The sequence below is a fragment of the Corvus moneduloides genome, unplaced genomic scaffold (genome assembly GCF_009650955.1).
Source record: "Corvus moneduloides isolate bCorMon1 unplaced genomic scaffold, bCorMon1.pri scaffold_126_arrow_ctg1, whole genome shotgun sequence".
NCBI classification, from domain to species: domain Eukaryota; kingdom Metazoa; phylum Chordata; class Aves; order Passeriformes; family Corvidae; genus Corvus; species Corvus moneduloides.
In genome coordinates this window covers 1-70,854 of record NW_022436884.1, presented here as the reverse complement: position 1 = coordinate 70,854, position 70,854 = coordinate 1, and the positions used below count along the sequence as shown (strand labels likewise).

Here is a 70,854-nt window from a genome sequence, read left to right as displayed (position 1 = left end):
AGGGGACCCCCGAGCCCCATAGGGCCCCTCCCACCATCCCCTATAGACCCACAGGGACCCGGAGTGCCCCATAGGGACCCTCCCCCATCCCCTATAGATCTATAGGGAACCCCGAGCCCCATAGGGCCCCTCCCCCATCCTCTATAGACCCATAGGGACCCCCCCCATCCCCATAGGGCCCCTCCCCCATCCCCTATAGATCCATAGGGACCCCCGAGCCCCATTGGGGCCCCTCCCCCATCCCCTATAGATCTATAGGGAACCCCGAGCCCCATCGGGACCCTCCCACCATCCCCTATAGATCCATAGGGACCCCCCATCCCCTATAGGGACCACCCGAGCCCCACGGGGCCCCTCCCCTCCCATTTTTCCCCTATAGGATCCAGAGGGACCCCCGAGCCCCATAGGGCCCCTCCCACATCCCTATAGACCCACAGGGGACCCCCGAGCCCCATATGGCCCCTCCCCCATCCCCCTATAGACCCACAGGGGACCCCGAGCCCCATAGGGCCCCTCCCCCATCCCCTATAGACCCACAGGGAACCCCGAGCCCCATAGGGCCCCTCCCCATCCCCTATAGACCCACAGGGACCCCGGAGTCCCATAGGGACCCTCCGCCATCCCCTATAGACCCATAGGGACCCCCCCAGCCCCATAGGGCCCCTCCCCCATCCCTATAGATCCATAGGGACCCCCATCCCCTATAGGGAACCCCCGAGCCCCACGGGGCCCCTCCCCCATCCCCTATAGATCCATAGGGACCCCCCATCCCCTATAGGGAGCCCCGAGCCCCACGGGGCCCCTCCCCCATCCCCTATAGAATCCATAGGGACCCCCGAGCCCCATAGGGCCCCTCCCCCATCCCCTATAGACCCATAGGGACCCCCGAGCCCCATAGGGCCCCTCCCCCATCCCCTATAGATCTATAGGGAACCCCGAGCCCCATAGGGCCCCTCCCCCATCCCCTATAGACCCACAGGGGACCCCCGAGCCCCATAGGGACCCTCCCCCATCCCCTATAGATCCATAGGGACCCCCCCATCCCCTATAGGGACCCCCCGAGCCCCACGGGGCCCCTCCCCCATCCCCTATAGATCTATAGGGAACCCCGAGCCCCATAGGGCCCCTCCCCCATCCCCTATAGACCCACAGGGACCCCCGAGCCCCATAGGGCCCCTCCCCCATCCCCTATAGACCCACAGGGGACCCCCGAGCCCCATAGGGCCCCTCCCCCCCCACCAAGTGGTACCCGGGGGGGGGGGGGATGGGAGAGGATGGAGCGGGGGGGGGGGGCCTCTGGGGGTGGGGGAGGGGCGGGGATGGGGCCGTGTCCGCGGGGCCGGAGGGATGGAGGTCACTGGGGGGGGGATGGGGGGGGGGTGGGGAGGGGTCCTTGGGGGGAGGGGGGGGGTCAAGGTGGGGTGGGGGAGGGGCGGCAACCGACCCCCTCGCGCCGCGGCTCCGTTCGGCTCCGGCGTCTGGAAAATACCGGGGAGGGGGGGGGGGGGGGGGAGGGGGAGGGTTAAATTGGGGGAGGGGGGGGGGAGGGAGGGAGGGGGAGGGGCCAAAGGAGCCGCCGCCCCTCCCCCCCTGCGGCAGCGCAGCCCCTCCCCCCGCGCCGTGGAGGGGGGGGGAGGGGGGAGGATGCGCTGTCCAACCCCTCTCCCCTCCCCCCCCCCCCTCTTCCCGCGGGGATTTTGGGGGAATTTGGAGGGAATTTGGGGGCTGCCATCCATCCCCAGAGCTAAATTTGGGGGAGGGGGGAGGGAGAGGGGGGAGGGGTCGTAGCGTTCCCACCCCCTCCCCCCCTCACCCCCCCCCTCGGCTTCCCGAGTGCTAAAAATAGCCGGGATGGGGGAGGGGGAGGGGCGAGACAGGCGTGGGAATGGGCGCGGGTGAGTCACGTGACAGGTGTGGCGCTCTCAGGTGTGACAGGGACCCCCCCAGGGGTGACAGGGACCCCCCCCAGGTGTGACAGGGACCCCCCCCAGGGGTGACAGGGACCCCCCAGGTGTGTCAGGGACCCCCCCAGGTACCTCAGGGACCCCCCAGGTGTCTCAGGGACCCCCCCAGGGGTGTCAGGGACCCCCCAGGTGTCTCAGGGACCCCCCCAGGTATCTCAGGGACCCCCCCAGGTGTGTCAGGGACCCCCCCAGGTATCTCAGGGACCCCCCAGGTGTGTCAGGGACCCCCCAGGTGTCTCAGGGGCCCCCCAGGTGTGTCAGGGACCCCCCCAGGTGTGACAGGGACCCCCCCAGGTACCTCAGGGACCCCCCCAGGTGTGTCAGGGACCCCCCCAGGTACTCAGGGACCCCCCAGGTGTGACAGGGACCCCCCCAGGTACCTCAGGGACCCCCCCAGGTGTGTCAGGGACCCCCCCAGGTACCTCAGGGACCCCCCCAGGTGTCTCAGGGACCCCCCCAGGTGTCACTGGGACCCCCCCCAGGGGTGACAGGGACCCCCCAGGTGTGTCAGGGACCCCCCCAGGTATCTCAGGGACCCCCCCAGGTGGTGTCAGGGACCCCCAGGTGTGTCAGGGACCCCCCAGGTGTGACAGGGACCCCCCAGGTGTGACAGGGACCCCCCCAGGGTACCTAGGGACCCCCCCAGTATCTCAGGGACCCCCCCCAGGTATCTCAGGGACCCCCCAGGTTGTGTCCAGGGACCCCCCCAGGTACCTCAGGGAACCCCACCCAGGTGTCTCAGGGACCCCCCAGTGGTGACAAGGACACCCCCCAGGGGTGACAGGGACCCCCCGACAAGGTGTGGTCGGGGACCCCCCAGGTACCTCAGGGACCCCCCCAGGTCGTGTACAAGGGACCCCCCCAGGTGTGTCCCATGAGACACCCCCATGGTGTCCTCAGGGACCCCCCCAGGTGTGACAAGGGGAACCCCCCAGGTGTCTCAGGACCCCCCCCCAAGGTGTCTCAGGGACCCCCCCCAGGGGTGACAGGGACCCCCCCGGGGTGTGTCATGGGGTACCCCCCCCAGGTGGTCCTCAGGGACCCCCCCAGGTAACCTCAGGGACCCCCCCGGGTGTGTCAGGGCAGGGACCCCCCCCCCCCCCGCCGCTGACGTGTCCCCAGGTGTGTCCCCAGGTGTGTCCCCAGGTGTGTCCCCAGGTGTGTCCCCTCCCCCTCCATAGCCGCCGGCCAAGGGTCACCTGCCCCTCCCCCATCGGCTATCACGGGTGGGGCCCGCGGTGACGTCACGGGGACATCCCCAGGGAAACACTGGGAGGTGCTGGGAGGGCATTGGGATGTACTGGGAGGCCCTGGGAGGCACTGGGAGGGCATCGAGACGTACTGGGAGGCCCTGGGAGGCACTGGGAGGGCATTGGGATATACTGGGAGGCACTGGGAGATACTGGGCAGACGCTGGTGGGATACTGGGGGGCACTGGGATGTGGTGAGGGACACTTGGGAACACTGATGGGACACTGGGAGACACTGGGGGGATGTAGTGGGAGGTACTGGGACATACTGGGAGGGAGACTGGGATGTGCTGGGAGATACTGGTGGCCAACAGGAGATACTGGGAGATGCTGGGGGCGGTTCTGAGGGGACACTGGGATGTGCTGGGAGATACTGGGAGGCACTGGGACATACTGGGAGGACACTGGGACGTGCTGGGAGATACTGGGAGGCACTGGGACATAGTGGGACACACCTGGGACAGCTCAGAGGGGGCTTCCAGGTCCAGGTCGTGGGACCCAGGTGAGGTCCAGACTGTGCCCAGTCCGCCCAGTTTGGGTCACCAACCAACTGGTGAGGTGGCACTGACCCCTCCCACCCCGTGTGCCCCCTCCTGTCCCCATCCCCGTGTCCCCACCCATCCAATGGGACACCCCCGTGGCCCCCAGCCCCACCTCCTCTGGATGGCCACCAGGACACCCCCATGGCCCCCATCTCCGTGTCCTTGATGGCCACCAGGACACCTCCATGGCCCCCATCTCCGTGTCCTTGATGGCCACCAGGACACCTCCATGGCCCCCATCTCCGTGTCCTTGATGGCCACCAGGACACCTCCGTGTCCCCCAACCCCGTGTCCTGATGGCCACCATCCCCATAGCCCCCATTTCCGTGTCCTTGATGGCCACCAGGACACCTCCATGGCCTCCATCTCCGTGTCCTTGATGGCCACCAGGACAACCCCCATAGCCCCCATCTCCGTGTCCTTGATGGCCACCAGGACACCTCCGTGTCCCCCATCCCCGTGTCCTTGATGGCCACCAGGACACCTCCATGGCCTCCATCTCCGTGTCCTTGATGGCCACCAGGACACCCCCATAGCCCCCATCCCTGTGTTCCCACCAACCCTTGTGACACCCCCATGTCCCCCATCCCCACCCATCCCCGTGTCCCCTCCTGTCCCCCATCCCCACGTCCCCACCCATCCCTGTGACACCTTCGTGTCCGCCATCCCCACCTCTCTGATGGCCACCAGGACACCTCCATGGCCCCCATCTCGGTGTCCCCACCAAGCCTTGTGACACCCTCATGTCCCCCATCCCTGTTTCCTTGATGGTCACCAGGATACCCCCATGGCCCCCATCTCGGTGTCCCCACCGACCCTTGTAACACCCCCGTGTCCCCCATCCCTGCGTCCCCACCCATCTCTGTGACACTTCCTTGTCCCCCATCCCCACCCATCCCCGTGTCCCCTCCTGTCCCCCATCCCCATGTCCCCACTGACCCTTGTGACACTTCCCTGTCCCCCATCTCGGTGTCCCCACCAAGCCCTGTGACACCCTCGTGTCCCCCATCCCCGTGTCTTTGATGGCCACCAGGACACCCTCGTGTCCCCCATCTCAGTGTCCCCACCAAGCCTTGTGTCACTTCCTTGTCCCCCAGCCCCGTGTCCCCTCCTGTCCCTGTGCCACCCCCATGTCCCCCAGCCCTGTGTCCCCTCCTCTTCCCCATCCCCACGTCCCCACCCATCCCTGTGACACCTTCGTGTCCCCCATCCCCACCTCTCTGATGGCCACCAGGACACCTCCGTGGCCCCCATCCCCGTGTCCCCACCAAGCCCTGTGACACCCTCGTGTCCCCCATCCCTGTGTCCTTGATGGCCACCAGGACACCCTCGTGTCCCCCATCTCAGTGTCCTCACCAAGCCTTGTGTCACTTCCTTGTCCCCCAGCCCCGTGTCCCCACCGACCCTTGTGACACCCCCGTGTCCCCCATCCCCCTGTCCTTGATGGCCACCAGGACACCCCCATGGCCCCCATCTCGGTGTCCCCACCCAGCCATGTGACACTTCCTTGTCCCCCAGCCCCGTGTCCCCTCATGTCCCCCATCCTCACCTCTCTGATGGCCACCAGGACACCCCTATGGCCCCCATCTTGGTGTCCCCACCGACCCTTGTGACACTCCCATGTCCCCCATCCCCACCCATCCCCATGTCCCCTCCTGTCCCCCCTATCCCCGTTTCCTTGATGGCCACCAGGACACCCCCATATCACCCACCCCCATGTCCCCACCCATCCCTGTGCCACCCCCGTGTCCCCCGCGTCCCCCCCTCCCCGTCCCCTCGCGGTGACATCGGTGGATGAAGGGAGCTCCAACCGCCGGGCGCGGCCACCGCATTCTCCGGCGCGTGTGTCACCCTCGTGTGTCACCGCCTGTCACCCCCCCGCCCACCCGCACCAACGGTGGGGACAAAGGTCCGGGGCCACCCACTGTCCCCCCCCACTCCTCATATTGTCCCCGGCACCGGTGGCACGAGCCCAGTCGGTGACAGGAGCCGGCCATGGCAGGGGGGACACCCGGGAGGGTCCTCGTTGTCCTCGGCTGCGCCCTCACAGGTGAGGCTGGGGAGGGGACAGGAGGGGACGTGGGGTGGGAGCAGGAGGAGGAGGAGGAGGATGGTGGGGAGAGGTTGGAGGGGGCTGTGGGCTGAGGGGCTTGGAGGAAGAGGGTGAAGAGGAAGAGGGTGAAGGAGGGGAGGATGAAGAAGGGGAGGATGAAGAAGAGGAGGATGAAGAAGAGGAGGAGGAATTGGGGTGGGAGAGGTTTGAGGGGTCCACGATCTGAAGGTCTTGGAGGAAGAAGAGGAGGAGGAGGAGGATGAAGAGAGGAGGAGGAATCGGGGTGGGAGAGGTTTGAAGGCTCCAGGATCTGAAGGTTTTGGAGGAAGAAGAGGAGGAGGAGAAAGAGGAGAATGAAGAAGAGAAAGAGGAGGAAGAGGAGGAGGAATTGGGGTGGGAGATGTTTGAGGGGTCCACAATCTGAAGATCTTGGAGGAAGAAGAGGAGGAGGAGGAAGAGGAGGATGAAGAAGAGGAGGATGAAGAAGAGGAGGAGGATTGGGGTGGGAGAGGTTTGAGGGGTTCACAATCTGAAGGTTGAGGAGGAAGAAGAGGAGGAGGAAGAATTGGGGTGGGAGAGGTGGGAGGGCTCCGCGGTCTGGAGGTCTTGGAGGAGGAAGAGGAGGATGAAGAGGAAGAGGAAGATGGAAACGATGGAAGGGGAGAGGTTGGAGGGGGATGAAGAAGAGGAGGAAGGTGATGAAGAGGAGGAGGAGTTGGGGTTGGAGATTTTGGAAGGATCCGTGATCTGAAGGTTTTTGGAGGAGGAGGAAGATGGAGATGATGGGGAGAGGTTGGAGGGGGATGAAGAAGAGGAGGATGATGATGATGAAGAGGAGGAGGAATTGGAGTTGGGGTTGGAGAGGCTGGAGGGCTCCGTGGTCTGAAGGGCTTGGAGGAAGAGGAGGACAATGAGGAGGAAGAGGAAGAGGAGAAAGGTGGAGACGACGGGGAGAGGTGGGAGGGAGACGAAGAGGGGGAGGAGGAGGAGGAGGAGGAGGAAGGAAGGTGGAGATGATCGAGAGAGGTCGGAGGGGGATGAAGAGAGGGAGGAGGAGGAGGAGGATGAAGGAAGGTGGAGAAGCCAAGGAGGAAAGTGAAGAAGAGGAGGAGGGGGAGGATGAAGGACGCCAACAGAAGATGAAGGTCTTGGAAGAGGAGGAAGATGAGGAGGAGGAAGGTGGAGAAGATGAGGAGGGGCTGGAGAAGATCGGGGGGAGGGGTCCTTGCACTGAGGGATGGGGGGAAGGAGGAGGAGGAGGAGGAAGGAGAAGTTCGGAGTCTCCTCCCTGGGAAGGGCCTTGGGGGTCTCTGCTCACCCCGGACCCTCCCCTGCAGCCGCCATCGTGGGGAGAAGCAGCATCCAAGGGAACTCCACGGAGTCCAAGAGCACGGACGGGACCACCCTGACCACCCCAGTGTCCACCAGCACCCATGGGACCACCCTGACCACCTCAGAGACCACCCCAGTGTCCACCAGCACCCACGGGACCACCCCATGGACCACCCCAGTGTCCACCAGCACCCACGGGACCACCACAACCACCCCATGGACCACCCCAGTGTCCACCAGCACCCACGGGACCACCCTGACCACCCCAGTGTCCACCAGCACCCACGGGACCACCCTGACCACCCCAGTGTCCACCAGCACCCACGGGACCAACCCATGGACCACCCCAGTGTCCACCAGCACCCAAGGGATGTCCACGACCACCCTGGACACTGCCATGACCACCCCAGTGACCCCCACGACAACATCCACTGCCCTGGGGACCTCCACGACCACCCTGGTGACCCCCACAGCAACATCCACCACCACCAAAGTGACCTCCACAACCACCCAAGTGCCATCATCCACCATGATGACCTCCACCACCCCCCTGGGCACCTCCACGACCACCCCAGTGACCCCCACAGCAACGTCCACCACCCTGGGGAGCTCCGTGACCACTCCAGGGACCACCGTGACCATCCATGGGACCACCACAGCACCGTCCACCACTGCTCTGGGGACCTCTACGAGCACCCAGGTGGCCTCCACAACACCCACCACCACCCTGGAGACCTCCATGACCACCCCGGTGGCCCCCACAGCAACGTCCACCACCACCAAAGTGACCTCCACAACCACTCAAGTGCCATCGACCACCGTGACGACCTCCACCACCGCCCTGGGCACCTCCACGACCACCCCAGTGACCCCCACAGCAACGTCCACCACCCTGGGGAGCTCCATGACCACTCCAGGGACCCACCGTGACCACTCCAGGGACCACCACAGCACCGTCCGTCACTTCTCTGGGGACCTCTGTGAGCACCCAGGTGGCCTCCACAACACCCACCACCACCCTGAGCACCTCCACGACCACCCCGGTGGCCCCCACAGCAACATCCACCACCAAAGTGACCTCCACAACCACCCAAGTGCCATCGACCACCATGATGACCTCCACCACCCCCCTGGGCACCTCCACGACCACCCCGGTGACCCCCACAGCAACGTCCACCACCAAAGTGACCTCCACAACCACTCAAGTGCCATCGACCACCGTGACGACCTCCACCACCGCCCTGGGGACCTCCAACCACCCCGGTGACCCCACAGCAACCTCCACCACCAAAGTGACCTCCACAACCACTCAAGTGCCATCGACCACCGTGACGACCTCCACCACCACCCTGGAGACCTCCACAACCACCCCGGTGATCTCCACAGCACCGTCCACCACCCTGGGGAGCTCCGTGACCACTCCAGGGCCCACCGTGACCACCCATGGGACCACCACAGCACCGTCCACCACTGCTCTGGGGACCTCTGTGAGCACCCAGGTGGCCTCCACACAAACCACCACCACCCTGGGCACCTCCACGACCACCCCGGTGGCCCCACAGCAACGTCCACCACCTGGAGACCTCCACGACCACCCCGGTGACCCCCACGACAACGTCCACCGCCCTGGGGACCTCCACAACCACCCTGGTGACCCCCACAGCAACGTCCACCACCAAAGTGACCTCCACAACCACCCAAGTGCCATCGACCACCGTGACGACCTCCACCACCCCCCTGGGCACCTCCACAACCACCCCAGTGACCCCCACAGCAACGTCCACCACCCTGGAGACCTCCATGACCACTCCAGGGACCACCGTGACCACTCCAGGGACCACCACAGCACCGTCCGTCACTACTCTGGGGACCTCTACGAGCACCCAGGTGGCCTCCACAACACCCACCACCACCCTGGGGACCTCCACGACCACCCCGGTGACCCCCACAGCAACATCCACCACCAAAGTGACCTCCACAACCACCCAAGTGCCATCGACCACCATGATGACCTCCACCACCCCCCTGGGGACCTCCACAACCACCCCGGTGATCTCCACAGCAGCGTCCACCACCCTGGGGAGCTCCGTGACCACTCCAGGGACCACCGTGACCACCCATGGGACCACCACAGCACCGTCCACCACTGCTCTGGGGACCTCTACGAGCACCCAGGTGGCCTCCACAACACCCACCACCACCCTGGGGACCTCAACAACCACCCTGGTGACCCCCACAGCAACGTCCACCACCACGAAAGTGACCTCCACAACCACTCAAGTGCCATCAACCACCATGATGACCTCCACCACCCCCCTGGGCACCTCCACGACCACCCCGGTGACCCCCACAGCAACGTCCACCACCAAAGTGACCTCCACAACCACTCAAGTGCCATCGACCACCATGACGACCTCCACCACCGCCCTGGGGACCTCCACGACCACCCCGGTGATCTCCACAGCACCGTCCACCACTCTGGGGAGCTCCGTGACCACTCCAGGGACCACCGTGACCACCCATGGGACCCCCACAGCACCGTCCACCACTGCTCTGGGGACCTCTACGAGCACCCAGGTGGCCTCCACAACACCCACCACCACCCTGGGCACCTCCACGACCACCCCGGTGGCCCCCACAGCAACGTCCACCACCCTGGAGACCTCCACAACCACCCCGGTGACCCCCACGACAACATCCACCGCCCTGGGGACCTCCACAACCACCCCGGTGACCCCCACGACGACGTCCACCGCCCTGGGGACCTCCACAACCACCCATGGGACCCCCACAGCAACATCCACCACCAAAGTGACCTCCACAACCACCCAAGTGCCATCGACCACCGTGACGACCTCCACCACCACCCTGGAGACCTCCACAACCACCCCGGTGATCTCCACAGCACCGTCCACCACCCTGGGGAGCTCCGTGACCACTCCAGGGCCCACCGTGACCACCCATGGGACCCCCACAGCACCGTCCACCACTGCTCTGGGGACCTCTACGAGCACCCAGGTGGCCTCCACAACACCCACCATCACCCTGGGCACCTCCACGACCACCCCAGTGACCCCCACAGCAACGTCCACCACCCTGGAGACCTCCATGACCACCCCAGTGACCCCCACAGCAACATCCACCACCACCAAAGTGACCTCCACAACCACTCAAGTGCCATCAACCACCATGATGACCTCCACCACCCCCCTGGGCACCTCCACGACCACCCCGGTGACCCCCACAGCAACGTCCACCACCAAAGTGACCTCCACAACCACTCAAGTGCCATCGACCACCGTGACGACCTCCACCACCACCCTGGGCACCTCCACGACCACCCCAGTGACCCCCACAGCAACGTCCACCACTCTGGGGAGCTCCGTGACCACTCCAGGGACCACCGTGACCTCCCATGGGACCCCCACAGCACCGTCCACCACTGCTCTGGGGACCTCTACGAGCACCCAGGTGGCCTCCACAACACCCACCACCACCCTGGGCACCTCCACGACCACCCCGGTGGCCCCCACAGCAAACGTCCACCACCCTGGAGACCTCCACGACCACCCCGGTGACCCCCACGACAACATCCACCACCAAAAGTGACCTCCACAACCACCCAGTGCCATCGACCACCGTGACGACCTCCACCACCACCCTGGAGACCTCCACAAACCACCCCGGTGACCCCACAGCACCGTCCACCACCCTGGGGAGCTCCGTGACCACCCCGGTGACCCCCACAGCACGTCCACCACCCTGGAGACCTCCATGACCACCCCTGTGACCCCCACAGCAACATCCACCACCCTGGAGACCTCCATGACCACTCCAGGGACCACCGTGACCATCCATGGGACCACCACAGCACCGTCCGTCACTACTCTGGGGACCTCTACGAGCACCCAGGTGGCCTCCACAACACCCACCACCACCCTGGGGACCTCCACAACCACCCTGGTGACCCCCACAGCAACGTCCACCACCATGAAAGTGACCTCCACAACCACTCAAGTGCCATCGACCACCGTGACGACCTCCACCACCACCCTGGAGACCTCCATGACCACCCCTGTGACCCCCACAACGTCCCCTACCACCAAAGTGACCTCCACGACCACTCAAGTGACATCGACCACCCAGGAGACCCCCACGGCAACGTCCACCACCGCGCTGGGGACCTCTACAACCACTCTGGGGACCACCACGACCACCCTGGTGCACCCCACTGAGAGCTCAACCACCCTGGGGACCTCCACAACCACCCAGGTGACCACCCCAGTGTCCACCACCTCCCCGGAGACCACCACGATGACCCAGGGGACCTCCACGAGCACCCAGGTGACCTCCATGACATCCATGACCACCCAAGGGACCACCACCACCGCCCTGGGCACCTCCACAACCACCCCAGTGACCCCCACAGCACCGGCCACCACCACCCTGGGGACCTCCATGACCACCCTGGGGACACCCATGATCACCCAGGAGACCCCAACGTCACCCACCACCACCACCCAAGTGCCATCCACCACCCAGGACACCCCCACGGCAACGTCCACTGCCACTCTGGGGACCTCTACGACCACCCAAGGGACCCCCACAGCAACGTCCACCACCCTGGGCACCTCCACGACCACCCTGGAGACCCCCACAACGTCCACCACCACCAAAGTGACCTCCACGACCACCCAAGGTCCATCGAGCACCACGATGACCCCCACCACCACCCTGGGCACCTCCATGACCACCCCGGTGACCTCTACAACCACTCAAGGGACCCCCACAGCACCCACCACCTTGGGGACCTCCACGACCACCCTGGGGACCCCCACAACGTCCACCACCACCAAAGTGATCTCCACGACCACCCAAGGTCCATTGAGCACCACAACGACGCCCACCACCAACCTGGGCACCTCCACCAGCACCCTGGGGACCCCCACAACGTCCACCACCACCGAAGTGACCTCCACGACCACCCAAGTGCCATCAACCACCACGACGACCCCCACCACCACCCTGGGCACCTCCAAGACCACCCCGGTGACCTCCATGTCACCGTCCACCACCCTGGGCACCTCCACGACCACCCACGTGACCTCCATGTCACCGTCCACCACCCTGGGCACCTCCATGACCGCCCCGGTGACCTCTACAACCACTCAAGGGACCCCCACAGCACCCACCACCACTCCAGGCACCACCACGACCACCCTGGGGACCCCCACAATGTCCACCACCACCAAAGTGACCTCCACGACCACCCAAGTGCCTTCGACCACCATGACTACGTCCACCACCACCCTGGGGACCTCCACGACCACCCTGGGCACCTCCACGGCCCCCCCGGTGACCTCCATGTCACCGTCCACTACCCTGGGGACCTCCACAACCACCCTGGGCACCTCCACGGCCACCCCGGTGACCTCCATGTCACCGTCCACCACCCTGGGCACCTCCACGACCACCCAAGGGACCCCCACAATGTCCACCACCACCAAAGTGACCTCCACGACCACCCAAGGTCCATCGAGCACCACGATGACCCCCACCACCACCCTGGGCACCTCCACGACCACCCCAGTGACCTCCATGTCACCATCCACCACCCTGAGGACCTCCATGACCACCCCGGTGACCTCTAAAACCACCCAAGGGACCCCCACAACACCCACCACCACCCTGGGCACCTCCACGACCACCCCGGTGACCTCCACAGCAACGTCCACCACCCTGGGGGCCTCCACGACCACCCCAGTGACCCCCACAACAACGTCCACTACTCCAGGGACCTACACGACCACCCAAGGGACCACCACAGCACCCACCACCGCTCCAGGGACCACCACAACCACTCTGGGCACCTCCACGACCACCCAAGTGCCATCAACCACCACGATGACCTCCACCACCACCCTGGGCACCTCCACGTCCACCCCGGTGACCTCTACAACCACTCAAGGGACCCCCACAGCACCCACCACCACTCCAGGGACCACCACGGCCACCCTGGGCACCCCCACAACGTCCACCACCACCAAAGTGACCTCCACGCCCACCCAAGGTCCATCGACCACCACGATGACCCCCACAACCACCCCGGGCACCTCCACGACCACCCCGGTGACCTCCATGTCACCGTCCATCACCCTGGGCACCTCCATGACCACCCACATGACCTCTACAACCACTCAAGGGACCCCCACAGCACCCACCACCACTCCAGGGACCACCACGGCCACCCTGGGGACCCCCACAACGTCCACCACCACCAAACTGACCTCCATGCCCACCCAAGTGCCATCGACCACCATGACTACGTCCACCACCACCCTGGGCACCTCCACGACCACCCCGGTGACCTCCATGTCACCGTCCACCACCCTGGGCACCTCCACGACCACCCAAGGGACCCCCACAATGTCCACCACCACCAAAGTGACCTCCACGACCACCCAAGGTCCATCGAGCACCACGATGACCCCCACCACCCCCTGGGCACCTCCACGACCACCCCAGTGACCTCCATGTCACCATCCACCACCCTGAGGACCTCCATGACCACCCCGGTGACCTCTAAAACCACCCAAGGGACCCCCACAACACCCACCACCACCCTGGGCACCTCCACGACCACCCCGGTGACCTCCACAGCAACGTCCACCACCCTGGGCACCTCCACGACCACCCCAGTGACCCCCACAACAACGTCCAATACTCCAGGGACCTACACGACCACCCAAGGGACCACCACAGCACCCACCACCGCTCCAGGGACCACCACAACCACTCTGGGCACCTCCACGACCACCCAAGTGCCATCAACCACCACGATGACCTCCACCACCACCCTGGGCACCTCCACATCCACCCCAGTGACCTCTACAACCACTCAAGGGACCCCCACAGCACCCACCACCACTCCCAGGGACCACCCTGGGCACCCCACAACGTCCACCACCACCAAAGTGACCTCCACGACCACCCAAGGTCCCATCGACCACCCGATGACCCCCACAACCACCCGGCACCTCCACGACACACCCCGGTGACCTCCATGTCACCGTCCACCACCCTGGGCACCTCCACGACCACGCAAGGGACCCCCACAATGTCCACCACCACCCAAAGTGACCTCCACGACCACCCAAGGTACCATCGAGCACCACGATGACCCCCACCACCACCCTGGGCACCTCCACGACCACCCCAGTGACCTCCATGGTCACCATCCACCACCCTGAGGACCTCCATGACCAACCCCGGTGACCTCTAAAAACCAACCCCAAGGGACCCCCACAACACCACCACCACCCTGGGCACCTCCACGACCACCCCGGTGACCTCCACAGCACGTCCACCACCCTGGGCTACCTCCACAGACCACCCCAGTGACCCCCACAACAACGTCCAATACTCCAGGGACCTACCACGACCACCCAAGGGAGCACCACAGCACCCACCACCGCTCCAGGGACCACCACAACCATTCTGGGCACCTCCACGACCACCCAAGTGCCATCAACCACCACGACGACCTCCACCACCACCCTGGGCACCTCCACGACCACCCCGGTGACCTCTACAACCACTCAAGGGACCACCACAGCACCCACCACCACTCCAGGGACCACCACGACCACCCTGGGGACCCCCACAACGTCCACCACTACCAAAGTGACCTCCACGACCACCCAAGTGCCATCAACCACCACGATGACCCCCACCACCACCCTGGGCACCTCCATGACCACCCCGGTGACCTCCATGTCACTGTCCACCACCCTGGGCACCTCTACGACCACCCTGGGGACCTCCGCAACCACCCTGGGGGCTTCCACAACCACCCTGGGCACCTCCACGACCACCCACGTGACCTCCATGTCACCGTCCACCACCCTGGGGACCTCCACGACCACCCCAGTGACCCCCACAACAATGTCCACTACTCCAGGGACCTCCACGACCACCCAAGGTACCACCACAGCACCCACCACCACTCCAGGGACCACCACAACCACCCTGGGCACCTCCACGACCACCCAAGTGCCATCAACCACCACGACGACCTCCACCACCACCCTGGGCACCTCCACGACCACCCCGGTGACCTCTACAACCACTCAAGGGACCCACACAGCACCCACCACCATTCTGGGCACCTCCACGACCACCCTGGGCACCCCCACAATGTCCACCACCACCAAAGTGACCTCCACGACCACCCAAGGTCCATCAACCACCACGATGACCCCCACAACCACCCCGGGCACCTCCACGACCACCCTGGGGACCCCCACAATGTCCCCCACCACCCTGGGCACCTCCATGACCACCCACGTGACCTCTACAACCACTCAAGGGACCTCCACAGCATCCACCACCACCAAAGTGACCTCCACGACCACCCAAGGTCCATCGAGCACCACGACGACCCCCACAACCACCCTGGGCGCCTCCATGACCACGCCAGTGACCTCCATGTCACCGTCCACCACCCTGGGCACCTCCACGATCACCCACATGACCTCTACAACCACTCAAGGGGCCACCACAGCACCCACCACCACCCTGGGGACCACCACGGCCACCCTGGGGACCCCCACAACGTCCATCACCACCAAAGTGACCTCCATGCCCACCCAAGTGCCTTCGACCACCATGACTACGTCCACCACCACCCTGGGCACCTCCACGACCACCCTGGGCACCTCCACGACCAGCCACGTGACCTCCACCACCACTCAAGGGTCCCCCACAGCACCCACCACCACTCCAGGGACCACCACGACCACTCAAGGGACCCCCACAACATCCACCACCACCAAAGTGACCTCCACGACCACCCAAGGTCCATCGAGCACCACAACGACCCCCACAACCACCCTGGGCACCTCCACGACCACCCACGTGACCTCCATGTCACCGTCCACCACCCTGGGCACCTCCATGACCACGCCAGTGGCCTCCATGTCACCGTCCACCACCCTGGGCACCTCCACGACCACCCACATGACCTCTACAACCACTCAAGGGGCCACCACGACCCCCCAAGGTACCACCACAGCACCCACCACCGCTCCAGGGACCACTACAACCACCCTGGGCACCTCCACGACCACCCAAGTGCCATCAACCACCACGACAACTCCCACCACCACCCTGGGCACCTCCACGTCCACCCCGGTGACCTCCATGTCACCGTCCACCACCCTGAGGACCACCACGGCCCCGCTCCCCACCGCTGGGACCCCCACAGCACCCACCACCACCCCCCCTGGGACCACCACCGGTGCTCCTTCAAGTGAGTCCCCCCCCAAATGACCTTCACCGTCCTCCTGCCACCCCCTCGCCCAGGAGGTCCCCATGACCCCGGGGTGTCCCCGAGCTCCTCCCGTGACGCCCCCGTGTCTCCCCCAGGACTGTGTGAGAACGGGGGGACCCCCGTGGGCACCGGCTGTGTCTGCACCCCGTCCTACGCTGGCGCCCGCTGCGAGTTCTCCACTGACACCATCGAGACCAACCTGCGTGAGTGACGCCCCCACCCCACACCTGGGGGGCCTGGGCATCTCGGGGGTCCTCGGCATCTCAAGGGTCCTGGTCTTCTTCAGGGTTCTGGTGTCTTTGGGGTTCCTGGGCACCTCGGGGGTCCTGGGCATCTCAGAGGTGCTGTTTCTCTTGGGGGTTCTGGTTCTCTTGGGGTTCCTGGGCACCTCAGAGGTCTTGGGCACCTCGGGGGTCCTGGGCACCTTGGGGGTTCCTGGGCACTTCAGGAGTTTTTGACATCTTGGGGGTCCTGGGCATCTCAAGGGTCCTGGCCTTCTTTTGGGGTCCTGGTTCTTCTTGGGGGTTCTGGTGTCTTTGGGGTTCCTGGGCACCTCAGGGGTCCTGGTTCTCGTGGGGGTTCTGGGCATCTCAAGGGTCCTGGTCTTCTTCAGGGTTCTGGTGTCTTTGGGGTTCCTGGGCATCTTGGGGGTCTTGGGCACCTCAGGGGTCCTGGGCATCTCAAGGGTCCTGGTCTTCTTTGGGGTCCGGTCTTCTTGGGGGTTCTGGTATCTTTGGGGTTCCTGGGCATCTCCAGGGTCCTGGGCACCTCAGGGGTCCTGGGCATCTCAAGGGTCCTGGTCTTCTTTTGGGGTCCTGGTTCTTCTTGGGGGTTCTGGTGTCTTTGGGGTTCCTGGGCACCTCAGGGGTCCTGGTCTTCTTGGGGGTCCTGGTCTTCTTTAGGGTTCTGGTGTCTTTGGGGTCATGGGCACCTCAGGGGTCTTGGTCTTGTGGTTTCTGGGCACCTCAAGGGTAGTGGTTCTCTTGGAGGTCATGGTCCTCTCAGGGGTCCTGGTGATTTTGGGAGTTCTGGTGTCTTTGGGGGTCCTGGTCCTCTTGGGGGTGCTGGTGATTTTGGGGGTCGTGGGCACTTTGGGGCTCCTGACCATCCTGAACATCCTGGACACCACGGAGGTTGTGGTCCTCTTTGGGGGTCCTGGTCCTCTTGGGGGTCCTGATCTCTTTGAGGGTCATGAGCACCCTGGGGGTCCTGGGCACCTCAGGGGTTCTGGTCTTTTGGGGGTTCTGGTGTTTTGGGGGGGGGTCCTGGTTCCTTTGGTGGTCCTGGACCCCCCAGGGGTCCTCGCCCACCCCATCCCACCCCAGTAACCACCTTCTCTCCCCCTCTTTTCCCCAGCCTTCCCTGGGACCATCGTGGCCGCCCTGGAGATGGAAGTGACCCTCACCAACTTCAACTACTCCGAGGACCTGAAGGACCCTGACTCGGACACCTTCCGCTCCTTCCGGGACCACTTCCGGCAGGAGGTGAGGACACGAGGTGCCCAGTGTTCCCCCGTGGCCACTGTGTCCGTCAGGGGTGGCCACCATGTCCGCAGAGGGGTGGCCAACTGACCTTTTGCCCTTGCAGATCAAGAAGATCTACGGGACCATCCCTGGCTACGAGGGCGTGGAGTTCACCAGCCTCAAGTAAGGGGTCCCTGACCTCCCGCCATGGGTGGGTGGGGTGGGGTGGGGTGTCCCCAGACCCCTCCTGTGACCCCCTGTGCCCCCTCCCTGAAGGTCCGGCAGCATCGTGGTGGGACACCAGGTGTTCTTCACCATGGCCCAGAGCGGCAACATCACGGAGAAGTTCCAGGAGACCACAGAGGGGTTGGTGGAGAAGCTCCGGGAGACGGCGGTGAGCCAGGGCGACTGCCAGCACAACACCTGTGGGTGACCCCAAAGCCCCCCCAGACCCTCCCAGACCCCTGCAGGGCCTCTCCTGGACCTCTGGGGTCCAGCCGGGGCACCCAAGGGTGATCTCTGATGTCCTCTCCTCCCATCCCAGCCGTGCTGTGCCTCGTGCTGAGACCCAACCCCGTGGTCAGCGACATGAGGGAGGTGTCGGACCTGGAGGGTGAGACCAGCGGGGAGCCCCTGCCCACCCCATTTCCCCCCTGTGCCCACCCCACCACCCTCTGACCACCCCATTGCCCCCCTGTGCCCACTCCATCACCCTCTGACCACCCCATTACCCCCTGACCATCCATCACCCCCTGACCACCCCATTGCCCCCCTGTGCCCACCCCATCACCCCCTGACCACCCCATTGCCCCCCTGTGCCCACCCCACCACCCTCTGACCACCCCATTGACCCCTCGTGTCCACCCCATCACCCCCTGACCACCCCATTGACCCCTCATGTCCACCCCACCACCCTCTGACCACCCCATCGCCCCCTGACCACCCCACCACCCCCTGGCCACCCCACCACCCCCTGACCACCCCATTGCCCCCTGACCACCGATCACCCCCTGACCGCCCCATTGACCCCTCGTGTCCACCCCATTGCCCCCTGACCACCCCATTGCCCCCCTGTGCCCACCCCATTACCCCCTGACCACCCCATTACCCTCTGACCACCCCATCACCCCCTGACCACCCCATTGCCCCCTGACCACCCATTGCCCCCCTCTGACCACCCCATCACCCTCTGACCACCCCATTGCCCCCTGACCACCCATCACCCCCTGACCGCCCCATTGACCCCTCGTGTCCACCCCATTGCCCCCTGACCACCCCATTGCCCCCCTGTGCCCACCCCATTACCCCCTGACCACCCCATTACCCTCTGACCACCCCATCGCCCCCTGACCACCCCATTGCCCCCTGACCACCCCATTGCCCCCCTCTGACCACCCCATCACCCTCTGACCACCCCATTGCCCCCTGACCACCCATCACCCCCTGACCACCCCATCACCCCCTGACCACCCCATTGCCCCCCTGTGCCCACCCCATCACCCCCTGACCACCCCATCGCCCCCTGACCACCCATCACCCCCTGACCACCCCATTGCCCCCTGACCACCCCATTGCCACCCCTGTGCCCACCCCATCACCCCCTGACCACCCCATTGCCCCCCTGTGCCCACCCCACCACCCTCTGACCACCCCATTGACCCCTCGTGTCCACCCCATCACCCCCTGACCACCCCATTGACCCCTCGTGTCCACGCCATCACCCCTGACCACCCCATTGCCCCCTGACCACCCCATTGCCACCCCTGTGCCCACCCCATCACCCCCTGACCACCCCATCGCCCCCTGACCACCCATCACCCCCTGACCACCCCATTGCCCCCTCGTGTCCACCCCATCACCCCCTGACCACCCCATTGCCCCCTGACCACCCCATTGCCACCCCTGTGCCCACCCCATCACCCCCTGACCACCCCATCGCCCCCTGACCACCCATCACCCCCTGACCACCCCATTGCCCCCCTGTGCCCACCCCACCACCCTCTGACCACCCCATTGACCCCTCGTGCCCACCCCACCACCCTCTGACCACCCCATTGACCCCTCGTGTCCACCCCATCACCCCCTGACCACCCCATTGACCCCTCATGTCCACCCCATCACCCCCTGACCACCCCATTGCCCCCCTGTGCCCACCCCATCACCCTCTGACCACCCCATTGCCCCCTGACCACCCATCACCCCCTGACCACCCCATCACCCCCTGACCACCCCATTGCCCCCCTGTGCCCACCCCATCACCCCCTGACCACCCCATTGCCCCCCTGTGCCCACCCCACCACCCTCTGACCACCCCATTGACCCCTCGTGTCCACCCCATCACCCCCTGACCACCCCATTGACCCCTCGTGTCCACGCCATCACCCCCTGACCACCCCATTGCCCCCTGACCACCCCATTGCCACCCCTGTGCCCACCCCATCACCCCCTGACCACCCCATCGCCCCCTGACCACCCATCACCCCCTGACCACCCCATTGCCCCCCTGTGCCCACCCCACCACCCTCTGACCACCCCATTGACCCCTCGTGTCCACCCCATCACCCCCTGACCACCCCATTGCCCCCCTGTGCCCACCCCACCACCCTCTGACCCCCCCATCGCCCCCTGACCACCCCACCACCCCCTGGCCACCCCATCGCCCCCTGACCACCCCATTGCCCCCCCGTGCCCACCCCACCACCCTCTGACCACCCCATTGACCTCTGCCCACCCCCCACCCCTCACCCACCCTTCAACCCCAATATCCCCCTGTCCCCCCTCCCCACCAGAGCTGTGCCGCCAGCGAGCCCCCCCCGGCTACGGCGACTCCTTCTTCCCGCTGACCATGTCGGGGGTCCTGCACTGCGTCACCAACTGCACCCCCAACCTGCCCCACACCCTCGACTGCCACCACGGCCGCTGCCACGTCACCCGCGGGGGGCCCCAGTGCTTGTGAGTGTCACCAGGGGGTCCTAAAACCCATCGTGGGGTCCCAATGTCCACCTCGGGGTCTTAACGCCCATCGTGGGGTCCCAACACCCATTGTGGGGTCCCAATGTCCACCTTGGGGTCTTAACACCCATTGTGGGGTCTCAACACTCATTAGAGGGTCTCAATGTCCACCTTGGGGTCTCAATGTCCACCTTGGGGTCTTAACGCCCATTGTGGGGTCCTAACACCCATTAGAGGGTCCCAATGTCCACCTTGGGGTCTCAATGTCCACCTCGGGGTCTTAACGCCCATCGTGGGGTCCCAACACCCATTGGAGGGTCCCAATGCCCACCTTGGGGTCTCAATGTCCACCTCGGGGTCCCAACACCCATTGTGGGGTCTCAGTGTCCACCTTGGGGTCTTAACACCCATCGTGGGGTCCCAACACCCATTGTGGGGTCTCAATGTCCACCTTGGGGTCTTAACGCCCATCGTGGGGTCCCAACACCCATTGGAGGGTCCCAATGCCCACCTTGGGGTCCCAATGTCCACCTCGGGGTCCCAACACCCATTGTGGGGTCTCAATGTCCACCTTGGGGTCCTAACGCCCATCGTGGGGTCTCAATGTCCACCTTGGGGTCTTAACGCCCATCGTGGGGTCCCAACACCCATTGGAGGGTCCCAATGCCCACCTTGGGGTCCCAATGTCCACCACGGGGTCCCAACACCCATTGTGGCGTCCCAACACCCATTGGACGGTCCCAATGTCCATTGTGGGGTCCCAATGTCCATCATGGGGTCCCAACACCCATTAGAGGGTCCCAATGCCCATCGTGGGGTCCCAATGTCCATCATGGGGTCCCAACACCCATTGGAGGGTCCCAATGCCCATCGTGGGGTCCCAATGTCCACCACAGGGTCCCGACACCCACTGTGGCATCCCAACAACCATTGGAGGGTCCCAACGTCCACCATGGCGTCCCACCACCCACTGTGGGGTCCCAATGCCCACCGCGGGGTCCCAACACCCATCAAGGGTTCCCACCACCCCCAGTGACATTGGTGGGGGTCCCTGCCCGTCCATGGTGGTCCCATGGGTGCCTGTGGGGTGTGACAGGGAGGGTCTGACCCTTGTCCCCTCCCCAGTTGCCCAGACGAGGCCCTGTACTGGTATACGGGGGCCCAGTGCTCCGGCAGGGTCAGCAAAGTGGCCACCGGGCTGGGCGTGGTGGCCGCCGTGTTCTTTCTCATCTGCGTCATCCTCGTCGTGGTCCTGCTCTGCCGCCGGCACCGGAGCTACCAGAGGTACTGGCCTGGGGGGTGGGGTCCTCACTGGGGGTCTTCCAGTTCAGGTTCCCCGTTTTGGGAGGGGTCTCCCAGTTCAGGTTCCCGATTTTGGGAGGGGTCTCCCAGTTCAGGTTCTCCATTTTGGGAGGGTTTCCCAGTTCAGGTTCTACATCAGGAGGGGGTTCCCAGTTCAGGTTCCTGATTTCAGGGGGGTTCCCAGTTCAGGTTCTCCATTTTGGGAGGGTTTCCCAGTTCAGATTCTACCTCAGGAGGGGGTTCCCAGTTCAGATTCCCTATTTTGGGGGGTTCCCAGTTCAGGTTCCCGATTTTGAGGGGGGTCTCCCAGTTCAGGTTCTCCATTTTGGGAGGGGTCTCCCAGTTCAGGTTCCCAATCTCAGGGGGGTTCTCAGTTCAGGTTCTACCTCAGGAGGGGGTTCCCAGTTCAGGTTCGCTATTTCAGGGGGGTTCCCAGTTCAGGTTCCCTATTTTGGGAGGGTTCCCAGTTCAGGTTCTCCATTTTGGGAGGGGTCTCCCAGTTTGGATTCTCCATTTTGGGAGGGGTCTCCCAGTTCAGACTCCCCATTTTGGAGGGGGTCTCCCAGTTTGGATGCCCTGTTTTGGGGGGGGGATCTCCCAGTTCAGATTCCCCGTTTTGAGGGGGGGGTCTCCCAGTTTGGATTCCCTTTTTGGGGGGGTCTCCCAGTTCAGATTCCCCGTTTGAGGGGGGTCTCCCAGTTCGGATTCCCCATTTTGTGGGGGGGGGTCTCCCAGTTTGGATTCCCATTTTGGGGGGGGGTCTCCCAGTTTGGATCCCCTTTTTGGGGGGGTCTCCCAGTTCAGATTCCCCGTTTGAGGGGGGGTTTCCCAGTTTGGATCCCCTTTTTGGGGGGGTCTCCCAGTTCAGATTCCCCGTTTTGAGGGGGGGGGGTCTCCCAGTTTGGATTCCCTTTTTGGGGGGGTCTCCCAGTTCAGATTCCCCGTTTGAGGGGGGGTTTCCCAGTCCGGATTCCCCATTTGAGGGGGGTCTCCCAGTTTGGATTCCCCATTTTGGGGGGGTCTCCCAGTTCGGATCCCCCATTTTGGGGGCGTTCTCCCAGTTTTGATTCCCTGTTTGGGGGGGGTCTCCCAGTTTGGATCTCCCATATTGGGGGCGTTCTCCCAGTTTGGATCCCCCATTTGGGGGGGGGTCTCCCAGTTTGGATCCCCTTTTTGGGGGAGGGTCTCCCACTCCTCCCCCAATTCTCACCCCCTTTTCCCCTCCCCCCCCCAGTGACCTCCCCCCCTATTTTGGGGGTTCCTGGTACGAGTTCGACGACCTCACCTGGACCCCCCCGCGGGGGGCCGTGATCCCAAACCCGGGGGTCGCCCCCCACCGGGACCCCCAGCCCCAATTTGAGGAGATGGACCCCGAAACCTGGAGAAGACCCTCGGGACCCCCCCCCCGCCGCCCCCCGTGGGGGTCTGGGGAGTCCCCGAGCCTTCAGACCGTCCTTGGAGCGGGTGGATCCCTTCATCCAGGTACGCGGGCCCCTTCCAGGACCCGAAAGGGGCGCCAAATCCCCTTCCAGGACCCTAAAGGTGCCCCAATCCCCTTCCAGGGCCCAAACAGGACCCCAAATCCCCTTCCAGGACCCTAAAGGTGCCCCAATCCCCTTCCAAGACCCAAACAGGGCCCCAAATCCCCTGCCAGGACCCTAAAGGGGACCCCAAAACCCCTTCCAGGACCAAAGGGGACCCCAAATCCCCTTCCAGGACCCAAAAGGGGCCCCAAATCCCCTTCCAGGATCCAAAAAAGGATTCTCATCCCCTTCCAGGACCGTAAAGGGGACCCCAAAACCCCTTCCAAGACCCAAAAGAGGCCCCAAATCCCCTTCCAGGACCCAAAAGGGGCCCCAAACCCCCTTCCAAGACCCAAAAAGGACCCCAATTCCCTTCCAGGACCCTAAAGGGGACCCCAAAACCCCTTCCAGGACCAAAGGGGACCCCAAATCCCCTTCCAGGACCCTGAAGGGGCCCCCAATCCCCTTCCAGGACCCTAAAGGTGCCTCAATCCCCTTCCAAGACCCAAACAGGACCCCAAATCCCCTTCCAGGACCCTAAAGGGGACCCCAAAACCCCTTCCAGGGCCCAAAAGGTGCCCCAAATCCCCTTCCAGGACCGTAAAGGGGACCCCAAAACGCCTTCCAGGACCAAAGGGGACCCCAAATCCCCTTCCAGGACCCTAAAGGGGGCCCCAATCCCCTTCCAGGACCCTAAAGGTGCCCCAATCCCCTTCCAAGACCCAAACAGGACCCCAAATCCCCTTCCAGGACCCTAAAGGGGACCCCAAAACCCCTTCCAGGGCCCAAAAGGTGCCCCAAATCCCCTTCCAGGACCGTAAAGGGGACCCCAAATCCCCTGCCAGGACCCTAAAGGGGCCCCAATCCCCTTCTAGGACCCAAAGGGGACCCCAAAACCCCTTCTAGGGCCCAAAAGGTGCCCCCAATCCCCTTCCAAGACCCAAACAAGACCCCAAATCCCCTTCCAGGACCCTAAAGGGGACCCCAAAACCCCTTCTAGGGCCCAAAAGGTGCCCCCAATCCCCTGCCAGGACCCAAAAGGTGCCCCAAATCCCCTTCCAGGACCCAAAAGGTGCCCCAAATCCCCTTCCAGGACCCAAAAGGGGCCCCAAATCCCCTTCCAGGACCCAAAAGGTGCCCCAAATCCCCTTCCAGGATCCAAAAAAGGATTCTCATCCCCTTCCAGGACCCAAAATGGGCCCCAAATCCTCTTCCAGGAAAAGAGGCCCCAAATCCCCTTCCAGGACCCTAAAGGGGACCCCAAAACCCCTTCCAGGACCTAAAAGGGGCCCCAAACCCCCTTTCAGAACCCAAAAATGACCCTGAAACCCCCTTCAAGAACCCAAAGTCATCCCTGCCCCTTCCCCAAACACCCTTCCAGGACCCAAAAGGGATTGCCGCCCCCTTCAAGGACCCAAAAAGGACCCCAAAACCCCTTCCAGGACCCTCCTTCTCTCACCTTTCCCCTCCCCCAGCTGAGGACCCCGAGGCCGAGGGTCACCCCCGACCTGTGACCCCCCCCGTGGGACCTCCTGGAGCACCACGAGGAGACCCCGACCCAAACCAGGAGCGGAGACCCCCAAAGCCCAAGCGAGACCCCCCCCAACCCCACAGGAGAACCGGCACCGGCTCCCAGTAGCTCCCAGTGCTCCCCAGCGTCTCCCAGTAACTCCCAGTTTGTTCCAGCGCGCAGGACGTGCCGGAAGTTGGGCGAGACCCTCGAGGTCCAGGGGGGATTTGGGGACTTTTTGGGGGGAATTTGGGGGGATTTTTGTGGGATTTGGGGGGGTTGAACCCCTCAATATTTATTTATTGGGGTGATGAAGCCCCAAAACCCCCCCTGGGCAGAGCCTGGGGGTCCCCAAAAAACCCTTTTGGGGGTGGGTGGTGCAGACCCCCTCCCCCTTTTTTCTGCCCCTCCCCCCTATTTATTGTTGATAAATAATCAATGTCTTGATAATAAATAATTGATTTCTTGGGGATTTTGGTGGATTTTGTCTGAATTCCCTCATTTTTGGGGGGGGTGGGTGGGGGTGTCTCGGGGGGTGGTGGGTGTTATGTGACTGGGAGGGACTGGGATGTACTGGGAAGTGCTGGGAGACACTGGGGCGCACTAGGAAGTACTGGGAGGGACGGGGAAATACTGGGAAGCGCTGGGAGATACTGGGAAGCCTCAAGGAGCAGGTGGTGTCCAGAATTAACTGGGAAGCACTGGGAGATACTGGGACACCCCAAGGAGCAGGTGGCACCCAGAAACAAACTGGGAGCTACTGGGAGACACTGGGGAGCAAGTGGCACCCAGAAACAAACTGGGAGCTACTGGGAGACACTGGGGAGCAGGCGGTGTCCAGAACAAACTGGGAATTACTGGGAAGTCCTGGGAAACCCCAAGGAGCAACAAACTGGGAGCTACTGGGAGACACTGGGGAGCAGGTGGCGTCCAGAACAAACTGGAAAGCACTGGGAGACACTGGAACACCCCAAGGAGCAGGTGGCACCCAGCAACAAACTGGGAGCTACTGGGAGACACTGGGGAGCAGGCGGTGTCCAGAACAAACTGGGAATTACTGGGAAGTCCTGGGAAACCCCAGGAAGGAGGCAGGACCGCAGGGATGAGGACAAAGGACCCCAAATCCCACTGGGGACCCCCTTGGGGACACCCCGATCCCCTCCCCACCCCAAAAACCTGCACCCACGGGTGGGAGGGGACGCGTCGGCGTCACCGCGGGGTGACTCAGCGGGACCCAACCTCCCCCCGTTCCCGGCTCCAGCATCTCCAGGACTTTTGGGAAGCGGGCACCACCCCGAGGTGGGGCAGCACCGGGGGGTGCCCACCCCGGCTCCCCCCGTATCTTATCAGCAACCGCAGCCCCCGCCCTCCTGGGCCCCGGCGCCAGGGCTGGGCCCGGCGGTGGCCGCTCCGGAGTGGTCCGGGCAGCTGGAATTCCTCAGGGAAGGTCCCGATCTTCTCACGCCCTTTTTCCGTTTCTGGGCTTCGATAAAAATTGGTGACTCAGGGAATTATTTACCGGCGCTGCCCAACCTTGCGGTTGATGACCGGCACGGATTTGGGCCACAAAGTCCCGGTGGCCTCCGGATCCGGCTCAGTCGCTCCGGTGGCTCCGGCTCCTCCAGGATCGGCCGAGGATGGAGTTGGGTGGCGGCATCTTCATCCTCCTCCTCCTCTTCATCCCCTCGGAGGCTCTGTCAGGTAAGACGGGCATGAGGTGGAGGCGTCTTCATCCCAGCGCCTCCAGAATTCCTTCTTTGGGGAGTTTTTGGGGGGTTTTGGCTCTTTGGGGTTCCCGGCAATGAGCTTGAAGCACCCAATGACCTTGGGCACATCCCGAGCCCAGGGGGGTCATGAGGGTGCTCCCTGTGGGTGCAGGGGGTGTCCCCTCCTCTCTTCCCAGCTTGGGATGGGGGGTTCTGCTCCTCAAGGAGGAGATTTTGGGGGGTCACACCCCAGTGTCCCCTCCCGGACTTGTGGGTCCTCTCCCGAGGGTGTTGGGTTGGGTGATGTTGATCCATGGGAGGTGGGGTGGGAGTGGGGATGGACCCCCAGGTCCCTCTTCCAGTTGAGGGACAGGCTCCCAAGTCTCTTTTCCAGTTGGGGAATGGAACCTCGGGTCCCTCTCCCAATTTGGGGACAGACCCCCAGGTCCCTCCTACAGTTGGGGCTCGGACCCTCAGGTCCCTTTTCCAGCTGGGGACAGACCCTTGGGTCCCTCTCCCAGTTTGGGGACAGACCCCCAGTTCCCTTTCCCAGTTTGGGGACAGATCTTTGGGTCCCTGTCCCAGTTTGGGAACAGACCTTTGTGCCCCTCTCCCGATTTGGGGACAGACCCTTGTGTCCCTCTCCCAGTTTAAGGACAGACCTTTGGGTCCCTCCTGCAGTTTGGGGACAGACCTTTTCCAGCTGGGGACAGACCCTTGGGTCCCTCTCCCAGTTTGGGGACATACCTTTGTGTCCCTTTCCCAGTTGGGGACAGACCTTTGGGTCCCTTTCCCAGTTTGAGGACAGACCTTTGGGTTCCTTTTCCAGTTTGGGGACAGACCCTTGGGTCCCTTTCCCAGTTTGGGGCTTGGACCCTTGTGTCCCTCTCCCGGCTGGGGACAGACCTTTGGGTCCCTCTCCCAGTTTGGGGCTTGGACCCTTGTGTCCCTCTCCCAGTTTGGGGACAGACCTTTTTGCCCCTCTCCCGACTTGGGGACAGACCCTTGTGTCCCTTTCCCAGTTTGGGGACAGACCTTTGGGTCCCTCTTCCAGTTTGAGGACAGACCTTTGGGTCCCTCCTGCAGTTTGGGGACAGACCTTTTCCAGTTGGGGACAGACCTTTGGGTCCCTCTCCCAGTTTGGGGACAGACCCTTGTGTCCCTTTTCCAGTTTGGACATGGGCCCCTGAATCACTCCTCCAGTTTGGGGACAGACCCCCAGTTCCCTTTTCCAGTTTGGGGACAGACCCCCAGTTCCCTCCCCCAGTTTAGGGACAAACCCCCAGCTCCCTCCCCCAATTTGGGGTGTCCCCATTCCCGTCCCACCCCCCAACCTCCCTGTCCCTTGCAGCCCCCTGTGCCAACGGTGGCACCGCGGTGGGCGACAGCTGCGTTTGTCCCCCTGGCCACTCCGGCCACCGCTGCGAGACCCCCGACCCCGCCAGCGCCTGCCAGAACGGTGGCACCGCCGTGGGCACCGCCTGCTACTGTCCCCCGGGCTTTGGGGGACCCCAGTGCCAGCACCCCGACCCCGGCAGCGCCTGCCGCAACGGGGCCACCGCCTTCGGGACAACGTGCGTGTGCCCGCCGGGATTCCATGGGGATGCCTGCCAGGACATGGAGGAACCCGGATCGTGCCTCAACGGTGGCACTTTGGAGAAGGGGACGTGCCGGTGTCCCCCGACGGCTTGGGGACCTCGGTGTGAGTGCACCGGGATGATCCTGACCACGGCTGGGGGGATGGTGTTGTACGTCAACGACACCACGGGGACAAACGGCACGGTGACGGCCACCACCACGGAGAGTACCACGGACAAGCCACTGGTGCGGCGGGCGAGGAATGTCACAGCCAGACCTGCGGAGGGCAATGCCACCACCGTGGGAAATGTCACCACGGCCACCACCGTGGAGGGCGATGGCACCGTCATGGGAAGGAACATCACTGTCACCACCACGGAGAGGGACACCAGGGTCAGCGCCAGCACGGATGATGATGTGAACGCCAACACGAACAATTGCCTGATCACCATCACGACCACGGTCAGCACCAACACGGACGATGACGTGATCACCAACACGGACGATGACGTGATCGCCAACACGGACAATGACGTGATCACCACCACGACCACGGTCAGCGCCAACACGGACCATGATGTGATCACCACCACGGAGAGGGACACTGTGCACAGGAGAAGTGTCACCATGGCCACCACCCCCGAGAGCAACACCACGACGACGCTGCCGGCGCGCCGGGTGAGAAATGTCACGGCCTCGCCCATAGGGAGCCCCACCAGGGCCACCACCATGGAGGGTGAGACCACAGCCATGGAAGGTGACACCACAGTCACACCATCAAACCTTGTGGAAGGTGAGACCACGGCCATGGAAGGTGAGACCACCCCCATGGAAGATGAGACCATGGTCATGGAGGGTGACACTGAGGCCACCCCCATGGAAGGTGACACCGAGGCTACACCAGTGGCCACCATGGTGAGCAACACCAGGACCACCACTGTGGAAAGTGACACCGTGACTATGCTACCAGGGCACCTGGAAAGCCACAGCAGGGCCACCACCAGGACAAGGAACACCACGGCCGCGGAGAACAACACCAGGGCCACCACCGTAGAAAGTGACACCACGGCCGTGCCAATGACCATTGTGGGAGGCCACACCAGGGCCATGGAGAACAACACCAGGGCCACCACCGTGGAAAGTGACACCACGGCCGTGCCAATGACCATCGTGGGAAGCTACACCAGGGCCATGGAAAACAACACCAGGGCCACCACCGTGGAAAGTGACACCACGGCCACCACCCTGAAAAGCGACACCAGGGCCACCAACCTGGAGAGCCACACCCCGTCCACACTCCCAACTGCCTCAGCCGATGTCATCTCAATGCCAGTCCAGCCCAACGCCACCCACACCATTGCGGATGCCACCGAGACCACAGCGGTGACACCCCAGGCCCCACCCAACACCACCGAAGCCACCGGGGCGCTGGGACACATCTCCACCAGGACCACCGGGGAGATTTTGACCAGCGCAGCCACCTCCACTGTCACCACCATGGCCACCATCTGCCTCTACCTCCCGCACGGCTCCAGCCCCCCCCCTCAGTGGGTGCCCTGGGGGGTCATTGGGGTGGAGGGTGGTCTGCTTTCTGGGGTCAGGAGGGTCTCCTGGGGTGGGGGTCTCCTTCCCAAGGGTCTTCTGGGGTGGGGAGGTGGAAGAAGATGGAGGTTTTGAGGTCTCCTGGGGTGGGGGTCTCCTTCCCAGGGATTTCCTGGGGTCAAGGTGATGAGGAAGAGGAGGATGGAGCTCCTGGGTTCTCCTGGGGTGGGGGTCTCCTTCCCATGGATCTCCTGGGGTGGGGAGGTGGAAGAAGATGGAGGTTTTGGGGTCTCCTGGGGTGGAGGGTCTCCTTCCCATGGATCTCCTCTGATAAGGACAAAGGGTGAAGGAAGGACATGGATCCCCCACCCGTGTCCCCTCACCGTGTCCTTGTCCTGCCCCCTCTCCCCAGTCGTGTGCCACAACGGCGGCGTGGCCAACCGGACCCACTGCCTGTGCCCGCCCGGCTACTCCGGCCCCACCTGCGAGACCCCCAACCCCAGTGACCGCTGTGCTGGCGGCAGCACCGCGGTGGGCGACCGCTGCATCTGCCCCCCGGGCCGGGTGGGACCGCGCTGCGCCACCCCCGACCCGGCCACCGCCTGTCGCCACGGTGGCACCGCCGTGGGCACCGAGTGCTACTGCCCCCCTGGCTTCTCCGGACCCCGGTGTGAAGACCCCCGGCCCACCACCGTCCCCCTGGAAACGCCCCTGAACCGAGTGAGAACTGCACCCCAGAGCACCAGGAGAACCACGACCACCACCATCCCCACCACCAGAGGTTGGTGGCTTTGCCTGGGGTGGGAAGACCCCCCCCCCCTCAAAAACGGGGATTTTGGGGGTGTTGCGCCCCCACCCAGGAGGGCACCCCAGGACTTGATTTTTTCCTGGTTTTGCCCAAAAATTGGGAGGTGCCGTGATGGTGGAACCAACTGGGTGGAACTGGGAGTGGGGACGGGGGTCCCGGTGACCTCTTTGGGGTCCCCAAGCTCTCGTGTCTCCACCCCCCTGCAGACCCCTGCCTGAACGGGGGGCGCTGGATGGGCATGAGGTGTCTGTGCCCCCCCAACGTGAACGGCCCCCGCTGCGAGTTCGGTGCCAGCACCATCAACCTGACGGCAGGTAAAGGAGGGGGGGAGACCCCCACCTGTGACCCCCTGTCCCCTCCGAGGTGTCCCCGTGTCACGGACACCCCCTGTCCCTGCAGAGTTGGGTCCCTTCGTGATGATGATGGCGCGTGTCACCAACCGGGACTTCTCAGAGGACATGGGGGACACCTCGTCCCCCGGCCACCGGCGCTTTGCTGAGGAGTTCAGCCGGACGGTGAGACCCCCTCGGTGGGACCTCCTGCACTCAGGGAGGACATTCCAATGGGACACCCCAAGGGACCCTCAGGATCACCACAAGAGACCCCCAGAACCACCCTAAGGGATGCCCAGGACCACCTCAAGGGATGCCCCAAGGACCACCCCAAGGGACCATCCCGAAAGACCCCTGAGGGACCACCTGAAGGGAACCTCAGGACCACCCTAAGGGACCACCAGGATCACCCCAAGGTTCCACCCCAAGGGATTCCCCCAAAAGACCCCCAGGACCACCCCAAGGGTGACCCCTGGCCCTCTGTCCCCAGATGGACGGCATCTACCAGAACGTCTCCGACTACCGCGGGATCCGTGTCCTGAGCCTGAGGTGAGCGGGGGAACTGGGGTGGGATTGGGGTGGGATTGGGGTGGAGTGGGATGGGATGGAATGAGATGGGATGGGATGGGGTGGGATTGGGGTGGGATTGGGGTGGAGTGGGATGGGATGGAATGAGATGGGATGGGATGGGATGGGTTGGGATGGGATGGGATGGGATGGGATGGGATGGGATGGGGTGGGATGGATGGGGTGCGATGGATGGGATGGGATGGGATGGGATGGGATGGGATGGGATGGGATGGGATGGGATGGGACGGGACGGGATGTGACAGCTGAGGACCCCCAAGCCCCCGAGAACCAACCCCATCTCCCCCAGCCGCGGCAGCGTGGTGGTGAATTACCGCATCCGGTTGTGGCCCCTTCCTGGCAACGCCAGCCTGGAGCACCGAGCCCTGGAGCTGCTGGCGGTGGCCAACACCGCATCCCAACCCCACAACTGCAGCTCCTCTGCCGGTAGGTGACCCCCACCCATCCCAGGCCGGTCCCCAACATCTCTGGTCACCCCTGGTGACCACCCCACACTCTCCCTTTTCCCAGACGGGCTCTGCTTCACCGCCACCTCCGCCAGAGCCACCAGACCCGCGACGCTCTACAACTACACCGGTGAGTGCGTGCTGGGGACACATGGGGACACCGCGGTGGGGTGGGGTGGGGACAGGGGACTCTCAATGGGTGTTTGGCTTCTCCAGAGCTCTGCCGGAGATACGCGCCGGCCAACTTCAGCCGGTTCTACTTCCCGTACCGCAAGGCCAACGAGTTCTTCTGCGTCACCAACTGCACCCTCAACGTCCCCGGCTCCTTTGACTGCCACCACGGGTTCTGCAAGCTGACCATGGAGGGACCCCAGTGCTTGTGAGTTGGGCATGCCCACCCCAGCCACGCCCTCTGGTCCCACCTTAAGCGAGGGGTCTTGAAGCTGGGGTCAAACCTTCTCCCAAGGCCAAAAAAGTTGAATCCCAATGTTTGACCCCAAACTTGAGCTCTTGACCTCAAAATCCCAATGTCTGATCACCGAGGTCCCACCACAAGCCAAGGTCTTGACGCCAAAACCTTGACCCCAAAACCTTGACCCCAAAGGTCCAACCCTTGTCTCCTGTCAAGTCCTGCCCTCCAAACCCAACTCTTGATGCCCAAACCCAACTCTTGACGCCCAACCCTCAACCCTTGACCCCTACACCCAACCCTTGACCCCCACACCCAACCCTTGACCGTCAGCATCCAACCCTTAACCCCCAACATCCAACTCTTGACACCCAAACCCAACACTTGACCCTCAAACCCAACCCTTGACACCCAAAGCGAACCCTTGACCCCCACACCCAACCCTTGACCCTCAAAGCTAACCCTTGACCCCAAAACCCAACCCTTGACCCCAAAACCCAACCCTTGACCCCCAAACCCCTTGACCACCCCCCTCAAACCTCATCCCAACCCATGGCCATGGCGATGGATCTCCAGGGAAGGCTCCTGGGCTTCCAGCGGGTTCCTTGGAGGATCCCACCCCCCAGTGCCCACCCTGGGAGGGGGTGAGGACCCTTCCCATGACCTTTCACCCCCCTCCCTCAGCTGCCCAGACCTGCCCTGGTACCTCTCGGCCGGTGACCGCTGCCAAACCCACATCAGCAAACTGGGGCTGGGCCTGGGCGTGGGGCTGGGGCTGGGCCTGACCATCCTCATCCTCCTCATCCTCTGCATTGTCCTCACCGTCCGCTTGGCCCAAGGGCGGAAGAAATCACCCGGAGCCAGGTGAAAGAGCCGGGGTGTTCCCGTGGGGGTCACAGGAAGGGAATTGGGGGTGGTTAGGCCCCAAAATTTGGGGTTCAACAGTTTTGCCCCGTGAGGGGTGGGAGGGTTGAGACCCCCCCACCACCTCCAGCGTCACCTCCCACCCCTCCCCAGCCCCTTCACCCCTGCCCGGCTCCACAGCGCAGCCGCCGAGGACACTTGGCCGGACGGGGGCCGCAACAGCCGCGTCACCGGGATCTACCACGTCAACGGCAGAGGCGGCGGGAAAGGTGGGTCCCGAAACGGAGGGAGAAACCATCCCTGGAGAGGCAAAATGCCCCAAAATCCTCATTGGGTCATCCTCCTCTTCCTCCTCCTCTTCCTCCTCCCAGGTCCCTACGGACACAACACCTACAAGCCCAGCTCGGAGGTGGCGGAACCCCCGGCGCCGGTGGGTGATGGGGTGACGCTGTTGGGGGGGGTGGGTCCTCAGCTGCCAATCCTGACCCCCAAGCCCCAACTTGTGACCTCAAAACCCCAAACTCAACCCCAAAAACCCAGCTGTTACTCCCAAACTCCCGATTTCAACCCTCAAAACCGAAACGGTGATCTCAAAGTCTCGGTTTTGAGCCCTCAGACTCAAATTGCTGCCTCAAAACTCCCAATTTCCACCTCTGAACCCCAATTGTGATGCCCCAAAATCCAAACTCAGCCCCAAAACCCCAACTGTGACCCCCAAAACCCAAACTGTGACCCCCAAAACCCCAACTGTGACCTCACAACCCCAATTTTGATCCCCAAAACACAAACCGTGACCCCCACACCCACAAACTCAACCCCAAAACCCCAACTGTCACTCCAAACCCCCAAATTTTGATCTTTAAAGCCCCAATTGTGACCTTCAAACCCTCGCCCTCAGCATCAAATCCCCAATATTGACCCCAAAACCCCAACTGTGACCCCCAAACCCCAATTTCGACCTTCAAAACACCGATTGTGACCCCCAGCCTCCCCAATTTTGACCCTCAACCCTCAATTTCAACCCCAACCCCCCTACCTGTGACCCCCACCCCTAACCCTCAGCCCCCTCCCCATTTCTTAGGTGCTGGCAGAAGGTGCAGCAGCCCTGTGACCCCCCCCATACCTGGGACGGGGTGACCAAGGTGCCCCCCAAGACCCTCAGCACCATCGGGCAGCGACCGAAGCCCTCAGATCCCTCATTTTTGGGGGAAAAAAAGGCGGGATGAGGATCCTCTGTGAGAGAGGAGGGATCCCCCCATGGTTCTTTTTTTTTGCGGGGGGGAGGGGGGTTTCTCCTTGGAGAGGACATCCCTGGGGGGTTTGGGGTTGGATCTGACTCCGGGAGCGTCGCTGGAGCCGGACAATCCTCATCTCGGTGGAAATTATATTTATTAACGTATTTATTTCATGTCCCAAAAAATCACCTGGAAAAGGGGGGGATGGAATGGGGGGGATTCCCAAAGGAAGGGGGGCAGTGCTGATGACCCCTTTGGGGGTCAAGATTTGGGGCTGAGGGTCCCAGTTTGGGGTTTTCGGGGTCACGGTTGGGGTTTCGGGGGGCCAAGATTGGGGTGTTGGAGTCGAGGTTGACTTTTGGGAGTCGAGATTGGGGGTTTAGGGGTGACAGATGAGATTTTGGGGTCAAAACCAGGGGTTTTGGGGTCGTGATTGGAGTTTTGGGGGTCATGGACAGAGTTTTGGAGATCCAACTTGGGTGTTTGGAGGTCAAGATTGGGTTGAGGGGGGTTATGGTTGGGGTTTTGATGTCAAAACTGGGGTTTGGGGTCAAGCTTGGGATTTTGGATGTCAAGATTGGGGTTGTGAAGTTTGAAATCGGAGCTTTGGAGGTTCAGGTTGGGGTTTTGGGGTTCGAGACTGGGGTTTGGGGGGTTGAGGTTGGAATTTTGAAGGTCACAATTGACATTTTGGGGTCACAATTGGCATTTTGGGGTCGAGTTTGGGATTTTGGAGAGCACAGTTGGGGTTTTGAAGTTCAAGGTTGGCTTTTGGAAATCATGGTTGGCTTTTGGGGTTGTGGCTGGGGTTTGGATCACCAAATTTGGGGTTTTGAACATCGAGATTGGAGCTTTGGGGCTTGAGATTGGAGGTTTGGGGTGACAGCTGGCATTCTAGGGGTCGTGGGCAGGGTTTTGGGGTTGAGGGGTGGCTTGGAGGGAATTCCCAACCCCAACGACCAGGACCGAAACCAACCCACACAACGACCCAACCTCCACCGGAGAAGGAAGAAATTCCACAAAACACCCCTTTGCCAAACATTGGCGGGGCGGAGCCCCAAACCCAATAAAAACCTGACCTCCTGCCATCCCAAAATCCCAGTTCCCACCCTTCCCACTCCTCCCGGCGCTCGCTGCGGAGATAACGGTGTTTGTTTTCTGGGTGGAAATAGCACCAGGTGTGCGGGAGCGGCTGGAAAAGCAGGAAAATTGCAACCAAAGAGTTTGGGGTGGGTCCTGAGGGGGGGGAGGATGGGGAGGGGAGGCTCCAGGGGGTCCCTGATTTCCCTTCCAGGGATTTTGGAAGGGTTGGGATGTTGCTTGTGGCCATCTCTGAGCCCCCACTCAGGGTGGGGTTTGATAATTGACGCTCTGTGGTGACCAACACTGACCCAATGATGACCCAACCGTGACCCAACCCTGACCCAACGATGATCCAAGGGGTCCCAATGACATTCCCGATGTCCAGGAGTGGTCCTGGAAGAGCCGTGGCCACTCCATTGTTGCGTCACCGAAGAGGGTGGAAGGTTTGGTCCCTTCCCAACCCGGGAGCAAAGGTTCCTTTCCCGCCGCTTCTTCCTGCGGCTCCGCCAGCTCCGAGCACATTCCGGCTCTGGCATGGTGCCGGTGGAGGAGCCGTGACAGGGAAAATGAAAGTTTCTGTCTTTCATCTCCACTTCTTCCTCTTCCTCCTCTTCATCCCTGAAGGAACGAGTGAGTAGGGCCGGAATGGGATTTTTTTTGCTTGGGGGTCTTTTTTTTGGGAAAACAAGGTGGGATGGGAGGCGACGTCATCTCCTCCTGAGATTTTCCGTGGGGATCCCCTGTGGAAGGGAGACTTCACCCCCATCACCTCCATTCCTTGGATAAAATCTCCCTCTCTGAGGTCTCATCCCATTATGGGGTGGATGGGAGCGGAGCAGGGGTCCATGGGGAGGGATTGGGATCTGCAGGGATGGATTGGGATCCACAGGGATCTGCAGGGATGGGTTCGGGGTCCATGGGGAGGGATTGGGATCCACAGGGATGGATTGGGATCTGCAGGGATCTGCAGGGATGGGTTGGGGGTCCATGGGGAGGGATTGGGATCTGCAGGGATGGATTGGGATCGGCAGGGATGAGTCAGGGGTCTATGGGGAGGGATTTGGATCCACAGGGGTGGGTCAGGATCTGCAGGCATGGGTCAGGGGTCCATGGGGAGGGATTGGGATCCACAGGGATGTGTCAGGGATCAGCAGGGATGGATCTGGGGTCCTGGGAGATGGATCAAGATCCACAGGAATGGGTCAGGGGTCCCTGAGGATGGGTCAGGGGTCCATAGGGATGGATCAGAGGTCCCTGGGGGTGCATTGGGGGTCCTGGGAGATGGATCAGGGATTTGTGGGGATGGGTCAGGGGTCTCTGGACATGGACTGGAGGTTGCTCAGGGTGCATCGGAGGCCCACAGAGATGGGTCAGGGGTCCACAGGTCCACAGGGATGGGTCAGGGGTCCACAGGGATGCATCAGGAGTTCGTGGGAATGAGTCAGGGGTCCCTGGGGATGGACTGAGGGTCCCTGAGGGTGCACCGGGGTCCAGGGAGATGGATCAGGATCCACAGGGATGGGTCAGGGGTCCATGGGAATGGACTGGGGGGTCCATGGCGATGAGTTGGGGGTCCACAGGGATGGGTCAAGTGTCCAGAGGGATGGGTCAGGTGTCCATAGGGACGGGTCATGGATCGATGGGTCCACAGGTGTGGGTTGGGGGTCCACAGGGATAAGTCAGGGATCCAGGGAGACGGATCAGGAACCTCAGGGATGGATCAGGTGCCGCTCCCCACCTCCCCCCATCCTTATCTGGTAACACCATCGGGACATTCCGGGAGCTCCTTACCAGACCCCCCCTCCCCCCCATTCGTCTCTGGCTCTTCCTGGTTCCCCATCCCCCTCCTCCTCCTCCGCATCCCCCCCGCCGCCAACCCCAGCGGTTGGGGAGCATTGGAGCTGGGAAACCTCGTTAAGCGGCCGCGTTAATTACACCAGAGCGGCTCATCAAAGCGGCCGCAGCTGGAGATCCTCAAGGAAGAGCAATCAGGCTGGGAAAACGCGGATTCCGTAGGAAACGGGGCTTTTTTTTGGGGACGTTTTAAGTGGTTTTTTTAGGAGCTATTTTTGTTAATTCAGGTTGGGGTTGTTTTTTTTCTTCCTCCAAGCCGGAAATTTTCCAAAAGAAACTTAGGACAATTTGAGTCACCCTTGGGTGAGGACAAAGTGTCCCCGTGGCTCCGAAGGTGGCCCATGAGCCGATCTGAGTCAGCTCAAAGGTGTCACGGTCCTGGCGCTCACCTGGGCACTCACCTGGGCACGTGCCACGGATCCACAGTCCCGTGTGGGGAACGCAGGATTGTCACCGCTTCCCTCTGGGAAATGAAACTTGGAACTCCAGGAAGAGAAAGAGCAAAGGCGAGGGAGGACCAAGGTCCAGGTGGGAAAGGAGCAGTGAGAAATGAAACTGAAGCTGATAACGGGAGAGATAAGAGATCACCTGGATGGCTACCTGTAATTGATAGTGGCACGTGGGGCTGATAACGGCTACCTGGAATTGATAACGCTACCTGCGGCTGATAAGGGCACGTGGGGAAGGGCTGGGGGAGATCCAAGGGGTGCAGAGGGGCGGGAATGCGGGAATAAAAGCGGGAGATGCCGAGGCTCTCGTCACCCTTGGGGTGATGGGGAGGATGAGGAGGGGGAGGTGTTCCCAAAATTGAGGAATTGTGACTTAAAGGGAACATTCCAGAGGGTCACACCTGCTCCAGGTGGGTCCAAACCCTTGCCATGAGCCCCAGAAGGTACCAGGGGGGTCAAAAAACCACGGGGACAATGGGAACATCGAGTCCAGGACATGCCAAGCCCATCCCAGACTGGGACTTTCCTCTCTCTCCGCAGCATCTGGGAGCACTGTGGGACCCCCAGCCACGGACACCTCCAAGCCCCACACGGAAAAAGGGAATGGGACAAACGCAAGAACCAAAACCAACACCAGCAGCACCACGGGAAGTTCCACAGTGCTTACACGAACCTGGAGCAACGTTACACCCATGAATAACGCTGAGGAATCCTCGACCACATCTGCAGGAACAAGTAAGCCCAACGCACTTCCTAACTCTACATACAACACCACCACTACAGCAAACACTACCACCACTAAATCCATCACCACCTCCACAACTACAAGTAACAGCACTACAACCATGAGCACAAGCTCCACAGTCGACAGTGGCAGCTCTACACCTACAAATAGCAGCACTACACGCAGTACTAGCACCCCCACACCAACAAGTACCAGCACTGCGCACACCAGTAACAGCTCTGCAATACACGGTAGTAGCTCTACATCCAGCACCATCTCTACATCCACCAGCACCAGCTCCACACCCACTACTAGCAGCTCTGAAACTGCAAGTAGCACCTCTACACCCACCAGTAGTAGCTCCACATCCAGCGCCACCTCTACACTAACAACCACTACCAGTTCAACTCCTACAAGTAGCAGCTCTATGCCCATCACCACATCTACACCCACCAGCAGCACCTCCACACCCACCAGCAGCACCTCCACACTCACCAGTAGTATCTCTACACCTACAAGTAGCAGCACTACACTCACCACCATCTCTACACCCACCACTACTGCCTCTACACCCACCCAGAGTAGCTCAACTCCCACCACTACCAGCTCTACTGTTGGGGTTTTAGTTTAGTCTGTTTTTTCTCTGTTAAAGGAATTTTCTCCCATATGCATGTTGCTAGGGGACAAATAGCTGTACTTAAGAAAGACAAAAGGGGAGTGGGGCGGACCTGGCTACTCCTTTGTCTACACCTGGGTGTGGGGTCAGTTCGCTCTGAGCGTCCGGGGAGAGAAGCTGCAGAGAAAGGAGCTGCTGCTTCTTTCTTTTTGGCCGTTCTTTCTTCCTGCTGGAAACAACGCCGGGACCCCAAAAGCCGCTTTCCCTGCCCTGCTGGAGACCGAGCTGTGGCTGCCCTGCTCCGCTGCTGCTTCGAGCTTTCGCTACGCTGTAGCCCTGCTCGCCCTGCCTGCCTGGGCCTCCGTGGGTTTTTCCCATCTGGATACATCTCGTCTGCCACCCGGGATTTGCGTTCGTCCCTGCCGTTCCAGCCTGCTGTCCCTGAGAGCCCGGGATCAACTGCCCAGCGGTTTGTGAAGCCTTTGTTCCATCCCTTCCCGGGATCCCAGGGCACCAGAGCCGCGGGTTTCCCGAGCTCGCTCCGGAGCGCCCCCTGCAGCCGCGGGGGAACCATCGCACCTGCCCTGCTCACCGGGAGCCGCCAGCGCCCCTGCCGGCTGCGAGCGGAACTGCACCCGAGGGGAAATAGCCTGACAGCTGAGAAGGCTGGCACTGGGTTTGTGATTGCTGTTACTGCCATAGTTGTTGTTGTTTTGTTTGACTGGTTATATACATATATATATATATAGTAAAGAACTGTTATTCCTATTTCCCACATCTTCGCCTAAAGGCTCTTGATTTCAAAATATAATAACTTGGAGGGAAAAGGGGTTATATCTGCCACTTCAAGGGGGGCCTCTGCCTTCCTTAGCAGACACCTGTCTTTCAAAACCGAGACATCTACATTCACCTCCACCTCTACACCATCCACTAGCAGCTCAACGCCCATCACTAGTAGCTCTACACCCACAAGTAGCAGCTCTACGCTCACCACCACTTACACAACTACAGGTAGCAGTTCTACTCCTACCACCACCTCCACACCCGCCACTAGCAGCTCTGAAACTACAAGTACCAACACTCCACACACCACTAGTAGCTCTACACACACCACTGCCACTACACCCACCGCTAGCAGCTCTGAAACTACAAGTAGCAGCCCTACACCCACCACGAATGGCTCTACAACCAGTGCCACCTCTACAGTAACAACCAGGAGCGCTTCAACGCCTACAAGTAGCAGCTCTACAACCACCGGTAGCACATCTACACCCACCAGCAGCAGCTCCATAATCACCACTAGCCGCTCAACACCCACCAGTAGTAGCTCTGCAACCTCCAGTAGCACTCCCACACCAACAAGTACCAGCACTGCGCACACCACTAGCAGCTCTGCAACAACCGGTAGTAGCTCTACATCCAGCACCATCTCTCCAATAACAACCACTAGCAGTTCAACTCCTGCAAGTAGCAGCTCTATGCTCACCACCACAAACACAACTACAAGTAGCAGTTCTTCTCCTACCACCACCTCCACACCCGCCACTAGCAGCTCTGAAACTACAAGTACCAACACTCCACACACCACTAGTAGCTCTACACACACCACTGCCACTACACCCACCACTAGCAGCTCTGAAACTGCAAGTAGCAGCCCTACACCCACCACGAATGGCTCTACAACCAGTGCCACCTCTACACTAACAACCAGTGGCACTTCAACGCCTACAAGTAGCAGCTCTACACTCAGCAGTAGTGCATCTACACCCACCAGCAGCAGCTCCACACTCACCGGTAGCAGCTCTGAAATTACAAGCACAAGCACTGCGCACACAAGTAGTAGCTCTACATCCAGCCCCACCTCTCCTATAACAACCACTAGCAGTTCAACTCCTGCAAGTAGTAGCTCAACACCCACCAGTAGCATCTCTACACCCACCACCACCAGCTCCACACCCATCACTAGCAGCTCTGAAACGACGAGTAGCGCATCTACACCCACCAGCAGTAGCTCTACATCCAGCACCACCTCTACACTAACAACCACTACCAGTTCTACACCTACAAGTGGCAGCTCTACGCCCATCACCACATCTAAACCCACCAGCAGCGCCTCCACACTCACCAGTACTATCTCTACACCTACAAGTAGCAGCTCCACACTCACCAGTACTATCTCTACAACTAGAAGTAGCAGCACTACACTCACCACCATCTCTACACCCACCACGAATGGCTCTACAACCAGTGCCACCTCTACACTAACAACCAGTAGCACTTCAACACCTACGAGTAGCAGCTCTGCACCCACCAGTAGCGCATCTACACCCACCAATACCACCTCCACACTCACCGGTAGCAGCTCAACACCCACCAGTAGTAGCTCTGCAACCTCCAGTAGCAGTCCTACACCAACAAGTACCAGCACTGCGCACACCACTAGCAGATCTGCAACAACCGGGAGTAGCTCTACATCCAGCACCACCTCTCATATAACAACCACTAGCAGTTCAACTCCTGCAAGTAGTAGCTCAACACCCACCAGTAGCATCTCTACACCCACCACCACCAGCTCCACACCCATCACTAGCAGCTCTGAAACTACGAGTAGCCCATCTACACCCACCAGCAGTAGCTCTACATCCAGCGCCACCTCTACACTAACAACCACTAGCAGTTCTACACATACAAGTGGCAGCTCTACGCCCATCACCACATCTACACCCACCAGCAGCACCTCCACACTCACCAGTACTATCTCTACACCTACAAGTAGCAGCACTACACTCACCACCATCTCTACACCCACCACTACTGCCTCTACACCCACCCAGAGTAGTTCAACTCCCACCACTACCAGCTCTACACTCACCTCCACCTCTACACCATCCACTAGCAGCTCAACGCCCATCACTAGTAGCTCTACACCCACAAGTAGCAGCTCTACGCTCACCACCACTTACACAACTACAGGTAGCAGTTCTACTCCTACCACCACCTCTACACCCGTCACTAGCAGCTCTGAAACTACAAGTACCAACACTCCACACACCACTAGTAGCTCTACACACACCATTGCCACTACACCCACCACTAGCAGCTCTGAAACTACAAGTAGCAGCCCTACACCCACCACGAATGGCTCTACAACCAGTGCCACCTCTACACTAACAACCAGTAGCACTTCAACGCCTACAAGTAGCAGCTCTACACCCACCAGTAGCGCATCTACACCCACCAGCAGCAGCTCCACAATCACCACTAGCCGCTCAACACCCACCAGTGGCAGCTCTACACCCACCAGTAGCACTCCCATACCAACAAGTACCAGCACTGCGCACACTAGTAGTAGATCTGCAACAACCGGTAGTAGCTCTACATCCAGCACCATCTCTACACCCACCAGCACCAGCTCCACACCCACTACTAGCAGCTCTGAAATTACAAGTAGCACCTCTACACCCAGCAGTAGTAGCTCCACATCCAGCACCACCTCTCCAATAACAACCACTAGCAGTTCAGCTCCTACAAGTAGCAGCTCTACACCCACCAGCAGTGCATCTACACCCACCAGCAGCAGCTCCACAATCACCACTAGCCGCTCCACACCCATCAGCAGCAGCTCTGCAACCACCACTAGCACTCCCACACCAACAAGTACCAGCACTGCGCACACCACTAGCAGCACTGCAACAACCGCTAGTAGCTCTACATCCAGCACCATCTCTACACCCACCAGCACCACCTCCATACCCACCACTAGCAGCTCTGAAACTGCAAGTAGCACCTCTACACCCACCAGTAGTAGCTCCACATCCAACGCCACCTCTCCAATAACAACCACTAGCAGTTCAATTCCTACAAGTAGCAGCCCTACACCCACCACGAATGGCTCTACAACCAGTGCCACCTCTACACTAACAACCAGTGGCACTTCAACGCCTACAAGTAGCAGCTCTACACCCACCAGTAGCGCATCTACACCCACCAGCAGCAGCTCCACAATCACCACTAGCCGCTCAACACCCACCAGCAGCGGCTCTGCAACCTCCAGTAGCACCCCCACACCAACAAGTACCAGCTCTGTGCACACCACTAGCAGCTCTGTAACAACCGGTAGTAGCTCTACATCCAGCACCATCTCTACATCCACCAGCACCAGCTCCACACCCACTACTAGCAGCTCTGAAACTGCAAGTAGCACCTCTACACCCACCAGTAGTAGCTCCACATCCAGCGCCACCTCTCCAATAACAACCACTAGCAGTTCAACTCCTACAAGTAGTACCTCTACACCCACCAGTAGCACGTCTACACCCACCAGCACCACCTCCATGCTCACCACTAGCAGCTCTGAAACTACAAGTACCAACACTCCACACACCACTAGTAGCTCTACACACACCACTGCCACTACACCCACCGCTAGCAGCTCTGAAACTACAAGTAGCAGCCCTACACCCACCACGAATGGCTCTACAACCAGTGCCACCTCTACAGTAACAACCAGGAGCGCTTCAACGCCTACAAGTAGCAGCTCTACACCCACCAGTAGCGCATCTACACCCACCAGCAGCAGCTCCACAATCACCACTAGCCGCTCCACACCCACCAGTGGCAGCTCTACAGCCACCACTAGCACTCCCATACCAACAAGTACCAGCACTGCGCACACCACTAGCAGCTCTGCAACAACCGGTAGTAGCTCTATATCCAGCACCATCTCTACACCCACCAGCACCAGCTCCACTCCCACCACTAGCAGCTCTGAAACTACAAGTAGCACCTCTACACCCACCAGTAGTAGCTCCACATCCAGCGCCACCTCTCCAATAACAACCACTAGCAGTTCAACTCCTACAAGTAGTAGCTCTACACCCACCAGTAGCATACCTACACCCACCAGCACCACCTCCATACCCACCACTAGCAGCTCTGAAACCACAAGTACCAACACTCCACACACCACTAGTAGCTCTACACACACCACTGCCACTACACCCACCGCTAGCAGCTCTGAAACTACAAGTACCAACACTCCACACACCACTAGTAGCTCTACACACACCACTGCCACTACACCCACCACTAGCAGCTCTGAAACTACAAGTAGCAGCCCTACACCCACCACGAATGGCTCTACAACCAGTGCCACCTCTACAGTAACAACCAGGAGCGCTTCAACGCCTACAAGTAGCAGCTCTACACCCACCAGTAGCGCATCTACACCCACCAGCAGCAGCTCCAAAATCACCACTAGCCGCTCCACACCCACCAGTGGCAGCTCTACACCCACCAGTAGCACTCCCATACCAACAAGTACCAGCACTGCGCACACCACTAGCAGCTCTGCAACAACCGGTAGTAGCTCTACATCTAGCGCCATCTCTACGCCCACCAGCACCAGCTCCACACCCACCACTACCAGCTCTGAAACTGCAAGTAGCACCTCTACACCCACCAGTAGTAGCTCTACATCCAGCGCCACCTCTCCAATAACAACCACTAGCAGTTCAACTCCTACAAGTAGTAGCTCTACACCCACCAGCAGTGCATCTACACCCACCAGCAGCAGCTCCACAATCACCACTAGCCGCTCAACACCCACCAGTGGCAGCTCTACACCCACCACTAGCACTGCCACACCAACAAGTACCAGCACTGCGCACACTAGTAGTAGCTCTGCCACAACCGATAGTAGCTCTACATCCAGCACCATCTCTACACCCACCAGCACCACCTCCACACCCACCACTAGCAGCTCTGAAACTGCAAGTAGCACCTCTACACCCACCAGTAGTAGCTCCACATCCAGCGCCACCTCTCCAATAACAACCACTAGCAGTTCAACTCCTACAAGTAGCAGCTCTACACCCACCAGCAGTGCATCTACACCCACCAGCAGCAGCTCCACAATCACCACGAGCAGCTCAACACCCACCAGTAGTAGCTCTGCACCCACCACTAGCACTCCCATACCAACAAGCACCAGCACTGCGCACACCACTAGCAGCTCTGCAACAACCGGTAGTAGCTCTACATCCAGCACCATCTCTACGCCCACCAGCACCATCTCCACACCCACTACTAGCAGCTCTGAAACTACAAGTAGCACCTCTACACCCACCAGTAGCGCATCTACACCCACCAGCAGCAGCTCCATAATCACCACTAGCCGCTCCACACCCACCAGTGGCAGGTCTACACCCACCACTAGCACTCCCATACCAACAAGTACCAGCAGTGCGCACACCACTAGCAGCTCTGCCACAACCGGTAGTAGCTCTACATCCAGCACCATCTCTACACCCACCAGCACCAGCTCCACACCCACTACTAGCAGCTCTGAAACTACAAGTAGCACCTCTACACCCACCAGTAGTAGCTCCACATCCAGCGCCACCTCTCCAATAACAACCACTAGCAGTTCAACTCCTACAAGTAGTAGCTCTACACCCACCAGTAGCACGTCTACACCCACCAGCACCACCTCCATACGCACCACTAGCAGCTCTGAAACTACAAGTACCAACACTCCACACACCACTAGTAGCTCTACACACACCACTGCCACTACACCCACCGCTAGCAGCTCTGAAACTACAAGTAGCAGCCCTACACCCACCACGAATGGCTCTACAACCAGTGCCACCTCTACACTAACAACAAGTGGCACTTCAACGCCTACAAGTAGCAGCTCTACACCCACCAGTAGCGCATCTACACCCACCAGCAGCAGCTCCACAATCACCACTAGCCGCTCCACACCCACCAGCAGCGGCTCTGCAACCACCACTAGCACCCCCACACCAACAAGTACCAGCTCTGTGCACACCACTAGCAGCTCTGTAACAACCGGTAGTAGCTCTACATCCAGCACCATCTCTACACCCACCAGCACCACCTCCACACCCACTACTAGCAGCTCTGAAACTACAAGTAGCACCTCTACACCCACCAGTAGTAGCTCCACATCCAGCGCCACCTCTCCAATAACAACCACTAGCAGTTCAACTCCTACAAGTAGTACCTCTACACCCACCAGTAGCGCATCTACACCCACCAGCAGCAGCTCCATAATCACCACTAGCCGCTCAACACCCACCAGTGGCAGCTCTACACCCACCACTAGCACTCCCATACCAACAAGTACCAGCACTGCGCACACTAGTAGTAGCTCTGCAACAACCGGTAGTAGCTCTATATCCAGCACCATCTCTACACCCACCAGCACCACCTCCACACCCACTACTAGCAGCTCTGAAACTACAAGTAGCACCTCTACACCCACCAGTAGTAGCTCCACATCCAGCGCCACCTCTCCAATAACCACTAGCAGTTCAACTCCTACAAGTAGTACCTCTACACCCACCAGTAGCATATCTACACCCACCAGCACCACATCCATGCCCACCACTGGCAGCTCTGAAACCACAAGTACCAACACTCCACACACCACTAGTAGCTCTACACACACCATTGCCACTACACCCACCACTAGCAGCTCTGAAACTACAAGTAGCAGCCCTACACCCACCACGAATGGCTCTACAACCAGTGCCACCTCTACAGTAACAACCAGTAGCGCTTCAATGCCTACAAGTAGCAGCTCTACAACCACCAGTAGCACATCTACACCCACCAGCAGCAGCTCCATAATCACCACTAGCCGCTCCACACCCACCAGTGGCAGCTCTACACCCACCATTAGCACTCCCACACCAACAAGTACCAGCACTGCGCACACTAGTAGTAGCTCTGCCCCAACCGGTAGTAGCTCTACATCCAGCACCATCTCTACACCCACCAGCACCAGCTCCACACCCACCACTAGCAGCTCTGAAACTACAAGTAGCACCTCTACACCCACCAGTAGTAGCTCCACATCCAGCGCCACCTCTCCAATAACAACCACTAGCAGTTCAACTCCTACAAGTAGTACCTCTACACCCACCAGTAGCATATCTACACCCACCAGCACCACCTCCATACCCACCACTAGCAGCTCTGAAACTACAAGTACCAACACTCCACACACCACTAGTAGCTCTACACACACCACTGCCACTACACCCACCGCTAGCAGCTCTGAAACTACAAGTAGCAGCCCTACACCCACCACGAATGGCTCTACAACCAGTGCCACCTCTACACTAACAACCAGTGGCACTTCAACGCCTACAAGTAGCAGCTCTACACCCACCAGTAGCGCATCTACACCCACCAGCAGCAGCTCCACAATCACCACTAGCCGCTCAACACCCACCAGTGGCAGCTCTACACCCACCAGTAGCACTCCCATACCAACAAGTACCAGCACTGCGCACACCACTAGCAGCTCTGCCACAACCGGTAGTAGCTCTACATCCAGCACCATCTCTACACCCACCAGCACCAGCTCCATACCCACTACTAGCAGCTCTGAAACTACAAGTAGCACCTCTACACCCACCAGTAGTAGCTCCACATCCAGCGCCACCTCTCCAATAACAACCACTAGCAGTTCAACTCCTACAAGTAGTACCTCTACACCCACCAGTAGCATACCTACACGCACCAGCACCACCTCCATACCCACCGCTAGCAGCTCTGAAACTACAAGTAGCAGCCCTACACCCACCATGAATGGCTCTACAACCAGTGCCACCTCTACACTAACAACCAGTAGCGTTTCAACGCCTACAAGTAGCAGCTCTACACCCACCAGTAGCGCATCTACACCCACCAGCAGCAGCTCCACAATCACCACTAGCCGCTCAACACCCACCAGGGGCAGCTCTACACCCACCACTAGCACTCCCATACCAACAAGTACCAGCTCTGCGCACACCACTAGCAGCTCTGCAACAACCGGTAGTAGCTCTACATCCAGCACCATCTCTACACCCACCAGCACCACCTCCATACCCACTACTAGCAGCTCTGAAACTGCAAGTAGCACCTCTACACCCACCAGTAGTAGCTCTACATCCAGCGCCACCTCTCCAATAACAACCACTAGCAGTTCAACTCCTACAAGTAGTACCTCTACACCCACCAGCAGTGCATCTACACCCACCAGCAGCAGCTCCACAATCACCACTAGCCGCTCCACACCCACCAGTGGCAGCTCTACACCCACCACTAGCACTCCCATACCAACAAGTACCAGCACTGCGCACACCACTAGCAGCTCTGCAACAACCGGTAGAAACTCTATATCCAGCACCATCTCTACACCCACCAGCACCAGCTCCACACCCACTACTAGCAGCTCTGAAACTACAAGTAGCACCTCTACACCCACCAGTAGTAGCTCTACATCCAGCGCCACCTCTCCAATAACAACCACTAGCAGTTCAACTCCTACAAGTAGTAGCTCTACACCCACCTGCAGTGCATCTACACCCACCAGCAGCAGCTCCACAATCGCCACGAGCAGCTCAACACCCACCAGTAGTAGCTCTGCAACCACCACTAGCACTGCCATACTAACAAGTACCAGCAGTGCGCACACCACTAGCAGCTCTGCAACAACCGGTAGTAGCTCTACATCCAGCACCATCTCTACACCCACCAGCACCAGCTCCACACCCACTACTAGCAGCTCTGAAACTACAAGTAGCACCTCTACACCCACCAGTAGTAGCTCCACATCCAGCGCCACCTCTCCAATAACAACCACTAGCAGTTCAACTCCTACAAGTAGTACCTCTACACCCACCAGCAGTGCATCTACACCCACCAGCAGCAGCTCCACAATCACCACTAGCCGCTCCACACCCACCAGTGGCAGCTCTACACCCACCACTAGCACTCCCATACCAACAAGTACCAGCACTGCGCACACTAGTAGTAGCTCTGCAACAACCGGTAGTAGCTCTACATCCAGCACCATCTCTACACCCACCAGCACCACCTCCACACCCACCACTAGCAGCTCTGAAACTGCAAGTAGCACCTCTACACCCACCAGTAGTAGCTCCACATCCAGCGCCACCTCTCCAATAACAACCACTAGCAGTTCAACTCCTACAAGTAGTAGCTCTACAGCCACCAGTAGCACGTCTACACCCACCAGCACCACCTCCATACCCACCACTAGCAGCTCTGAAACTACAAGTACCAACACTCCACACACCACTAGTAGCTCTACACACACCATTGCCACTACACCCACCGCTAGCAGCTCTGAAACTACAAGTAGCAGCCCTACACCCACCACGAATGGCTCTACAACCAGTGCCACCTCTACAGTAACAACCAGTAACGTTTCAACGCCTACAAGTAGCAGCTCTACACCCACCAGTAGCGCATCTACACCCACCAGCAGCAGCTCCATAATCACCGCTAGCCGCTCCACACCCACCAGTGGCAGCTCTACACCCACCACTAGCACTCCCATACCAACAAGTACCAGCACTGCGCACACCACTAGCAGCTCTGCAACAACCGGTAGTAGCTCTATATCCAGCACCATCTCTACACCCACCAGCACCACCTCCATACCCACTACTAGCAGCTCTGAAACTACAAGTAGCACCTCTACACCCACCAGTAGTAGCTCCACATCCAGCGCCACCTCTCCAATAACAACCACTAGCAGTTCAACTCCTACAAGTAGTACCTCTACACCCACCAGTAGCACGTCTACACCCACCAGCACCACCTCCATACCCACCACTAGCAGCTCTGAAACTACAAGTACCAACACTCCACACACCACTAGTAGCTCTACACACACCACTGCCACTACACCCACCGCTAGCAGCTCTGAAACCACAAGTACCAACACTCCACACACCACTAGTAGCTCTACACACACCACTGCCACTACACCCACTGCTAGCAGCTCTGAAACTGCAAGTAGCAGCCCTACACCCACCACGAATGGCTCTACAACCAGTGCCACCTCTACACTAACAACCAGTGGCACTTCAACGCCTACAAGTAGTAGCTCTACACCCACCAGTAGCGCATCTACACCCACCAGCAGCAGCTCCACAATCACCACTAACCGCTCAACACCCACCAGGGGCAGCTCTACACCCACCAGTAGCACTCCCATACCAACAAGTACCAGCACTGCGCACACCACTAGCAGCTCTGCAACAACCGGTAGTAGCTCTACATCCAGCACCATCTCTACACCCACCAGCACCACCTCCATACCCACCACTAGCAGCTCTGAAACTACAAGTAGCACCTCTACACCCAGCAGTAGTAGCTCCACATCCAGTGCCACCTCTCCAATAACAACCACTAGCAGTTCAACTCCTACAAGTAGTACCTCTACACCCACCAGCAGTGCATCTACACCCACCAGCAGCAGCTCCACAATCACCACTAGCCGCTCCACACCCACCAGTGGCAGCTCTACACCCACCACTAGCACTCCCATACCAACAAGTACCAGCACTGCGCACACTAGTAGTAGCTCTGCAACAACAGGTAGTAGCTCTACATCCAGCACCATCTCTACACCCACCAGCACCACCTCCACACCCACCACTAGCAGCTCTGAAACTGCAAGTAGCACCTCTACACCCACCAGTAGTAGCTCCACATCCAGCGCCACCTCTCCAATAACAACCACTAGCAGTTCAACTCCTACAAGTAGTAGCTCTACAGCCACCAGTAGCACGTCTACACCCACCAGCACCACCTCCATACCCACCACTAGCAGCTCTGAAACTACAAGTACCAACACTCCACACACCACTAGTAGCTCTACACACACCATTGCCACTACACCCACCACTAGCAGCTCTGAAACTACAAGTAGCAGCCCTAGACCCACCAGTAGCGCATCTACACCCACCAGCAGCAGCTCCATAATCACCACTAGCCGCTCCACACCCACCAGTGGCAGCTCTACACCCACCACTAGCACTCCCATACCAACAAGTACCAGCACTGCGCACACCACTAGCAGCTCTGCCACAACCGGTAGTAGCTCTACATCCAGCACCATCTCTACACCCACCAGCACCAGCTCCACACCCACCACTAGCAGCTCTGAAACTACAAGTAGCACCTCTACACCCACCAGTAGTAGCTCCACATCCAGCGCCACCTCTCCAATAACAACCACTAGCAGTTCAACTCCTACAAGTAGTACCTCTACACCCACCAGTAGCATACCTACACGCACCAGCACCACCTCCATACCCACCACTAGCAGCTCTGAAACTACAAGTACCAACACTCCACACACCACTAGTAGCTCTACACACACCATTGCCACTACACCCACCGCTAGCAGCTCTGAAACTACAAGTAGCAGCCCTACACCCACCATGAGTGGCTCTACAACCAGTGCCACCTCTACACTAACAACCAGTAGCGTTTCAACGCCTACAAGTAGCAGCTCTACACCCACCAGTAGCGCATCTACACCCACCAGCAGCAGCTCCATAATCACCGCTAGCCGCTCCACACCCACCAGTGGCAGCTCTACACCCACCACTAGCACTCCCATACCAACAAGTACCAGCACTGCGCACACCACTAGCAGCTCTGCAACAACCAGTAGTAGCTCTATATCCAGCACCATCTCTACACCCACCAGCACCAGCTCCATACCCACCACTAGCAGCTCTGAAACTACAAGTAGCACCTCTACACCCACCAGTAGTAGCTCCACATCCAGCGCCACCTCTCCAATAACAACCACTAGCAGTTCAACTCCTACAAGTAGTACCTCTACACCCACCAGTAGCACGTCTACACCCACCAGCACCACCTCCATACCCACCACTAGCAGCTCTGAAACTACAAGTACCAACACTCCACACACCACTAGTAGCTCTACACACACCACTGCCACTACACCCACCGCTAGCAGCTCTGAAACTACAAGTACCAACACTCCACACACCACTAGTAGCTCTACACACACCACTGCCACTACACCCACCGCTAGCAGCTCTGAAACTACAAGTAGCAGCCCTACACCCACCACGAATGGCTCTACAACCAGTGCCACCTCTACAGTAACAACCAGGAGCGCTTCAACGCCTACAAGTAGCAGCTCTACACCCACCAGTAGCGCATCTACACCCACCAGCAGCAGCTCCACAATCACCACTAGCCGCTCAACACCCACCAGTGGCAGCTCTACACCCACCAGTAGCACTCACACAACAACAAGTACCAGCACTGCGCACACCACTAGCAGCTCTGCAACAACCGGTAGTAGCTCTACATCCAGCACCATCTCTACACCCACCAGCACCACCTCCATACCCACCACTAGCAGCTCTGAAACTGCAAGTAGCACCTCTACACCCACCAGTAGTAGCTCCACATCCAGCGCCACCTCTCCAATAACAACCACTAGCAGTTCAACTCCTACAAGTAGTAGCTCTACACCCACCAGTAGCATACCTACACCCACCAGCACCACCTCCATACCCACCACTAGCAGCTCTGAAACTACAAGTACCAACACTCCACACACCACTAGTAGCTCTACACACACCACTGCCACTACACCCACCGCTAGCAGCTCTGAAACTACAAGTAGCAGCCCTACACCCACCACGAATGGCTCTACAACCAGTGCCACCTCTACAGTAACAACCAGGAGCGCTTCAACGCCTACAAGTAGCAGCTCTACACCCACCAGTAGCGCATCTACACCCACCAGCAGCAGCTCCATAATCACCACTAGCCGCTCCACACCCACCAGTGGCAGCTCTACACCCACCACTAACACTCCCATACCAACAAGTACCAGCTCTGCGCACACCACTAGCAGCTCTGCAACAACCGGTAGTAGCTCTACATCCAGCACCATCTCTACACCCACCAGCACCAGCTCCACACCCACTACTAGCAGCTCTGAAACTGCAAGTAGCACCTCTACACCCACCAGTAGTAGCTCCACATCCAGCGCCACCTCTCCAATAACAACCACTAGCAGTTCAACTCCTACAAGTAGTACCTCTACACCCACCAGTAGCACATCTACACCCACCAGCACCACCTCCATACCCACCACTAGCAGCTCTGAAACTACAAGTACCAACACTCCACACACCACGAATAGCTCTACACACACCACTGCCACTACACCCACTGCTAGCAGCTCTGAAACTACAAGTAGCAGCCCTACACCCACCACGAATGGCTCTACAACCAGTGCCACCTCTACACTAACAACCAGTGGCACTTCAACGCCTACAAGTAGTAGCTCTACACCCACCAGTAGCGCATCTACACCCACCAGCAGCAGCTCCACAATCACCACTAGCCGCTCAACACCCACCAGTGGCAGCTCTACACCCACCAGTAGCACTCCCATACCAACAAGTACCAGCACTGCGCACACCACTAGCAGCTCTGCAACAACCGGTAGTAGCTCTACATCCAGCACCATCTCTACACCCACCAGCACCACCTCCATACCCACCACTAGCAGCTCTGAAACTACAAGTAGCACCTCTACACCCAGCAGTAGTAGCTCCACATCCAGTGCCACCTCTCCAATAACAACCACTAGCAGTTCAACTCCTACAAGTAGTACCTCTACACCCACCAGCAGTGCATCTACACCCACCAGCAGCAGCTCCACAATCACCACTAGCCGCTCCACACCCACCAGTGGCAGCTCTACACCCACCACTAGCACTCCCATACCAACAAGTACCAGCACTGCGCACACTAGTAGTAGCTCTGCAACAACAGGTAGTAGCTCTACATCCAGCACCATCTCTACACCCACCAGCACCACCTCCATACCCACCACTAGCAGCTCTGAAACTGCAAGTAGCACCTCTACACCCACCAGTAGTAGCTCCACATCCAGCGCCACCTCTCCAATAACAACCACTAGCAGTTCAACTCCTACAAGTAGTAGCTCTACACCCACCAGTAGCATACCTACACCCACCAGCACCACCTCCATACCCACCACTAGCAGCTCTGAAACTACAAGTACCAACACTCCACACACCACTAGTAGCTCTACACACACCATTGCCACTACACCCACCGCTAGCAGCTCTGAAACTACAAGTAGCAGCCCTACACCCACCACGAATGGCTCTACAACCAGTGCCACCTCTACACTAACAACCAGTAGCGCTTCAACGCCTACAAGTAGCAGCTCTACACCCACCAGTAGCACATCTACACCCACCAGCAGCAGCTCCATAATCACCGCTAGCCGCTCAACACCCACCAGTGGCAGCTCTACACCCACCACTAGCACTCCCATACCAACAAGTACCAGCACTGCGCACACCACTAGCAGCTCTGCCACAACCGGTAGTAGCTCTACATCCAGCACCATCTCTACACCCACCAGCACCACCTCCATACCCACCACTAGCAGCTCTGAAACTACAAGTAGCACCTCTACACCCACCAGCACCACCTCCATACCAACCACTAGCAGCTCTGAAACTACAAGTAGCACCTCTACACCCACCAGTAGTAGCTCTGCAACCACCACTAGCACTCCCATACCAACAAGTACCAGCTCTGCGCACACCACTAGCAGCTCTGCAACAACCGGTAGTAGCTTTACATCCAGCACCATCTCTACACCCACCAGCACCAGCTCCACACCCACTACTAGCAGCTCTGAAACTACAAGTAGCACCTCTACACCCACCAGTAGTAGCTCCACATCCAGCGCCACCTCTCCAATAACAACCACTAGCAGTTCAACTCCTACAAGTAGTACCTCTACACCCACCAGTAGCACGTCTACACCCACCAGCACCACCTCCATACCCACCACTAGCAGCTCTGAAACTACAAGTACCAACACTCCACACACCACTAGTAGCTCTACACACACCACTGCCACTACACCCACCGCTAGCAGCTCTGAAACTACAAGTACCAACACTCCACACACCACGAATAGCTCTACACACACCACTGCCACTACACCCACTGCTAGCAGCTCTGAAACTACAAGTAGCAGCCCTACACCCACCACGAATGGCTCTACAACCAGTGCCACCTCTACACTAACAACCAGTGGCACTTCAACGCCTACAAGTAGTAGCTCTACACCCACCAGTAGCGCATCTACACCCACCAGCAGCAGCTCCACAATCACCACTAGCCGCTCAACACCCACCAGTGGCAGCTCTACACCCACCAGTAGCACTCCCATACCAACAAGTACCAGCACTGCGCACACCACTAGCAGCTCTGCAACAACCGGTAGTAGCTCTACATCCAGCACCATCTCTACACCCACCAGCACCACCTCCATACCCACCACTAGCAGCTCTGAAACTACAAGTAGCACCTCTACACCCAGCAGTAGTAGCTCCACATCCAGTGCCACCTCTCCAATAACAACCACTAGCAGTTCAACTCCTACAAGTAGTACCTCTACACCCACCAGCAGTGCATCTACACCCACCAGCAGCAGCTCCACAATCACCACTAGCCGCTCCACACCCACCAGTGGCAGCTCTACACCCACCACTAGCACTCCCATACCAACAAGTACCAGCACTGCGCACACTAGTAGTAGCTCTGCAACAACAGGTAGTAGCTCTACATCCAGCACCATCTCTACACCCACCAGCACCACCTCCACACCCACTACTAGCAGCTCTGAAACTGCAAGTAGCACCTCTACACCCACCAGTAGTAGCTCCACATCCAGCGCCACCTCTCCAATAACAACCACTAGCAGTTCAACTCCTACAAGTAGTAGCTCTACAGCCACCAGTAGCATACCTACACCCACCAGCACCACCTCCATACCCACCACTAGCAGCTCTGAAACTACAAGTACCAACACTCCACACACCACTAGTAGCTCTACACACACCATTGCCACTACACCCACCGCTAGCAGCTCTGAAACTACAAGTAGCAGCCCTACACCCACCACGAATGGCTCTACAACCAGTGCCACCTCTACAGTAACAACCAGTAGCGCTTCAACGCCTACAAGTAGCAGCTCTACACCCACCAGTAGCACATCTACACCCACCAGCAGCAGCTCCATAATCACCGCTAGCCGCTCAACACCCACCAGGGGCAGCTCTACACCCACCACTAGCACTCCCATACCAACAAGTACCAGCACTGCGCACACCACTAGCAGCTCTGCAACAACCGGTAGTAGCTCTACATCTAGCGCCATCTCTACGCCCACCAGCACCAGCTCCACACCCACCACTCGCAGCTCTGAAACTGCAAGTAGCACCTCTACACCCACCAGTAGTAGCTCCACATCCAGTGCCACCTCTCCAATAACAACCACTAGCAGTTCAACTCCTACAAGTAGTACCTCTACACCCACCAGCAGTGCATCTACACCCACCAGCAGCAGCTCCACAATCACCACTAGCCGCTCAACACCCACCAGTGGCAGCTCTACACCCACCACTAGCACTCCCATACCAACAAGTACCAGCACTGCGCACACCACTAGCAGCTCTGCAACAACCGGTAGTAGCTCTATATCCAGCACCATCTCTACACCCACCAGCACCAGCTCCACACCCACTACTAGCAGCTCTGAAACTACAAGTAGCACCTCTACACCCACCAGTAGTAGCTCTACATCCAGCGCCACCTCTCCAATAACAACCACTAGCAGTTCAACTCCTACAAGTAGTAGCTCTACACCCACCAGCAGTGCATCTACACCCACCAGCAGCAGCTCCACAATCACCACGAGCAGCTCAACACCCACCAGTAGTAGCTCTGCAACCACGACTAGCACTGCCATACTAACAAGTACCAGCAGTGCGCACACCACTAGCAGCTCTGCAACAACCGGTAGTAGCTCTACATCCAGCACCATCTCTACACCCACCAGCACCAGCTCCACACCCACTACTAGCAGCTCTGAAACTGCAAGTAGCACCTCTACACCCACCAGTAGTAGCTCCACATCCAGCGCCACCTCTCCAATAACAACCACTAGCAGTTCAACTCCTACAAGTAGTACCTCTACACCCACCAGTAGCATATCTACACCCACCAGCACCACCTCCATACCCACCACTAGCAGCTCTGAAACTACAAGTACCAACACTCCACACACCACTAGTAGCTCTACACACACCACTGCCACTACACCCACCGCTAGCAGCTCTGAAACTACAAGTAGCAGCCCTACACCCACCACGAATGGCTCTACAACCAGTGCCACCTCTACACTAACAACCAGTGGCACTTCAACGCCTACAAGTAGCAGCTCTACACCCACCAGTAGCGCATCTACACCCACCAGCAGCAGCTCCATAATCACCACTAGCCGCTCAACACCCACCAGGGGCAGCTCTACACCCACCAGTAGCACTCCCATACCAACAAGTACCAGCTCTGTGCACACCACTAGCAGCTCTGCAACAACCGGTAGTAGCTCTACATCCAGCACCATCTCTACACCCACCAGCACCACCTCCATACCCACCACTAGCAGCTCTGAAACTACAAGTACCAACACTCCACACACCACTAGTAGCTCTACACACACCACTGCCACTACACCCACCGCTAGCAGCTCTGAAACTGCAAGTAGCACCTCTACACCCTCCAGTAGTAGCTCTACATCCAGCGCCACCACTACACTAACAACCACTAGCAGTTCTACACATACAAGTAGCAGCTCTATTCCCATCACCACAACTACACCCACCAGCAGCACCGCCACACTCACCAGTACCAGCTCTACACCAAGTAGCAGCTCCGCACTCACCACTACCATCTCTACACATACAAGTAGCAGCACTACACTCACCACCAGCACTACACCCACCACTACTGCCTCTACACCCACCCAGAGTAGCTCAACTCCCACCACTACCAGCTCTACACTCACCTCCATCTCTACACCATCCACTAGCAGCTCAACGCCCATCACTAGTAGCTCTACACCCACAAGTAGCAGCTCTACGCTCACCACCACTTTTGCACCTATAAGCAGCAGTTCTGCAGCAATCACGAGTAGTTCTACACCCACCAGTAGCAGCTCTACATCCACCACCATTACTACACCCACCAGTAGTCCCTCTGCAGACACCAGTAGCAGTTCTACACCAGCAAGTAGCAGCTCTACAAGTTCCAGCTCTACACCCACCAGCAGTGGCTCTACACCCACCACCGACAGTACGTTCACGACTGAGATCTCTACACCTGCAAGTAGCACCTCTACGACCACCACGTCTACACCTACAAGTATCAGCTCAACACCCACCACCACCTCTACACCCACCAGCAGCAGCTCCACAGTCACCAGTAGCATCTCTACGCCTACAAGCAGCAGCACTAGACCCAGCACCATCTCTACTCCTTCCAGTAGCACCTCTACACCCACCAGCAGCTCTACTGCCACCACTGTCTCTACTCCTACCAGGAGCAGCTCTACACCCACCAGTAGCAGTTCTACATCCTTGACCGTCACGCCAAGTTCCGCCGGGACCTCCACCACCACTCCTGACACCACCCCCACCACGCCTAGGACCACCACCACCACCTCTAGAACCACCACCACCCTCCGTACAACAACCAGCACCACCCTTACAACGACAACAACCGCCACCACCACCACTCCCCACTCAACCACCACCCCAGGTAATTCTCACCCCGCTTCTCCCTGGCCCCATTTCCATGTCCCTTCCCATTCCTTTTCCATCCCCTTTCCTTCCAGGGACCTGTGAGAACGGTGGCACCTGGACCAACGGCCACTGCCAGTGTCCCCCCGGCTTCACAGGGGACAGGTGTGAGGAAGTCAGAAACACCATCGAAACCAATGCCGGTAGGAATTCCATCGTTTTTTGGGATGTATCCAATGCTGGGATAAGATCTGCCAGGGGCAGGAGGATCAGGAAGGGTTCTCCTTTTGGAAGTAAACCAGGTGTAACTGTATCCCAAAGAACCTTCTCCGCACCTGCATCAGAGTCCCACAGGACTCGAAAATTTGGGAAGAGCTGATGGTTCCACCAGGTCCTGCCCATCAGGGGTCAGGCAGGTGCAGGATCCACCTGGGATTCCCACCTGGAAATTCTGGGAGATGGGGAATGACCCAGCTCCGAGCCACCAGCAGGTGCAGGATCCACCTGGGAGGACCAGGTAGGAATTTTGGGAGATGGGGGATGGCCCAGTCCACACTGGGATCACCCAGAGGAGCAGAGGGGCCACTGATGATCTCTTCCAATGGGTGGAGGATGTTTCTCCTGGTTCCTTCACAACAACCCCCAAATTCATGGGGTTTAGGGGGAGATTTTGGGGTTCCACCTGCCTGGAAATGTCTCTCTGCCCCATCTCCTTCATGGCCTGGTCTTGGACATCCCCAGAGACCAATGGGACGGTGGAAGTGGAGCTGCGGGTCACCAACAGGAACTTCACCAAGGACCTCGAGGACAACACCTCACCCGCCTACACCAAGTTCGTCCAGAACTTCACCAACCAGGTAGAGGAACATGGGACTGCCACCTGGGGTCGGGATCTACCTGGTGGAGCATCCCATGGGTACTCCAAGTTCTTGTGTAGTGTTCTCCGGGTCCAAGGGGATGGATCTGAGGGGGGGACACCCAAAATGAAGCAGACCCAGGAAGATGGGAAGGGAATGGACCCCAACATCCCACCTGGAGACATTTTCCCTTCCAGATGGACGCAGTCTACGCCGACATCGAGGGGTACAGGGGCATCAAGGTGCACCGTCTCAGGTGAGCACTGGGGTCACTGGGACGGGGATTTTGGGGTCATTCCGTGGGAAAATGGCGTTTGGAATGGGACGATGGCGTTTCCGTCCAGGCCCGGCAGCGTGGTGGTGGATCACTCCGTCATCGTGTCCCTGCTGGTGACCACCCAGAGCCAGGACAAGCTCCAGAACATCACAGCCAAGGTGCAGGAGAAAATCGAGGTGGCGGCAACACAGTTCAACTGCACCAATGGTACCTTGTCACCTTCCCACCGTGGGGCTGGGGACAACTGGGGCCCTCAATGGGGTGGGGACACCTTCCCAGCCACCCAAACCACCCCTGGACAACCCTGGGAGGGCCTGTGGGGCTGTGCCTCCTCAATTTAACCTCTCCTACAGGTGACTTGTGCTTCAACGCCTCTGAGGTGTTGGTCACCAACACCCCGCTGGAATTTGATGAAGATGGTAAGTGGATGGGGAGGGGTCCACCTGGGTTTGGGGTCTCCAAGGTCCCCCCAGTTGACATCTCTCCCCTCTCCAGCCTACTGCCAGAGCCAAGTGCCCGAGGGCTACCAGGAATTCTTCTTTCCCAACCTGACAAGCTTCGGGTTGTCCTGCATGTCCAACTGCACGCCGAACACCGCCGGCACCATCAACTGCAACCGGGGGACGTGCCACATCACCCGCAGAGGTCCTCAGTGCTTGTAAGGGCTGAAGGAAACGCCTCCTCCTCCTCCTCCAAAGCCATCCCACGTGGATCCAACCCTTTGGGTGGATCTTCATGGTCATTGCCAAGCTCCTCTGTGCATGGAAATGGGTCAAAAATCATCAAGGTTGGAGCAGGGTTCTCTTCCACAGGGATCCAACTCTTCTGGTGGGTCTCCATGATCACCTCTGAGGTTAAAAATTCCAGGGCTGGAGCAGGCCTGTGGTCCACAACCCTTCTAGTGGATCTCCAGGCCCATCCCTAAGGTTTTCTTTGGATGGAAATGGGTGAAATTCATGTGGGTTGGAGCAGGATCTTGGTCCACATAGAACCAACCTGGATCTCCATTATCATGTCCAGGGTTAAGCCCCTGAGGTGAAGCAGAATCTTGCTTCAAGAAGGCTTTGAGGCTGCAGAAATGGGTTGGGGGAGGGGGGTGTCTCTTCTGGGGGTGTTCCAGTTTTGGGTTGACCCCTTTGTCCACCCCACCAGCTGTGATGACACCCATCTGTACTGGTACCAAGATGACCGCTGCACATCACGGGTCAGCAAACTGGCCGTGGGCCTGGGCTTGGCCGTGGCCATCTTGGTCACTGTGGTCGTCGTCCTCTCCATCTTCCTCTTCCGAGCTCGCAGATCTGAGTCATGTGATAGGTGAGGAGGGGGAGGTTTGGAGTATCTGGTCCCAGTGTCCTCCTAGGGGTGGGAGAAGTCTCAGAGTTGTTGGTTTCCAGATGTTCCTCATCCTGGATGAGGTTCTGGGGGTTTGGGGGGGGGAAGTTGGTCCTTTGGGGGTGTTGGAGGGGGTCCAGGCAGGGATGGACCTGTTGGTGGTGACCCCCGACACCCCTTCCCCCATCCCCAGGACCGAACAGCAGATGATGGAGAGCTGGTACCAGGACACCAGCGAGGAGTGGAACCTCCAAGGAAACTTCACCTTCCAGAAACGAGGTGGGAGTGGGGTGGGTGGGGGGTCTCTGGTGACCCCACAGGGATGGGGGAATTGGTTTGTGCCCCTCAACCCCACCCTGAGCACCCCCACTGAGTCCCCCTCTCCCACAGATGCCCAGCTCAAGGATGACCATCCAGTCAACCTCGACGCCATGGACACATCAGTCCCGGTGAGTTCCCCCTGTCCTCCCACCACAGTGGGACTGGGGCGCTGGGGACACCCTGAATCTTTCTGACACCCCATTTTCCCTCTGATCTGCTCCGGCACATCCCGACAGATCCAAATCCCAAGGCCGCAGAGCTTCTTCACACAGTTCCGAGATATGGTGGGGTAGGGAGCACCAGGGTAGTGATTTCCACCACCACAATTTCATCATCATCATCATCATCAATGTCATCAACATCATCACCATCAACATCATCACCATCAAACATGATCAATGTCAAAGTCATCATCATCATCACTATCACTATCATTATCATCATCACCATCATCATCATCCTCACCACTATCATCATCATCACCATCATCATCAACATGATCACCATCAACATGATCAATGTCAAAATCTTCATCACCATCACCATCATCACCATCATCATCACCATCACCATCATCATCATTAACATGACCATCACCATAATCACCATCACCACCATCACCACCATCATCATCACCATCATGATCACCACCACCATCACCATCTGCATCACCAACCCCATGGAACGAGGTCCCCCCCAGCACTTCAGGACAACCCTGACCCTCTCTTGGGGGGCACCTTGACCCCCTGCCCTCATCTTCATCCTCTTCCTGTATCCCTCATCCTCGTCCTGTGAGCACTTTTAAGGTCATGACCCCAGTTCTGGGTCGCGATCCCATTTTTAGGATGTGACCTCATCCCCAACAGCACTTTCGGGCCACGACCCCACCTAAAAGGTCATGTTTCCATCTCTAAGGTCATGTCCCCACCTCCAAGGTCATGTCCTCACCTCCCTTCCTCCCCAAATTCAAGGTTTAGGATCCCCCCCCCCACCCGAAAAAAGGGGGCTGGACCCTCTCGTTCTTAATGAAGTCACTCAAAATGTCTCTGGTGTTACTGGTTTGTACTGGGACAATCCCGGTGACGACTTGGGGAGAGGACAAACAGCCCTGACCACCCTTTTGGAGCTATTTTTGGGGGTGACACTCCCACACCTGCCTGGGACTTCCCCTGCTCCAACAGGGGACACTCCCTCCCTGTGCCAGCACCTGCCAGGTGTGTTTGAGGCCACACGTGGCCACACCCCGAGGTGTTTGGGACTTTGTCCCCGTTCCCAGCTCTGGCTGCCAAGAAGGGTGGAATGAAAGATGTAAAAATGTTAACTTTAGCCCAAGGGGGTGGGGCAGGAATTGGCTGAGCGCCAAGTGCCAGCATGCAAGGCAAGAGGCATGCGTCCTTCTGCCCCGTCCATGGCACGGTGGTGATTGTGGGGGTGGTGGCATCACAAGGGTCATGGGGGTCATGGTGGTGGGCATGGCTATGAGGGGTCATGGGGGTGGAGGTGCTCTGGAGGGTCATGGAATTGGGGTGGTTGGGGGTTCATGGGGGTCATGAGGCTGGGGTGGTCATGGGGGTCATGGAGTTCATGGGGGTCATGGATTTCATGGGGGTCATGGTGGTGGGACAGGTCAGGGTGGTCACAGTGGTGAGGGTGGAGGTCATAGTGGTGGTGGGGATGGTGGTCATGGCGGTCCATTGTCCACCTTGGGACCTCCTCAATGCCCCACCCACTCATGGGTGGTACCACTTTGGGACCCCCTGAATGTCCCCCCCCCACCCATGAGCGGTACCACCTCAGGACCCCCCCACTCATGAGTGGTACCACCTTGGGACCCCCTCCTTGTCCTCCCCTTCCTTGAGCCACCACAGCTGCCCCACCTCCTGCTCCAAGCCCTTTGTCCCCGTGGGAAAGGGGTGTGGAGGAACCTCCAGGGTGACATCTTGTTCCAGGACTGGGGACAAGGACACGTTCTCCCACGCACGTCACCCATCGGGGTTCGGGGTGACCCAAAGGCAGTTCCCAATCACCTGGTCAGCAATTAACGCACTTTCAATGTTTTCTTTTCCTGGTTTTGGGGTGTTTTCCCTTGGATTTGCAGCTTGGCTCCACCCATGTCCTACCTTGTCATGAAGCTACCTCATGTCCCCAACAGGAAGTGGACAGGTGACAGGAGAATTGAGGATATATTTAATTATAAAACATTCTGTGTGCAAACAATTGCGTGAGGAGGAAGAGGACGGTGGATTTCCTGATCCTCCTCACCCCGAAACCCCACGCCCATGTCCCCGTGTCCCTGTGTCCCCCCTCCACCCATGTCCGTGTCCCCATGTCCCGTCTCTGCTGGCTCTCAGGTGGCTCCACTCAGGGGACCACGGTCGGTCTCCGGATGTGCATCTGGGGAGGAAGGAGAGGAGAAGATGAGGATGGGGTGGGGGACGAAGGGCGATAACATCAGGGTCCTGGGGATGTGTCACCCACCATCTTCGAGGTGTCCACCCTCTCCAGGTTGATGTAGCTGGTGCTGGGGGTCTCCATGTCTGTGGGGTGGAAGAAGAGGTGCCGTGGACCGCCGGGTTCCACAGAGTTCCCCCATGCCCATCCCCACCCCCACCCCCATCCCTGTTACCTTCCCAGGTGGCCGCCAGATTCCCCATGGAAAAGCCTTGGGATCCCTCCCAGTTCCCGTCCTCGCTGGAGTACAGCTCCGCACGGGACCTCAGCTTATTCCTGCGTGGTGGAACGGACAGGGATGAGACTCGGGACCACCACGGGATTCCCCCAGCCCATCCCACGGTGACACATTTACCTGTACTGTTCCTTCTGCCTCCGAGATCTCAGCAGGAGGACGGTGAAGATGGTGGTGACCAGGACCAAGACAGCCATTGGGACCCCCACGGCCACCCCCACCTTGCTGATGCGGGAGCTGCAGGCGCTGTCCTGGTACCAGAAGGCCACCTTGTCCGAGCACCTGGTGAGGTGATCATGGTGGTCATGGGGGTCATGGGAGTCATGGTAGGTCATAGTGGTGTGGGTGGTCATGGGGGCCATGGGAGTGGGGGGGTCATAGGGGGGTCAGGGTGGTTATGGTGTTGGGGTGGTCATGGAAGTCATGGGAGTGAGAAGGTCATGGTGGTCATGGGGATCATGGGAGTGGGGTGGTCATGTGGGTCATGGTTGTCATGATGGGACATGGTGGTCATGGTGGTGGGGTTGTCGTGGGGTCATGGTAGTCATGGCGGTCATGGGAGTGGGAGGGTCATGGGGGTCATGATGGTGGGGTCATCATGGGAGTAGGATGGTCGTGGGGGTCACAGTGGTCAGGTCATCATGGGGATGATGGGGGTCAAGGTTCTCAGGGGATTCATGGAATTTGGGGAGACCACCCATTTTTGGGGACCGAGCCCTTACTCGCACTGTGGCCCCAGCCGGCCCACGGAGCAGCTGCCGTGGACGCAGGGCAGAGGGTCAGCAGAGCGGGCATCGCAGCGGGTGATGCAGATGACACCGGTGTCCGTCAGGTACGGGGTGTAGTAGGAGCCGAACCCCTCCTGGATGTGGGCGTCGCACAGACCTGAGGGTGGGGGCACAGGGCTCAGGTTTTGGGGAGCTCCGGAGGGTGGGGGACACCCAAACACCCCGTGGGCTTCACTTACGTCCTTCCACCTCTTGCACTCCAAAACTCTGGACGCTGGTGAAGGAGGTGTTGAAGCAGAAAGAACCTGGTGTGGAGAGAGGAGCTGCTGGTGGGCAACCCTGGCCCAGTAACCCCAAAGAGGACCCAGTGACAGCGGGGTGACCCCCAGTGTCACTCACAGTTGTCCCCAGTGCAGTTCCCGTTGCAGTCACTGTAGTTTTGGAAGGCGGCGACGAGGCTGTCGGAGATGGTCTTCACCGTCTCGTTGGCCTTGGAGTTGGCGGGGACCTCCAGGCTGACATTGTAGTCCACCTTGATGCTGCCAGCGCTGCAAGGAGAAGGGGCAGGGCTTGGCTCTAGAGCCAACTGGGACCAGTATGGGGTTCCCAGTGTGGAGGAACACCATGGTTACACAGGGCTGGGCCGTCCAGAAGGAACCCCAGGACACAACGTGGCTTGGAGGGATGTGGATGCTCCAACCTTGGGGGGCATCACCTCAAACTGACCCCTGTGGGTCCCTTCACCCCAAACCACCCCACGTGAGCACTGGAGAGGGTCAGGACCCCACCTGGCCACTGGTGGGGACTCACCTCAGGCTTTTGATCACCACACCTTGGTAGCCCTTGATATGCCCATAAATCTTCTTCATCTGGAAGACAAAGAGAAGCCAGGGGAGATCCAGGCCCCCATCATGGTCCACAACCCCCTCAAGGGGCTACCCCTGGGGTCACCTGTGGCATGGCTGAGCCCTGACCTTCTCCTGGAACTCTTTCTCAAAGCTCTTGTAAGCAGGCGAGGACGTATTTTTGAGCTCCTCAGTGAAATTCCTGTTGTCGACCTTGGTCGTCATCTCCACCGTCGCGTTCATCGTCACTTGGCCAAGCAGAAGAGACCCATGAGGAATAGACTGGGTGTCCCCATCCCCACCCTGGTGACCTCGGTCCGGGGACCAGCTTGGTCCCTCCACGGTGACTCCAATCCCAGGTCAGTGTCACCAACGTGTGACCCCATTTCTTGATTGGTCTCTTTGTGGTCACCCAACCTCATTCCAGGGTCATTCCCTCCCTGGTGGCCACATTTCTGAGTTGGTCCCTCCTTGGTGGTCCCATTCCCAGGTCATTCCCTCATAGTGGCCCAAAACCCCCACTGACCCCTCAGAGGTGACCTCAGCCCAGGTCCTGTCTTGGTGGCCATCCCACGGCATCTTGGGATGCTTCCCTACCGTTTTTGATCTCCACAATGTCCACGACGAACTGGCACCTGTCCCCTTGGAAATTCAGGGGGCACAGGCAGAGGCCGTTGGCCCAGGTGCCCCCATTTTGGCAGACGGGCTCCTCGCAGTGGTCACCTTGAAACCCCTCGGGACACAAGCACTTCCCATCTTCCCATGTGCCACCATTCATGCACACACCTGGAAGAGCAACCGGAGGACACAGGTGCTGTGGCATGGCCCGGAGACAGCCCAGGAGCCACCAGGAGAATGCTGGGGACAGGTCAGGGGGAAAGGATGTGGCTATGGAGGGCAACCAAGGAGCAAAACGCACCTGGACTCGTGATTGTGGTTGTTACTGTGGTGGTGGTGGTGGTCGGAATGGTGGCCGTGGTGGTGGTGTTCTGTTCTGGAGTAGTGGCCGTGGTGGTGGTGTTCTGTTCTGGAGGAGTGGCCGTGGTGGTGGTGTTCTGTTCTGGAGGAGTGGCCGTGGTGGTGGTGTTCTGTTCTGGAGTAGTGGCCGTGGTGGTGGTGTTCTGTTCTGGAGGAGTGACTGTGGTGGTGGTGTTCTGATCTGGAGTAGTGGCCGTGGTGGTGGTGTTCTGTTCTGGAGGAGTGACTGTGGTGGTGGTGTTCTGTTCTGGAGTAGTGGCCGTGGTGGTGGTGTTCTGTTCTGGAGTAGTGGCCGTGGTGGTGGTGTTCTGTTCTGGAGTAGTGGCCGTGGTGGTGGTGTTCTGTTCTGGAGTAGTGGCCGTGGTGGTGGTGTTCTCTGCTGGAGTAGTGGCCATGGTGGTGGTGTTCTCTGCTGGAGTAGTGGCCGTGGTGGTGGTGTTCTGTTCTGGAGTAGTGGCCGTGGTGGTGGTGTTCTGTTCTGGAGTAGTGGCCGTGGTGGTGGTGTTCTCTGCTGGAGTAGTGGCCGTGGTGGTGGTGTTCTGTTCTGGAGTAGTGGCCGTGGTGGTGGTGTTCTGTTCTGGAGTAGTGGCCGTGGTGGTGGTGTTCTCTGCTGGAGTAGTGGCCGTGGTGGTGGTGTTCTGGTCTGGAGTAGTGGCCGTGGTGGTGGTGTTCTGTTCTGGAGTTGTGGCTGTGGTGGTGGTGTTCTGTTCTGGAGTAGTGGCCGTGGTGGTGGTGGTGTTCTGTTCTGGAGTTGTGGCCGTGGTGGTGGTGTTCTGTTCTGGTGTAGTGGCCGTGGTGGTGGTGTTCTCTGCTGGAGTAGTGGCCGTGGTGGTGGTGTTCTGTTCTGGAGTTGTGGCCGTGGTGGTGGTGGTCTGTTCTGGAGTAGTGGCCGTGGTGGTGGTGTTCCGTTCTGGAGTAGTGGCCGTGGTGGTGGTGTTCCGTTCTGGAGTAGTGGCCGTGGTGGTGGTGTTCTGTTCTGGAGTTGTGGCCGTGGTGGTGGTGGTCTGTTCTGGAGTAGTGGCCGTGGTGGTGGTGGTCTGTTCTGGAGGAGTGGCCGTGGTGGTGGTGTTCTGTTCTGGAGTAGTGGCCGTGGTGGTGGTGTTCTCTGCTGGAGTAGTGGCCGTGGTGGTGGTGTTCTGATCTGGAGTAGTGGCCGTGGTGGTGGTGTTCTGTTCTGGAGTTGTGGCCGTGGTGGTGGTGTTCTGTTCTGGAGTAGCAGCCGTGGTGGTGGTGTTCTGTTGTGGAGTAGTGGCCGTGGTGGTGGTGTTCTGTTCTGGAGTAGTGGCCGTGGTGGTGGTGTTCTCTGCTGGAGTAGTGGCCGTGGTGGTGGTGTTCTCTGCTGGAGTAGTGGCCGTGGTGGTGGTGTTCTGTTCTGGAGTAGTGGCCGTGGTGGTGGTGTTCTGTTCTGGAGTAGTGGCCGTGGTGGTGGTGTTCTCTGCTGGAGTAGTGGCCGTGGTGGTGGTGTTCTGTTCTGGAGTAGTGGCCGTGGTGGTGGTGTTCTGTTCTGGAGTAGTGGCCGTGGTGGTGGTGTTCTGTTCTGGAGTAGTGGCCGTGGTGGTGGTGTTCTGGTCTGGAGTAGTGGCCGTGGTGGTGGTGTTCTGTTCTGGAGTAGTGGCCGTGGTGGTGGTGTTCTCTGCTGGAGTAGTGGCCGTGGTGGTGGTGTTCTGTTCCGGAGGAGTGGCCGTGGTGGTGGTGTTCTGATCTGGAGGAGTGGCCGTGGTGGTGGTGTTCTCTGCTGGAGTAGTGGCCGTGGTGGTGGTGTTCTGTTCTGGAGTTGTGGCTGTGGTGGTGGTGTTCTGTCCTGGAGTAGCGGCCGTGGTGGTGGTGGTGTTCTGTTCTGGAGTAGTGGCCGTGGTGGTGGTGTTCTGTTCTGGAGTAGTGGCCGTGGTGGTGGTGTTCTGGTCTGGAGTAGTGGCCGTGGTGGTGGTGTTCTGTTCTGGAGTAGTGGCCGTGGTGGTGGTGTTCTCTGCTGGAGTAGTGGCCGTGGTGGTGGTGTTCTGTCCTGGAGTAGCGGCCATGGTGGTGGTGTTCTGTTCTGGAGTAGTGGCCGTGGGGGTGGTGTTCTGTCCTGGAGTAGCGGCCGTGGTGGTGGTGGTGTTCTCTGCTGGAGTAGTGGCTGTGGTGGTGGTGGTGTTCTCTGCTGGAGTAGTGGCCGTGGTGGTGGTGCTCTGTTCTGGAGTTGTGGCTGTGGTGGTGGCGTTTCCTCCTGGCGGAGTAGAATTGTTAATGTTCTGTTCTGTAGTAGGTGGCAGGACAGACACAGCCTCGCCCTTGGTTGTGGTCATCTCACCGTCTCCTGCATCTGAAGGACCTCCCATTACCAATATTCCCCAAAATCCACTGACCACCAAAGCCATTGACCCCCAAGGTGACTTCGACCTCCCTCAATGACGCATGCACCCCTCAAAGAACCCCACCCACAACAGACCAACAACTCCCAAAACCCTCTCCTTGGTTCTCCAAGGACCTCCCAAGGATTCCCAAGGCTCCTGGTTGGATCTCACAAACCCATGAACCCAAAGATCCATTGACCCCATTAAGGGTCCGTGGACCCCCAAAGACCCTCACCCACCAGAGACCAACATCCCCCCAAAACCCAATCTTGGTTTTCCAAAGTTGTCCCCAAGACTCCCAAGAACCTCAATATCCCCAGCTGGGTCCCAAAGACTCATAGACCCACCTTAAAAACCCACAGACTTCCCTCAAAAGACCACTGGACTCCCCTAAAGACCCCTGGACCCCCAATGACCCTCCACCCACCTCAGACCAACATCCCCTCAAAGACCCAACCTTTGTTCTCCAAAGATGCCCCACAGATTCCCAAGACCTCCAGCTGGACCCCAAAAACCCATGAACCCGAAGATCCATTGACCTCCCTCGCCTGGACTCCTAAAGGCCCCCACCCACCACAGGCCAACATGCCCCCAGAAACCCAACTTTGGTTCTCCAAAGATGCCCCCAGGACTCCCCAGACCGTCAAGATCCCCATTTGGGTCTCCAAGTACTCATGGACCCACATCAAGAACCCACAGACCACCCTCAAAAGACCCCTGATCCACCCCAAAGGCTCCTGGACCCCCAAAGACCCTTACCCACCACAGATCAACATCCCCCCAAAGACCCAACCTTCATTCTCCAAGACCCCATTTGAGTCCTGAACCCATCAGTTGGGTCCCAAACCCCACCCTGGACCCCCCTAAAGACCTCTGGACCCCCCCAAAGACTCCTGGACCCCCCCAAAGACACCTGGACCTCCAAAGGGCCCCACCACAACATCCCCCCAAAGACCCACCCTTGGTCCTCCAAAGATACTCCCAAGACCCCAACTGGGCCCTGAACCCACCAGCTGAGTCCCAAACCCCACTCTGGACCCCCCTCAAAGACCCCTGGACCTTCCCCCAAAGACCCCAATTGGTTCTGTTTGCTGCCAACCCCACGATCTTCGGACGACCCCGGTCCCACCCCATTTCCAAACTCGCGGTTCGAGGATGCTGCCGCCGCAGGGTGGGGAGGGATCCCAGTGCCACCGGGAACGGGGAGGCATCCCAATGCCACCAGGAATGGGGAGGGGTCCCAGTGCCACCAGGAATGGGGAGGGATCCCAGTGCCACCAGGAATGGGGAGGGGTCCCAGTGCCACCGGGAATGGGGAGGGATCCCAGTGCCACCAGCTCCCACCTGTGACAGTGATCAGGACGCAGACACAGAGCACGGCCAGGAGGCCCCACAGCCTCCCCGCCATGGCCCCGTATCCTGGAGTCAAGGAGTCGGGCACACGGATCCGTCCGCAACCGCGGGAGGAGCGGGACTGGGGACACGGAATATACTTCAGGAGGACCTTTGGTCACA

At 59.5% G+C, this 70,854-nt stretch overlaps 5 protein-coding genes across 5 annotated transcripts in view; 3 read left to right on the top strand and 2 right to left on the bottom strand.

Annotated features, from left to right (window-relative positions):
* The window catches only part of LOC116438834 (acetylcholinesterase-like), a gene marked incomplete at its 3' end in the record, with an annotated part of 6,174 nt that extends 4,673 nt beyond the window's left edge, over positions 1–1,501 (bottom strand). The window contains 1 exon segment of the mRNA XM_032097842.1: positions 1,446–1,501.
* A 4,250-nt stretch (positions 1,502–5,751) lies between these two features.
* On the top strand, positions 5,752–25,430 carry MUC3A (mucin 3A, cell surface associated). Its single transcript, XM_032097841.1, has 17 exons — positions 5,752–5,806; positions 7,147–8,006; positions 8,059–8,603; positions 8,704–10,746; positions 10,840–13,665; positions 13,802–14,299; positions 14,438–14,486; positions 14,570–16,451; positions 16,505–16,675; positions 17,829–17,956; positions 18,060–18,118; positions 18,212–18,360; positions 18,480–18,548; positions 20,725–20,887; positions 22,013–22,171; positions 23,424–23,671; positions 25,188–25,430. Exons 1-17 carry the CDS (start codon positions 5,752–5,754, stop codon positions 25,349–25,351), a joined length of 10,068 nt encoding a protein of 3,355 aa, XP_031953732.1. The 3' UTR covers positions 25,352–25,430.
* Positions 25,431–40,934: 15,504 nt separating this feature from the next.
* On the top strand, positions 40,935–52,465 carry LOC116438832 (uncharacterized threonine-rich GPI-anchored glycoprotein PJ4664.02-like). Its single transcript, XM_032097840.1, has 7 exons — positions 40,935–42,390; positions 42,430–43,836; positions 43,936–44,007; positions 44,606–44,618; positions 44,966–45,121; positions 48,041–48,386; positions 52,418–52,465. The coding sequence occupies exons 1-7, from the start codon at positions 40,935–40,937 to the stop codon at positions 52,463–52,465; spliced, it is 3,498 nt and encodes a 1,165-aa protein (XP_031953731.1).
* A 518-nt stretch (positions 52,466–52,983) lies between these two features.
* On the top strand, positions 52,984–62,062 carry LOC116438830 (uncharacterized threonine-rich GPI-anchored glycoprotein PJ4664.02-like). Its single transcript, XM_032097839.1, has 13 exons — positions 52,984–53,012; positions 54,002–55,150; positions 56,453–59,001; positions 59,078–59,185; positions 59,724–59,839; positions 60,037–60,095; positions 60,184–60,323; positions 60,470–60,535; positions 60,612–60,774; positions 61,269–61,430; positions 61,642–61,727; positions 61,839–61,897; positions 62,006–62,062. The coding sequence occupies exons 1-13, from the start codon at positions 52,984–52,986 to the stop codon at positions 62,060–62,062; spliced, it is 4,743 nt and encodes a 1,580-aa protein (XP_031953730.1).
* A 2,068-nt stretch (positions 62,063–64,130) lies between these two features.
* Positions 64,131–69,291, bottom strand: LOC116438829 (mucin-22-like). The gene is made up of 12 exons (XM_032097838.1): positions 67,102–69,291; positions 66,948–67,050; positions 66,626–66,814; positions 66,158–66,276; positions 65,994–66,052; positions 65,583–65,731; positions 65,423–65,488; positions 65,178–65,340; positions 64,576–64,737; positions 64,396–64,496; positions 64,248–64,306; positions 64,131–64,163 (listed from the first exon to the last, which is right to left on the bottom strand). The coding sequence occupies exons 1-12, from the start codon at positions 69,289–69,291 to the stop codon at positions 64,131–64,133; spliced, it is 3,393 nt and encodes a 1,130-aa protein (XP_031953729.1).
* Positions 69,292–70,854: the final 1,563 nt, after the last annotated feature.

Excerpts from the sequence above, each read along its gene's own strand:
- LOC116438829 (XM_032097838.1), bottom strand. The coding sequence starts at position 69,291 with ATGACCACAACCAAGGGCGAGGCTGTGTCTGTCCTGCCACCTACTACA. Across the intron at positions 66,053-66,157 it reads AGAAAGAGTTCCAGGAGAAG|ATGAAGAAGATTTATGGGCA; the intron begins GTCAGGGCTCAG and ends TTTGTCTTCCAG. Across the intron at positions 65,341-65,422 it reads AGTGCAAGAGGTGGAAGGAC|GTCTGTGCGACGCCCACATC; the intron begins GTAAGTGAAGCC and ends CCCCACCCTCAG.
- LOC116438830 (XM_032097839.1), top strand. The coding sequence starts at position 52,984 with ATGGCTCTACAACCAGTGCCACCTCTACA. Across the intron at positions 59,186-59,723 it reads CACCATCGAAACCAATGCCG|AGACCAATGGGACGGTGGAA; the intron begins GTAGGAATTCCA and ends GGACATCCCCAG. Across the intron at positions 60,775-61,268 it reads CGCAGAGGTCCTCAGTGCTT|CTGTGATGACACCCATCTGT; the intron begins GTAAGGGCTGAA and ends CCACCCCACCAG.
- LOC116438832 (XM_032097840.1), top strand. The coding sequence starts at position 40,935 with ATGCTCACCACCACAAACACAACTACAAGTAGCAGTTCTTCTCCTACC. Across the intron at positions 45,122-48,040 it reads CCAACAAGTACCAGCACTGC|CAGCTCTGAAACTACAAGTA; the intron begins GCACACTAGTAG and ends ACCCACCGCTAG. Across the intron at positions 48,387-52,417 it reads CTACTAGCAGCTCTGAAACT|TGCCACCTCTACAGTAACAA; the intron begins GCAAGTAGCACC and ends CTCTACAACCAG.
- MUC3A (XM_032097841.1), top strand. The coding sequence starts at position 5,752 with ATGGCAGGGGGGACACCCGGGAGGGTCCTCGTTGTCCTCGGCTGCGCC. Across the intron at positions 8,604-8,703 it reads CATGGGACCACCACAGCACC|CAACGTCCACCACCTGGAGA; the intron begins GTCCACCACTGC and ends GTGGCCCCACAG. Across the intron at positions 14,487-14,569 it reads GCACCTCCACGACCACCCCG|GGACCTACCACGACCACCCA; the intron begins GTGACCTCCACA and ends CCAATACTCCAG.